Source organism: Vigna unguiculata, chromosome 3, assembly GCF_037176805.1.
Source record: "Vigna unguiculata cultivar grain cowpea cultivar isolate G323 ecotype 2 chromosome 3, ASM3717680v1, whole genome shotgun sequence".
Taxonomy (NCBI): domain Eukaryota; kingdom Viridiplantae; phylum Streptophyta; class Magnoliopsida; order Fabales; family Fabaceae; genus Vigna; species Vigna unguiculata.
Window position 1 is genome coordinate 26,195,826 of NC_140794.1, and position 72,089 is coordinate 26,267,914.

At 32.2% G+C, this 72,089-nt stretch overlaps 5 protein-coding genes, 2 long non-coding RNA genes and 1 pseudogene across 8 annotated transcripts; 5 read left to right on the forward strand and 3 right to left on the reverse strand.

The window, feature by feature from the left end:
* Positions 1 to 4,728: 4,728 nt before the first annotated feature.
* LOC114179722 (caffeoyl-CoA O-methyltransferase) lies at positions 4,729 to 6,525 on the forward strand. The gene is made up of 5 exons (XM_028066146.2): positions 4,729 to 4,929; positions 5,055 to 5,134; positions 5,216 to 5,360; positions 5,674 to 5,805; positions 5,923 to 6,525. Exons 1-5 carry the CDS (start codon positions 4,837 to 4,839, stop codon positions 6,214 to 6,216), a joined length of 744 nt encoding a protein of 247 aa, XP_027921947.1. The 5' UTR covers positions 4,729 to 4,836; the 3' UTR covers positions 6,217 to 6,525.
* Positions 6,526 to 10,914: 4,389 nt separating this feature from the next.
* On the forward strand, positions 10,915 to 11,533 carry LOC114176783 (small ribosomal subunit protein uS9-like). The gene has a single exon (XM_028061944.2). It carries the CDS (start codon positions 10,974 to 10,976, stop codon positions 11,412 to 11,414), a length of 441 nt encoding a protein of 146 aa, XP_027917745.1. The 5' UTR covers positions 10,915 to 10,973; the 3' UTR covers positions 11,415 to 11,533.
* Positions 11,534 to 14,152: 2,619 nt separating this feature from the next.
* Positions 14,153 to 16,081, forward strand: LOC114175840 (uncharacterized). Of its 2 annotated transcripts, XR_014993407.1 has the most exons (3): positions 14,291 to 15,108; positions 15,279 to 15,383; positions 15,870 to 16,081. It is a non-coding gene; the product is annotated as an uncharacterized LOC114175840 (long non-coding RNA). The 2 variants fall into 2 exon arrangements; XR_003602928.2 differs by having other exon boundaries at positions 14,153 to 15,108; positions 15,279 to 16,081.
* An 898-nt stretch (positions 16,082 to 16,979) lies between these two features.
* On the reverse strand, positions 16,980 to 18,153 carry LOC146887642 (uncharacterized; annotated as a pseudogene).
* A 5,769-nt stretch (positions 18,154 to 23,922) lies between these two features.
* On the reverse strand, positions 23,923 to 28,840 carry LOC114179282 (filament-like plant protein 7). The gene is made up of 5 exons (XM_028065552.2): positions 27,875 to 28,840; positions 27,524 to 27,671; positions 25,139 to 27,368; positions 24,962 to 25,022; positions 23,923 to 24,674 (listed from the first exon to the last, which is right to left on the reverse strand). The coding sequence occupies exons 1-5, from the start codon at positions 27,971 to 27,973 to the stop codon at positions 24,168 to 24,170; spliced, it is 3,045 nt and encodes a 1,014-aa protein (XP_027921353.1). The 5' UTR covers positions 27,974 to 28,840; the 3' UTR covers positions 23,923 to 24,167.
* A 10,389-nt stretch (positions 28,841 to 39,229) lies between these two features.
* LOC114176989 (uncharacterized) lies at positions 39,230 to 40,670 on the reverse strand. The gene is made up of 2 exons (XM_028062194.2): positions 40,017 to 40,670; positions 39,230 to 39,891 (listed from the first exon to the last, which is right to left on the reverse strand). The coding sequence occupies exons 1-2, from the start codon at positions 40,403 to 40,405 to the stop codon at positions 39,879 to 39,881; spliced, it is 402 nt and encodes a 133-aa protein (XP_027917995.1). The 5' UTR covers positions 40,406 to 40,670; the 3' UTR covers positions 39,230 to 39,878.
* A 15,591-nt stretch (positions 40,671 to 56,261) lies between these two features.
* On the forward strand, positions 56,262 to 63,474 carry CER9 (RING/U-box superfamily protein). The gene is made up of 9 exons (XM_028065190.2): positions 56,262 to 56,775; positions 57,623 to 58,315; positions 59,338 to 60,102; positions 60,191 to 60,402; positions 60,487 to 60,843; positions 60,957 to 61,114; positions 61,196 to 61,359; positions 61,465 to 61,611; positions 62,670 to 63,474. The coding sequence occupies exons 1-9, from the start codon at positions 56,413 to 56,415 to the stop codon at positions 63,174 to 63,176; spliced, it is 3,366 nt and encodes a 1,121-aa protein (XP_027920991.1). The 5' UTR covers positions 56,262 to 56,412; the 3' UTR covers positions 63,177 to 63,474.
* Positions 63,475 to 63,479: 5 nt separating this feature from the next.
* Positions 63,480 to 63,943, forward strand: LOC146887643 (uncharacterized). Its single transcript, XR_014993702.1, has 2 exons — positions 63,480 to 63,619; positions 63,730 to 63,943. It is a non-coding gene; the product is annotated as an uncharacterized LOC146887643 (long non-coding RNA).
* The last annotated feature ends 8,146 nt before the right edge of the window (positions 63,944 to 72,089 follow it).

The following is a 72,089-nucleotide window of genomic DNA, read 5'->3' on the forward strand; positions in this document are numbered from 1 at the left end:
AATAAGTTAGAAAATATAAATTTGAGAAAGAATTAAAAATATTTAAAATCACTTAATTTTTTTATCTACAGAAGTCGACTTCCGGTAATGTTTTTTTATTTCTAGAAGTCAACTTCCGGTAATGATTTTTACTTCCGGAAGTCGACTTCCGGTGATATATTTTGACTTCCGGAAGTCGACTTCCGGTGATATATTTTGACTTCCGGAAGTCATATATTTTGACTTCCGGAAGTCGACTTCCGAAAGTATTTTTGGGGGTGTGATGTCTGTGAGTTTCCTTAAATAGTCAAAGGGTATTTTGGAAATTTAAAGAAATTTTGGAGGTGCAGAAAAAATGCTTGGAGGTGTAGAAAGAAAGACTCGAGAATGATTGAGTAACACTAGTCTGCAGCGAAAGACTTTTACTTCGGTTATTCTCGATGGGATATCAGAGTTGGAGAACTAAATTATATTCATTTGTAGTATATCCCAACCAAATTCTAAAAGGTTATAGTTGTTAATAAAACTAGAGTCGTCGGGGTAAGGTAAGTTGAAAATGTTTTATAAGTTTTAAGTTAAATTATTTTTTTGTCTTATTTTCGTAGTAAAATATCAATTTGATCTCTCAATTTTTTTTATTTCAATTTGGTCTCTATTTTGAGAAATTTGATGCAATCAAGTCCTTTCTGTTAGTGGTGTAGTAAGGGTGTTAAATGGGGTACCACGTGTCAGCTTCTGGATTTTTTGAATTTTTTGAATTTTTTGAATTTTTTGAATTTTTTAAAATTTTTTTAAAAAATTAAAATTTTGCCACGTGTTAAACTGACATCGTGTCACGTGGCAGTGATAGTGCCACGTGTCACTATTATGCCATATGTCATTTCCTTATTCTTAATTTGATTTCTGTATTTTAAATTTTGTTTCAATTTAGTCCTAATTTTTGTAAAAATTGTGCAATTTTGTCCCTCTCCAAATTTAAACCAAATTTAATTTCTATATAAATGTGCACAAATATTTCTATTAAAATTGATATTTCAAGTAAATATTTTTAACAAGATTAAGTTTATTTTAATTTATATTTTACATTAAACTTTATTTAAAATTGTTTTAAAGTTGTTAACAGAAAATAATGCTAATAACAAAAAATAATCATAAATTATATTGATATTTTATTACATCATACTTTAATATTGTTTTTTATTTGAATTTATATTTTAAATAATTGCATAATTTTAAAATGTGTAAAATTCAATAATTTCTATACAAATGTTTTAGTTGGTGTAAAAAAAATAATTATATAAATTTAAGAAAAATTAACTAGTTTATGTAACAATAAAAAACAAATAAATTTAAAATTTGAAAACAATTTTAAGTAAAATTGAATGTGAAACAAATTTAAATAAACTTAGTTTTGTTGAAAATATAATAAAAATATCAATTTGAATAAAAAAAATCAAATTTAATAAAAATATTTATATTAAATTTATATAAAAGTTAATTTTTGTTTCAATTTGGAGGAGAACGAAATTGCACAATTTTTACAAAAATTGAGACTAAATTGAGATAAAAATTAAAATATAAGGACCAAATTGAGAATGAGAAAATGACACCTGACATAATTGTGACATGTGGCACTATCACGGCCACGTGGCACGATATCAGCTTGACATGTGGCAAATTTTTTAATTTTTTTAAAATATTTTAAAAAAATAAATAAATAATTCAAAAAAATAAAATAAAATAAATTCAAAAAATCCAGAAACTGACACGTGGCATCCTATTTAACACTGTTACTACACCACTAACGGAAAGGACTTGATTGCATCAAATCTCCCAAAATAGAGACCAAATTGAGATAAAAAAAATTGAGAGACCAAATTGATATTTTACTACGAAAATAGGGACCAAAGGAATAATTTAACCTAAATTTTAATACGGGTTAATTTTTTACCCAGTCCACCTAGAATCCGATTCATCCGGGTTGAACCCGTGGTGAGTCGGGTTGGTTCACCAACCTACAAATAAAGGATAACACAAGTTTTTTTTTTTTGTTAAATTGGGCTTTGCATTTAGGTCAGGTTAGGTTGTTTATTTTAGTCAACACATAGATAATTTGTTTTTTTTTTTTGTGATTTTGGTTTGTATTTGGATTATATTAAAGTTTATTTAGATTTTAATTAGAATTAGAATTTAGTTTTGAATGAAAAAAATATAAAAAAATTGTTTTTTTTTTTTAATAAAGTGAGTCCATGAGCCAACCTGTTTAATCCACTAACCTATGGTGGGCTTGGTCGGGTTCTGGCTTGTTAATAAGTGAGTCGGGTTGGGTTGGCTCACTAAGTGATCAACCTGTGGTAGGTCGAGCCGGGCCGGACCGAGCTACACGTTTTAACAGTTCTAAACAAAATTGAAGACAATTATTCAAAAAATTATAAACCCAAAATTGTTGCGAGAGAGGAACCTAGGAGTGGGAGCGAGAACAAGAGAGACCAAGAGCGAGAGTTTTATAGCCAAAATTGTCGCAAGAGAGAGAAACCTTGGAGTGAGAGTGAGAGTGAGACTGCAATAATGGGTCACCATGGTGACAATGGGAGCACCCTAATCATGTCACAATGATAATAGGAAACCTAGCATGCAACAACACCAAAATGAAGAAGAACATCATTAAAGTTTTACATCGATAAACAAACCTCAATGAAAGAGAACAAAAATAAGAAGGTTGAGATAAACAAACCTCAATGAAGGACCTTATTGAGGAAAAATGGAGGAAAGCGCAAGTTTTTCCAGAGCAAAGACTTTCTTCCTTTGCTTGACGATAATGACATCTCTTTCATCAACATCATCTTCATAACACCATTTGAAAAAATTACACCCCACACATCTTCACCTCTTTTATGTTATTGAACAAAACCACAACATAAATGATATTCAAATACCATGAATTGTTGAATTTGAACATGATATTTAAAGAGCATTACCCAAAAAATTGCAAAGACCGAAACAAACCTTGTAGTTCACACAACCCCAAAATTTTTTGCCCAAGTTCTTTGCAGTTCTTGTTGTTCACACAACTACAAGCTCTCCACAATCGTAAATGGGTGTTACACCTAAAATCCTAAAACCACCGCCATAGCATGAATCGCAACTTTGTTGTCCCCAACTATTACAAGAAGAAGACGATAGCCCATGAGATGATTCTTTTTAGGTGAAGGTGGTAAAACAAGCAGATTTTTGAAGTGGACAAAGCCCCTAATTGCTCTCTCGTATACATATGAAAATCCTAACCTATGCATTTCAACTATGTAAGTTTAATTCAAACTAAAACTACAAGTCATATACATCAAAATGGACACGTCATACTATAGTGCACCACGTCACAAGAACAATCTACCTTGTACACTCTTCTATTAGCAATTTAAATGACATTAGATAAAGTGGCTTAATTAAATGAAATTGACGAAATTTGAGACCAAATTGAATACAAATCCAAAACTATGACCAAATTGAAAAAATTGAACCAAAACTATGACCAAATTAAAAAAACTAAACCAAAATTATTACCAAATGAGTATTTAAGCTTAAAAAAAATTATCCATCGAAGGATAGATGGCCAAGAATTTATTTTTCAACAAAAAAGTTGTAGAAAAATGATTTATTGATGTTTAATTAAAAAGGAAGGAAGAAAATATAATCGTTGAAATTGGGATAAAAATTATCTTATAAATGATAATATATAAAATTATAAAATATCATACGAGAATTAAACAATTAAAAAAATTAAACAATAAAGACTCAATTAAAAAAATATAAAACTCTTTAGGTTGACAACTAAATTTTAATAAGAGAAGGTAATCAAATTTAGCATATACTTAAAACTTAATTAAATATTAATCATAATATAAACATATAAACATATGTTTATAATTTATGATAATAAAAAAATAATATAATTAAACTATTTTATATAATAATTATTGTAATGAAAAAAAATTATTAAAATATAAAAAAGTAAAATATATAAAAATAATTAATTATAATATTTTTATTTGTATAAATACAATAAAAACACTTTTAATCTTTTGTCATAATTATTTTATAAGTAATTTATCGTAAATAATAAAAAAAATTAACGCAAAAAGATAATATTCAGTGTTCATCATTAGATGTGGACAATGAACATGGCTAATGATGAAGCTTTACCAAAACAACAGCCAACTCTTGCATGCATTTGCATCAATAGGATGAAACCACCGAAACAAACCTCAATCACACTCCAATATTTTACTCTAAATTCCGCTTCAAGAATTCGGTAAACTGAAAATAGAAAAACTTTAGAAGACAACCAACTCCTACACTACACACAGTGCTTCACCAACCCCGCACCAACTTCGATGGCCATGTGTGTGGGACCCTCCACTCCAACACCACCCCACTCTTTCTCAATTCTGAATTATGACGTATTATCAAAGCAAAATAAATTCAATCCAAAAGCATAGTAACTGAAAAATACTTTTGCTAAAACCACACTTCGATGCCCAAACTATGAACATCATTAAAATATCCTAATTCATTAAAATGACGTTATAACCTATTTTTCATAAATGCAGAAAATCTCTCTACCAACAAAATAAGCAAGACCTTAACCATGCTTTTACTATTAGACAAACCTCACCTACCCTGGACCGGACTCCAAACGGTTCAACCAAACACCATCCTTTTTTCATTCATCCAACCGGTTCGAACCGGTCTTTTCATTCCTTATATTAACCACCCTTCAGCACCCACACACCTTCAAGCTCCGATAAACTCATCAAGCCACTCAAAAAGCAGGTAGAAAAGGAACCAAAAAATATTGCAATGGCAAACAACGGTGAACAAAATCAAACTGAAGCTGGAAGGCACCAAGAGGTTGGTCACAAGAGTCTTCTCCAGAGTGATGCTCTTTACCAGGTACACCCAATTGCATTCCTTTCTTTTATGTTTTTTTTTCTTTTTCTAATTTTGCCCCCCAAATGTTTGTAACATGTCAACTATGGGATCTTGACAAAATGGTTGTTTTGTTATGCTGTGTGCAGTATATTCTGGAGACCAGTGTCTACCCAAGAGAACCTGAATCCATGAAAGAATTGAGAGAGTTGACAGCGAAGCACCCTTGGTATGTATATAATTCTCTGTTCAATTGACACCTATTGCTTGGTTTCTCTGCACTGGGTTTCTGAGTTTTTGAAAACAACAGGAACATCATGACTACCTCTGCTGACGAAGGACAATTCTTGAACATGCTCCTTAAGCTTATCAATGCCAAGAATACCATGGAAATTGGTGTCTACACTGGGTATTCACTGCTTGCCACCGCCCTCGCTCTTCCTGATGATGGAAAGGTATAAAAACCAGAGTTTAGCACCACGAATAGTAAATCTATTTTTTCTCTATAAAAGCAAAATTTTCTGACAACCATTTTCTATGCATTTATAGCATAGTCAAGTGGGTACAATTTTGGGAAAGAGTAACTGAATATAGTAGTATAAGGTTCGGATATAAGTGACATGACATATAAGTTTTGTTTATCTTTTTCATAAGCTTCAAACTTCAAGCTAATCACACACTACTTATTCATCAAATGAGTCCAGTTTTGGCATCAGGTGATAAGAAAAAAATGTTTAAACCCTGGATTACTGCTTGTGTTTGGCGCAGATCTTGGCCATGGACATTAACAGGGAGAATTACGAGCTGGGTTTGCCTGTGATTAAAAAAGCTGGTGTTGACCACAAAATTGAATTCAGAGAAGGTCCTGCTCTTCCAGTTCTCGATGAGATGGTTAAGGATGTAAGCTTTTTAATTTCTTATCTTCCCTGTCCCAATTGCAAGATGAAAAAGAAACATCGGTTGGAGGAGTGAAAAGAGGGTAACTGAGTAGTAGTTATTGTGTGTTGTGAAATGCAGGAGAAGAACCATGGGAGCTATGATTTCATCTTTGTGGATGCAGACAAGGACAACTACATCAACTACCACAAAAGGTTGATTGAGCTTGTCAAAGTTGGAGGCTTGATCGGGTACGACAACACCCTATGGAACGGTTCTGTGGTGGCACCCCCTGATGCTCCTCTCAGAAAGTATGTTAGGTACTACAGGGACTTCGTGTTGGAGCTCAACAAGGCTTTGGCTGCGGACCCCAGAATCGAAATTTGCATGCTTCCGGTTGGTGATGGAATCACTCTCTGCCGCCGGATCAAGTGATTGCTTCTGATGTTGCTTTGCTTCTTCTTCACAACTGATGATGATGATTGCTTGGTGATCATTGAGTTGGAGCTAATGGATTTGAAAGAAATCTATACTTTTCTTTTACTTTCTGCAAAATATTTGTGTCTGTATTTGTCTCTATTATTCATATGCAATTGCCAAGTGACTTTTCTCTTATTTGATGTATTTCCACCAATTTGGTTTATTGTGAACCCAATTATCAGGAAATGATGCATATGTTGAGGGGAGGGGGATCAAGAACTTCTGTTTCAAATAAAAAACTGTCAAAAGATTCATTTTCTCTAATTTTGGAATCCATTAATATGGTACTGTGTATCTTGAGTTCAAGTTTTTCATAAGAACTTTGAGGGAAAAAATAAATTAAAAAGGATTACTAGTTAATTTCATTTTTTTAAAGACTTTATGAAAAAATTGGTTGAAAGATCATATACATGATATTTTAAGTAATGATGACTGTAGTTATTGTGATGAAGGTTGATCACCAAATTATAACTCAAGACTTGAATAAATCTGGAATGAGAATTTTAAGGACTGAAAGTCTTGCAAAATCAGTTCTACCAACTCAGCTGATAGAGATGAAATTGCTGATGTATTAGCAGATTTAGCTTTTGTGAAGCAAGAAAAATGTTACATAAATAGAAGAATGACTTTTCCAAGTGGACTCTTGTGGCAGAATAGAGCCTCTTTATTGCATTCTCTAATATTATAGAATAAAATTGTCCACAATTGCGGTTAACAAAAGAAAAGGAAATAAACGAGTATTGAATGAATTTAATTGTTCAATCATTTACCGTTTGGGTTTCTAGAAGAGTTTTAACAAATGCTTAATTAACAAATGCAAGAGAGAAAAAAAAAATGCTTCAATGTTAGAAATTATTTCCGGAATTTTTATTTTTTGTTCACCTTTTGATTTCGCATTCTATATCTCTCCTACTTTCTATCAAATATATTCCTACTACCTGTTGGCCTCTTAGTTTTCAGTTTCTTGTATTTCACTTAATTTTCTTTTCTTTTTTCACAACTTCAGTTCCACCAAATACCACCCACTGCACACCTATATTAATTTATTTTGGTTAACTACCATAATCACAAAGACAAATCAGAAAGACTTCACAAAATTACTATCTGATACCTTTCTCCCAAGGTAAACATTCAATATGCATTTATATTTCATATACCACGTGTCAATTGGAAAAATCCCTTGGGCGTGTCTATGTATACAGAGCTTAAAATTGTGTTAAGGTTGTTTAATTTAAGAGTTTTGATAACATGTGAGTTGTTATGATATAGACATACATACATATATATATATATATATATATATATATATATATATATATATATATATATATATATATATTATGAATAAAAAAATTAAATATACAATAAAAACATGTTTTCAACGTGTATTTTAACTTAATACTCAATAAACTCTATATAATTCAACTTTTATTCTTAATCTTTAAACTTTAAAGTACAAAACAATTTCAGGGAAAACCCAATTTTATCTTGTATCTGAACAAATATTTCATTATTTAATATATTGGATTCTTTCATGTTATACTGAACTTATTTTCAAGTTATTTAAAACAATTATATTATTCACTTATTCAAAACAATTATTCAATCATGTTCTCTGGTCTCCATTTATTCTGACTTATTTTAAACAAATAAAATTTAAATATAAAATTTAAATAATTTAATCAAAGAGATATTGATACATTGGACACATTAATAAAATATCTCTGATTTTGAAATGGAATTCGGTTGATTGGTCAAATAATTAATTTAAATAAATTTAATTAAGTTTTAAGTTTCTTTTGATATTTTTTAACTGAGTCTCTATTCCATCTTTTATTGAGTACTACAAATATTATATTTTTTAATTAAGTCTTTATTTAATAAATCAGTTGTTAATTGAATAAAGCGATCTTTGTCTTATTTTTTCATCTTTCTTATTTTGTTTATATTTAATTTAATGTAAAACGATAAAAATGATTTTAAAAACAATAAAAAATGTTTATTGTTTTATATTAATTATAATGTTTTATATTAAACAAAATTTAACATTTCTTAACATTAAAAAAAATAAAGAATATAACGAAGTTGTAACACCCCATTTAATTTAATATACGAAATTAAAGGAAGCGTCACACTAAGATAACATAATAGTGTAGTCCTAGAGTTTAAAACTCAACTCCTTACAATCCAAGGCACACCACGATGCCCAAAAGAAAACTGGATAAAAAGTTTACAAAAAGTATATAGATCCAAGGACAAACAAGTACATGGGCCATAGCCCTAAAGAAAAGCCCATAAAGAAACTAAAGTCCAGTCCACATGGATTATGCGGCGGAACCATCACCTCCCTGTTGTCCATGGGTGTTCCTCGCATCTGCTCACACCAACAAGTTGATGATCATCGCAAAAGAGAGTACCACACAGTAGAACACACAACAATAAAAGTAGGGTAAGCTAGAGCACAAAAGATTTCATCCATACAATCAAATATATATTCACCATCCCACATACACGAATCAACCAAGCATGTTATGACTTCGCAGACAATACACTAAGACACGACTCGACTCATCCGGATACATATAACCCGGTCGGATTCAGCAAATGCTTGCACTTGTGGTGGATACCTCTGCTCACCCCCGAGCTATGTGTTACAAGTGTTACAATGAATCAATTTCCCTCACCACAAGGTTAGCCCTAAATGAATTTCAGGCCTCCTGTTACTCTCACCACAAGAGTCAGTCCGCTCTAAGTGAGACTAACTGACTCCTTAGAGCGTCAGGATACAATCCTTACCTTGAATCCTTACCAAGTTATACAGATGGGGCACCACCATGGACACCCACTATCAGGGGCCATGAAATTACGTCCCGACCACTGAAGCACGACCCCGAAATCTCACCTAGAGATTTCAAGGAATTAGGCACTGACTACAACTAAACATAATCAAATAACCAATTAATAATTATCACACATACATACATACATATATGTCAACTCTCGCATCCAACCTCTTTCATATTCCAGATCAAACCAATACCAGCACATCATGCTCCATCCATGAATTAGAATCTAAATCCATCTCATAACCATGTCAGTTTCGCAACCAACCACTTCATGCTCATTTCATGCCAAGGATTTATTCAAGTTTGTCATTCATAATTCATACATCCTCTCACACATGCATATTATACCCTTCATGCCATTATACAATAACCTCATCAATTACATGCCAAACATAAAAGAGCAGGGAAGGAAACACCAAACCAGCGTGTACCCTCGCCCAGCTCGTCGCTCAGGTCGAAGGGGTCTTGCTCAAGCGAGAAGGACTCTCGCTCAAGCGAGCTCCCCTTCGCCTAGGTGAGAGCTCGATAAAACTGGGTAGAAACAAACGTGCCAGCTCGCTTAGGCGAGCTCACCTCGCCTGAGCGAGGCAGTCTCTCGCTCAAAATCAGGACCACTCGCCTGGACGACAACTCGCCTGGGCGACAACTCGCGCAGAAGGTCTGGGCGAGCCTCCGCCAGACTCGCATAGGCGAGTCTGACTCGCCTGAGCGAGATTACCAGTTCTCGCCCTGGTCTCACCTACAGCTGATGTTTTTTCAAATCCAAGCAATCAAACAAAGTATTCCACGCATCAAAAATAACGATTAACCCATACAAACATCAAGCAAGCTCAAGAACAGGCCAAGAACAACTGAAACTCGAAACCCTAGCTTCCCGTACCTGGAAAAGGGTTAACAGAGGCCTTGACGGCACGACAGCGAGCACCGCAACTCTAGGAATGAACTAACGAGTTGAAAACAGAAGGTAAACGAAACCAAGGGGCGGATTATTACGAAACCCTAACTGGGAAATATGAAGAAAGATCAATGGAAAACCATACAAGCTAGAAAGAGGCACTTACGTGGAATGGGAGCTGGTTTCAAGTTAGCTCGAAGAAGGCTTAGGGCAAACCCTAGCAAAGCGTCCTGTGAGAGTAAAGGAGAAGGTGACGGCGAATTCTGTGAAAAAGTGAGAGTGAAAACGTTAGGACAACTTGGGGTCAGCTTTATCCTCTGGGCCAAGAGGGCCAGCTCCTTGGCCCATCAGATTTGGGGCTGCCCTTTTTTGTTAAAGGTTACAAAAAGAATAGGACCTTACATAAAATGAGAATATCATTTAATCAACGTAAAAATTAAACTACAAAAAATTTAATTAAAAAAAAAATAAATTTTGAATACTCAATATACTAAAAATATGTAAAAAAATATACGAAGGACTTAATTTATTTTAAATATATCTTAAAACTGATTTCAGAAAAATAAAATATTCCATTTTAGTATTTAAATAAGATAAAAAAGATAACCTAAAACCAATTTATATCGAACCAAAAGCTTTTGTTATAATATTCAAAAAAAATTTAAATAAACCTAAAGCTTTTGTTATTTTATTCTCAATAAATAATTTTGTAAATATTAAAATTTTAATTTAGATAAGATAACATTCAATGCTGAAAAGGGGAGTGTAAGTGACAAAGTTAAGCCCAAAACTTTCTAGGTTTTGGGCTTTCTCAAGTTTTGGGCTAGTCCAAGTGTGACTACAGAAGGCCATTTTAGCTGATCCAGAAACCCTGATACCATAACGGTATATAATCTCCCTCTAGCCTTTTACCTGTTCCCATTTCACTCACTGTGCGAAGTTAGGGTTTTTGGGAGACTGAAACAAGAACAATGTCACAGGGACAAGAGCTGGAGCAGGTGCAATGCTTCGGCCGCAAGAAGACGGCGGTGGCGGTTACCTACTGCAAACGAGGTCGCGGCCTTATCAAGATCAATGGTTGCCCCATCGAGCTCGTCGAACCGGAAATCCTCCGGTTCAAGGCTTTTGAGCCGATCCTCCTTCTCGGGAAGAGCCGGTTCGCGGGAGTGGATATGCGAATCCGCGTCAACGGTGGTGGTCACACCTCCCAGATTTACGCCATTCGTCAGAGCATTGCCAAAGCCCTGGTCGCCTTCTACCAGAAGTACGTGGACGAACAGAGCAAGAAGGAGATCAAGGACATCCTCGTTCGCTATGACCGCACGTTGCTCGTTGCGGACCCCAGGCGCTGCGAGCCTAAGAAGTTCGGTGGTCGCGGTGCTCGAGCCAGGTTCCAGAAGTCTTACCGTTGAGAGAGGAGGAAGGTGTTTTCGTGTTTTGTTTCGGTTCATGTTTTATGCTGTGGAAAACAATTTTTGTTGGTGAATTTTGTACGTCTATAATTTTGATGGCTTTTGATGGCTTTTTCTTATTGGTTGGATGCTCTGCTATTTTTATTCAATAGGGACGAATTGAATTATGGAATATATTAAGATGAAATCTTTTGCCTTATTGGATTTTGGAATTAAATGCCATTTTAATTAATAAACTCTTGAATTGTGATACGAAGTGGTAAATTGAAAGGCCTTTGTATTGATTTGCTAATCAAAAGAATTGGGATCGAATCCCTAATTGGAACGTGTACATGTGAAATTGAATTTGGATTTTTTTGTCTCAAGTTTTGATTGAGACATATAATAAAGGTCCAATTTGATGAAACTAACTGTCCAAAACGTCAATAAGTAGTTTTTGAACCGGAATTGGGCACGTGAAGGAGACCTGCATTGCATTACGTTCGTTATTCAACAATAAATTATGCGATTCTTACAATTTTGTGCTGATTTATGTGATTCATTATGCAATAGAGAGACATGAACAACTTAATCAACGTAAGTCATTGTACTAATGGTTTCTTGAATCGTATAATACTGACCTGACTACAATGAACGTAAAAAGGATTCAAAGGTATCTAGACGTATGAAATTTGTTAGAAATGGTGATTTTTTATCACCAACAAATCTCAGGTATCTAGACGTATGAGTTAACAGTGATGCAATTTTGCAATTGTTTAAATCTCCTAATTTAGATTTATAATATGGTTTAGAAGTTAAAAATATCGAGAGCCACTCATGACTGAGAATGTAAAATAGTCAATTTTGTACAGAGTTCCTGGTTGCTACAACTATTTCGAGAAAATCAAAGCATTTCAATGCGAAGCGTGGGTTTGAGATATATTTTAGGGATAAGAATCAATATGCAACTTTTATCTCTTGAAAATCATATAATTGATTTAAATAAATAGTATAAATCAAGGTAGTAGTTATACCAATTTCTCAAGGGTATTAAATTGTAGTCACATCATAATCCCATTTAAGTATTAGTATCTAGGAATGTTCCAAGGAAACAAAGGAACGCGGGAACCAAAGGAAACAAAAAGAGGTGGTTGTCTATAAGTTGATTTTTCAAAATAAGTAATATTTATCCGTTTTACAGTAGAAATGATTTTGAATTATACTGAAATTGGATTTTAGAAATTTAGTTCAATGCGAACAAGTCTGTCGGCTATGAGCTATGCAGTCTTGTATTGCTACAAAAAAGTATGTGTAAAATCATCACAAAATTACAAAGAAACTTTTCTTTTAGAAATGGGATATGAAGAAAGAAAAATAGAAAGAAAAATAGCTTTGATCAAATGTAAAATTTTGTGCAAACCAAGGAGGAAAAGGGACTAAAAATTAAAGATATTGAAAAGCTTAACATAGTTTTATTAGAAAAATGGAAATGAAGTCTAGGTGTGAAAAATAACGATTAAATAAAAATATGGAAATAGAATAATAATACGGATCTTGGTGGAACTTAAACGGGGAAATAGATTCAATGATGAATCGTGGTGGTGAATATACAAAAAAAAAAAAAATTGCGGAGAAAAAAACAAGATACTTGGTTTGATAATAATATAATATGAAAAAGTAGGCCTAAAAAATATAATAAAATTTTGGGAGAAAAATGGGTTGGTGAAATCAATTTCTTTTTTCTTTGTTTTCGTGCATTAAGAAGATGTTTATTCCTGTAAACATCAAAAGCAAACCTCAAGCTCTTTTGATCAGAACCCAAACAATTTGTTTACAATAAAAAATAGAAAAAGAAAAAGATGATGTTTATTCTTGTAAACATCAAAAGCAAACCTCAAACTCTTCTAATCACAACCTAAACAATTTGTTTATCATAACCAAGTGTAAGTTGTTATTAAAAAATACTCATGTAAACTAAGAATGGTTTGTTGTTAAACAAGACTCGTACAGTAGCAAATATATAGTATGCTTTGTTTGATAGACAATATATGTGAAGCACTTCATGATACACGTCAAATATTTAGAAATACTGGTTATGTGTAGAGAATGTTCAACTCTTTATTTATTCTGAGATCTCTCGCATTGAAATTGAAGTTTTTAAATTTCTTGAAATACATACTAAATGTTTTTAGGAGACCAAGTTGTACTTCATAAGTCTGCTAAATTGCTCTAGTACTCAGTTGATGACGGAATGTCTTCTTACTCCGATGAGACTCTGATGACGGCCCAGGAATGCCTACAAAAGACACTTTGATGCTTAAGTTAGTACGAGTGATGTCAGGGATTCAGGAAATTTTTTAATGCATAATCAATGCATAGAACAGTGTGCTATTTATACCTTTTTTACCTGTGGATCCTACCTGGAATGGACTTTTGGGCCCAAATACCTCCTTTAACTATGCCTGGATCCACTGACAAAAGGGTGAAATTACCAAAAGAATCATCGACAGTTGTTGGTAAGCGGTTATGAGACAATAGGGACGGACACCACATGCTTTGTGAGGGTCCTAGGTATGCGGTGTCCGGTATACGGGTATGCGGATATGAAGGGCTGGACAATTCTTGGGCCGCCAAGTTGTTTGAGTCGTCAGTAGAGATGTCAATGTAAGCCGGAACCCGTGAGCCAACCCGACTCACCACGGGTTCGAGCCGGGTTGGATTGGGAATTTTTTTTTTTTATGATAATGGGTCAAAACGGGTTGAGCTCACTTAACTCACGGGCTATGCGGGTTCGAGCCGGGTTATGGTGAGCTGACCCACCAACCCACCTATATTTAAAAAAACCTAATTTAATAAAATTAATTATTTAAAATTGATATTTCAGAATCTGAAAAAAAGTTAGACAATCCCTAACTTCTCATTTTTCACTCAACGTAGCGCAGTTCCCTTTCCCTTTCCCCTTCCCTCTCCCTGTCGCGATGGTGCCATAGGTGGTGGTCGTCGGTGGTTCTTTGGCGGTGGTGGTCGACGTTGGGTCGGCCGTTCGGTGGTGGTCGACGTTGGGTCGGCCGTTCGGTGGTGGTCGAGCTGAGGAAAAACACAATCCCCAACCAACCTAGTCCTCTTCTCATTTTCAATTTCGACCCACGCAGCGCAGTTCCATTCCCTCTCAATCGTGTCCGTCGCGGTGGTGCCCACAGGTGGTGGTCGTTGGTCGTTCTTTGGCGGCGGTGGTCGACGTTGGTGGCGGCCGTTCGGTGGTGGTCGAGTCAAGAGAAAACGCAATCCCTAACCTAATTCTCTTCTCATTTTCATTTTCGACCCACTCGCACTTCCCTTCCCTCTCACTCGTGTTGGTTGCGGTGGTGCCCAGAGGTGGTGGTCGTCGGTCGTTCTTTGGCAACGGTGGTCGTCGTTGGTACCGGCCGTTCGGTGGTGGTCGAGCCGACGCTTCTTTTGCTCGTGCTGCTCCTGTGCCTAGCCACTCTCACTCGGTATTGCGTCGTCTGCGGTGGACGTTCGGTGGTGCGTTCAATAATCTGCGGTGGACGTTGGTGCCCACTCCATGGTGGTCGTTCAGTAATCTCGACAATGATGGTGGTTCAGTGGCAACGGTGGTGGACATTGGTGCCCATTCCGTGGTGTTTGATGTTGGTCTGAGGCGTGCGTGCTCTCCTTGGTTAATTGCAACAATAGCTTTTCTCCTGGATTACAAGTGGGTTTCTAATGTTTTCTTCCTCCATTATTTTTTCATAAATTGCATTATGGTCTTCATTACTGCGCGTCCTGGTTTGAATTCGATGCCTTTGGCCATGACATTGTACTATATTTTTTTTACTAGTCTATACTATATTTTTTTGACTAATAATGTAGTCAATCTTGCAGGACAAAGGTGGAGAGGATCCTAACTTGACATAGAGAAAGGCACTGTTAATACCCGGCGAGGCTATAATACTGAGAGAAACCTCTTTCAATTGGTAGAGAAGATAGGCATGTCTCACTTTTTCTATTTCTTTTTTCAAGTTTTGGTGGTTGTGAACTTTTTATGTAGTTTTTTTATTGATGAGAATGTTTAATTTAAGCTTGAATTACTGGTAAGTTTGAGATTTTCTTACTGTAGAATCATTCGTGATTGGCTATACACATGAAATTGTTAGGTTTTGCCATTCAGACATCGTAAGTGGGAACTATATACTGACAGTTTTATGTAAGTTCCACCAAATTATTGGGTTATTTGGATGAAGCTATAATAGTTTAAGACAATGTATGATGAAGATAGATTCATAAAGTGTTATTTGATTGCAGCGATAAAGTAAGGATGTGAACTTTAGGGATGTGAACTTTGAGTGCAGTAAATCTTGAGTGTAGTAAATCACATTATATTTTTCAGATTTTTTGTTTTTATTATCATCATTATGCATGTGTTTTTTATTACTTGGGCCAAAATCTCTATTATTTGGTTTCTTTTATAAGCAGGGGCATAATCATTTTGGAAAGCTTCATGTTATGGAATATGGAACTTGAAGAAATAGAGTGAAGGAGTTAGTTTTTTTGTAACAGGATGATCATGGCTTCTCCAATCAGATTGTATAAGATTGTAGATGATTAGGTCCACATGAAGCACATAAAATTTCAAACATTGTGTTTGTTATTAACTCATTTTGCCATGGGACTTACTATTTTGTATATTTTTGTTTGTTTGTGGTGCATAACATCCATCTCATAAATCACCAATTTTTTTATAGGCAGTATTCAACAATAGATAAAAAAAGAGAAGAAAAAAAATTACAAATATGATTTTTTTTTTAAAAAAATATTTTTTTTAAAATTTTTATACGGGTTAGTGAGTCAACCCACTTAACCCACCAAGCCGTGGTGGGTTGAGCCGGGTTGGAAAATTTCTGGCTTACCAGAAAGTGAGCCGGGTTAAGCTCAGCAATTTCCAACCCGACCCGTGGTGAGCCAACCCGTGTGAGCCGGGTTGGCTCACTTTGACATGTCTAGTCGTTAGGGTAGGGTGCTTGGGGCTTCTTATTGTGCATTAAGGGGTAAGCGACTTTAGAGGTTGTTGGTGTCCGCTTACTATGTACTGAGGGGTCTCTCAGCACCTATGATGCCCAGACACGGATACAGATACAGACACAACACAGACATGGATACGGAGATACGGCAAAATTGAAAAAGTATAAGACGCATACACGATAATATACATATTAAAATCTAATAATTATATTTCATAATAAAAAAAAGGCTTAAATAGCAGTTTGGTCCTAGTTTTCGTTCGGTTTTTTCAATGTGGTCCTACTTTTGATTTTTTTTTTCAATTTGGTCCTAGTATTGGTAAATTTTTTTCAACTTGGTCCTTTTCGCTAAAACTGTTAAAATAGTTAACGGATGTGAACAATAACCACCACATGTCATTTTGTGATTTTTTTTAATTTTTTTGTAATTTTTGTAATTTTTTGTAACTTTTTTTTTAATTTTGATAATGGTTGAAGCATATCTTGTTGAAGCAACAAAAAGCAACTTGAATGAGTTTAAGGTATTGAACATTGATAATCTCATAGAGTGCCCCACAATAAAGTTTTATAAATGTAGCATCATCAGCAATTTATGTGATCCAAAAACATTCTTTATAAGTATCATTATTTCTTTCACAATTTTTTGCTGCACAAATATTTTTTAATGCAAGATTCAATGTATGCACTACACAAGGAGTCCAGTAGATTGAAGGAAATTCTGCTTCTATAAGCATACATGTTGCCTTAGATACAGATGCATTATCAGTTATAATTTGTACCACATTTTTTGGTCCAACCTCCATAATTACATCTCTCATGTGTTTAGCAATAAAATCTTTGTCCTTTATCTCACTAGATCCATCTATTGACCTAAAAAACAATGGACCACTCTTATTGACAACCATAAAATTTATAAGTGGTCTTCTTTGAGGATCAGTCCACCCATCACTAACAATTGTCACACCTTTATCATTCCATGAATCTCTTATAGGTTGCAGAAGATTTTCTACGTGACTTCTTTCTTTTGCAAGTAAAGGACCTCTCCATTTATTATATGTTGGTCGTACATATCCACTAAGATTAGAAGTATTGGCAGCATAAGAAAATGCACTCCTGTAGTGAGAATTTTTTGTTAGATGAAATGGTAGTCCTGAAGAATAAAACATCCTTACAATTTCATAATCAAGAGTATCTCTAGCTTGGATATTGAAAGAAGCTTCTAAAGGACCTTTGTGTTTTGGATTAACACCGCTATCTCTAGCTTTGGATTTTCTATTTTCAATGCTGCTTCATTGTCCAATCTTCTAAAGTCCACAAGGTTTGATGTAGTCACATTTGGAAAAATTCTAACTCTTGCTCCCGTAATTTTTAGCAAATGAGATCTTACTCGAGTGTAAATCACACAAACTGCATTTAATCATATTATTTCCATCACCAAGAGCTTTTCTTAACTTTGTAACATATCTCCATAAAGGGTTTGTTTCATCTTCTTTCTTGATGGCATGACTAGGTATTGTGAGGACCCACTATCTCTCCCCTCTCTATACACTCTCTTCTTCCCCAACAAATATCACAGAACCACACTCCACTCTTCACTGTCTTCCTTCCCTCTGAACCAACTGCACAACTTTCTCTCTAAAACAGAGCTCAATTTTCCCCCTTTTTCTAATCACTCCTCCCCTCTGTTACAGCTGCTGAACCCGGAACCAGGAGAAGAACTCCTCCTCTAGCTGAGTCATCTTCCCATTCCGGTAAGTCAAATTCGATTTTCCTCAATTCTCTCCAATTTTGGAATTTCTGGAGTTCAATGCTTACCAAAACCAAATTAGGGTCTTGTACTCACTCTGAGTTTATGATTTTGAGCCCCTTATGTTGAGGAATTGAGGTGCCCTTGTGATAGAGTCTTGCTTGTGGTGATTTTAAAAAGGGAAGGGAAGCTAACCGAAATTATTTTCATTTAAGCCGTGAATTATGTTTTGTATGATGTTGGTGTCCTGAATTGATTGCTAAAAATGCATGTGTGATTGTATGATCATTGTTGTCCTGAAATAAGTGTTCTTGCATGTGAAAACAGTGGGATGATCTGGTATTTTTGCCTAGGCGGGTGGTTCTCGCCTAAGCGAGACTATCAAAAAGACTCACCCCTGATACTGAGCGAAGTCTCGCCTAGGCGAGTTGGAGTCGCTTAAGCGAGAGACACTCTCGTCTAAGCAAGCAAGTTTAGCTTGAGCGAGAGTTCGCCCAGTTTTTAATCTTTGCCACTGTTCGAGCCTCGCCTAGGCGAGATAGACTCGCCTAAGCGAGATTGGCTTCTCGCCTGGGCTAGATTGTCTAGCTTAAGTGAGAGTCACTACAGTGAAGCACCTCAGCTTCTGTTTTAGAGCAAAAAATGATATGTTTTAATGTGATTCTGTGCAAGGAAGTTCTTACTTGATAGATCATTATTAATGTATCGTGTGATGAAACTAGAAGAGTATGAGTATATAGAGTGGTGGTTGGAATGGAATTTCAAGGGAAATTCATGTGAATTGTTAGTGTGTAAGGACGTGTGGAATCCATATTGGTTGGTATCCTGAAACTCCAATAATCATTCACGCTCAGATAGAGTAGAATGGATTATGTCATGAGGAGTAGCAGGAGGTCCTAGTCTTTTGACTTGATCCAGTCCTAGACGCGAAGGGGACTTACCCTGGGAACGGTCGGGTGATAACTCCTTGTGTCCAGACTCTGCAGAGTCTGGGAACCGTTACAGGTGCAAGCCACCAAGAGCTCCAATGTCGCTTACACAATCCGGATATCGAGTCTAGAATTTTAATTATTGAATTGTGTGTTATGAATGATGTATGTTATGTTTTGCATTATTTTTTTCCTTTTCAGTTAGCTTACCTTTTTTGTTTATGTTGTTTGTCCTTGTGTGCTCTCCTTTGCTATGATCGCCTATTGTTGGTGTGACCAGAGCCTAATCCAGATGATGATGCCCCCCTTCAGAGCAGGAATTGACCCTTACTCACTATTGTAGTAGTTTTGGGCCAGATTTTGTGGAGTCCTAACTTGATGAGTAGTTTAGGCCTTTTATGCATCTACTCTTGCCTTCCAGGATTTTCTTATGGCAAAATTTTGGATGACTGTACCAGATTTATATACTATGTATATATAACTGTTATCCCTACTATCTATTGTGTTTGATCATGTTATAATGTTCTGTTTGATAGTGTGAAAAACTATTAAATGGGATGTTACAGGTATACCCATCTTAATTTTCTATAATAAAATAAATTTTCTATTAAATTAATTTATTTGGGTATAAAAAAAATAATATCACAAATTAAAAAGAAATTATATAATTCAAATGGGACAAATATTAATTATAAAAATAAAAAACTAATATTTTTATTTTAAATGGGACAAATATTAAAAAAAATAAAAAGATATAATTCAAATAAAAAATAAAAATTTAAATATAAAATAAATTATTCACTCTATGTAGATTTGTTTCGGTTTTACTTTAAACTTGTTTTTTTCATTTGAATTTATATCTTAACATTATATAAAGGTGTTTTAAATAATAAAAATATAGCAATAAAAAACTTGAAAACATAAAAAATGTTATTTTTCTCTAGTTAATTTGATCTAATAAAATTTCAACAATAGATATATTGTTCCATTTAAAGTGAAATTATACAATTAAATTACATAATTTTAAATTTAATATAATAAATAAATTATAAAATACAATAAAACATTATTTAATAAATACTAACAACATTAACAAAAAAAATTGTTCACATATACAAATATACACTGTATAAAAAAACTATGATAAATTATTTTTACATATAAAAAAAACTATGAAGGATATTTATTTAAATTATAAAAAAGAAAGTTTATAAAGTTACCTTTTCAGAATCTTTTCTAGACTTTCTTTCTCCTTCCCTTGGTTCTACAACTGCAAAGTAACAACTTCTCTTTGTTTTGCAATTGCTAACAAGTTTCTCAATTGTATTTCCTCTTAACCCAAGAGCTCCCAATCTCGATTCTTTCTTCTATTTTTGTTACTTGTGATTATAGCATCTCATATTACTCTAATTTATAGAATAATTTTGTTCTTATTGATTTTATTTTTCTTGTCGTGCCTCCAAACAAATGGAGGTGTCCTCTCGCACATGTCGCAGAGCTGGTCGTGTCTGATCCATGGAGAAGCTCCCGACACAGCGTCGTGCAAGTGTCCATCGCGCCTCCGCCTCCATGTCCGCTTCAGGAGCGAGAAGCGTCATCCAAGCACCGTGTTGGAGCATCACAGTTCAGCACAAGATAAGCGACCTTGGTGACATTCCACTTAATGTGTACTGAATGGTGTCTCAACACAAAGTAAGCAGCTTTGTGACGTTGGTGTCGCTTACTGTGTACTGAATGGTGTCTCAACACAAAGTAAGCAGCTTTGTGACGTTGGTGTCGCTTACTGTGTACTGAGTAGTGTCTCAGTACAGAGTAAGCGATTTTGTGACGTTGGTGCCACTTACTGTGTACTGAGTAGTGTCTCAGCACAGAATAAGCGACTTTGTGACATTGGTGCCGCTTATTATGTACTGAGTAGTGTCTCAGCACAAGATAAGCGACCTTGCTACGTGTATACATACTAGTTTCGTGGTATGGTTGGGACACTAAAAACCACTCCATCAAAACAACATTTTTTTAAACATGGAATGTCAATTTTGTAAAGACAAATAATTGTGATAGATCTTTTACTTTACTCAAATTTTAAAAAAGCCAGATGACGTAAGTTTGATAAGCAATGCCTGTATAAGAAAATTGCATAAACAAGTTGTACTTGACATGTTCAACTTTTTTCATTTTTTTAGGTTTTTTTAAAATTTTATATAAATATCCTCCTTTTTTTATTTTGAATGCTTTTAAATTTTTATATAAACAATTTTTTTATTTCTTTGAGATTTTTGAAATAATTTTGTAATGAATTAAAATTGAAATTATAATTTTTAATTATTTCTTTTTTAATTTTTTTTTTGCATTTTTATTTTATTTTTGCATAAGTAATATTTTTTTCTTAATTTGAGTTTGTTTTTCTCGGATAATTTGATTATTAAATTATATATATGAAATTTATTCATTAAAAAGTATATATATATATATATATATATATGAATATTTTGATAAATATATGATAATATTTTAATATCAAAATTTGGATTCATTAATAAAATTATAAAAATACATTTCAAAAAAATGTTTGTCTTAAATAAAAAACAAAATTTTGAAAATAAAGAAAAAACATTAGAAAAAGTAATTAATATATAATTCGTAGTAGATAAAAGTAAAATGTGTATCTAAATACTACGATTCAAATAATAACACTAAGATTGATATTAATATAATAATAATAACACTAATATTATTTAAAAAAAATTCAAATAATAATAATAATTATTATTATTATATTAATATTAATACTAATACTACTTATTATTTTTCAAATTTAAATGATTATTTATAATAAAAAAACTACATTTTAGGTTTATTATTTTACTAATTTTAGTAACTACTTTTTTGGATTCAACTAATTATTGAGATGTAAAGTCAAACAAACAACAAAGCAAATAAAAATGCAAGTAATTAAAATATAATCTTGTAATATATAAAAGTAAAATGTGTATCTAAATACTACAATCCAAATAATAAAAATTTAAGTAATTAAAGTATAATCTTGTGTCAAAATTGAAATAATAGTAATAATACTAATATTATTTATGATAAGTACAGTACTAATAACCGTAAATAATAATAATAATAATAGTAATAATAATAATTTTATTAATAATAATATCATTAAAACTAATAATAATAATATTATTAGTAATAATAAATTTTTCTAGTTTTTTTTTTTCATAATATATAAAAAGATTAATATAATATATATTGATATTATAAGTAATACTATACTAATATTTTTACTACTACTAACATTATCAATAAATTTAATAATAACAACACTCATATATAATCATAATATTAATATATTATATGTTAATATTGTTAATAATACTAATAATAATAATAATAACAATAATAATAACAACAATAATTTTACTATTACTAATAATGTTAATAATTTTTATAATAACAAAATATAATAATAGTAATAATACTAATAATTTCACTACTGATTTAAGTATTAATTTTCGTATATTATAGTTAATATTTTTTTAATTACTTTTTTACTAATAATAATAATATATAATAATAATTTTAATAATACTAATAATAATATATAATATAACATATAATAATAATTATTATTATTATTATATTAATATTGGTTATAATTTTATTACTATCATTACAAATAATATTTATAATAATATTATTATTAATAATTACAAATAATAATAATACTTTTAAAAACATTACAAATAATAATATTGTTAATAATTACAAATAATAATACTTATAAAAATATTACAAATAATAAGATTACTTAAAATTAATATTATAGTTGAAATCATAAATAAATGAAAAAATAAAAACAAATTGGTTTTTGTAGGATTTGAACCCGGGTCCTTTTGTTACATAGTTTTAAAATGACGAAAAAACTATATTTTATGACACTTGTCAATAAAAGATAATGGATAATGTAGTAATTTTGGTGATATCTTATTTTCTTAATATGTAATAGATTATTTTAAAATTTTAAAATTTATAATTTTATAATATATGATTTTATAAAATTTATATTTTTTAATTTTTTAATTTTATAACTTTATAACTTTATAATTTATAATTGTATAACTATATAATTTTATTATTTTAATTCAAAATTATATAATTATAAAATTATGATTTTATTATTTGAATTAAAAATTAAAAATATATCATAATTTTATATTTTATTTTAAAAAATATAACACCATAACAACTCAATAAGAACTTATTAATATATTTGACAATGTGGAACAAATATGTAGTTAGAGTTACGTATGAATGTCATGCAAAACATTTGATAATGAGGCTCAGAGATTTGGAATCACAAAAATACCATCATTATTTTGTAATTACACAATTTTTAATTAAAATATTAAAATTATAAAAATATAAAATCATATAATTATAAATGTATAAGCTATATATTTATAAATTATAAAATTTAAAAACTATAAAATCATAAAATATAAATTTTAAAATAATAAAATAATAAAATCACATATAACATAACTTAGTAATGTAACCTGATAAAATAATAACCACCTCACTACTTGTTATAATTCAATTGAAAATTAAATTATTCTTGAGTATTAAGTGGATTATGAAACTTTCTTAGAAACTTATTAAACATTTCTAAATTTATTATAGACTTAAAACATAATTAAATCTAAATTTAAATTTTAAATCAATATTTCATCCACGACCATTTCATCCACGATCAGAAAAAACATAAATTTATAGCAATTATCTAAACAAAATTTCAGCGGTTTTTTTAAAAGAAAAACAATATCGTCTTTAAAAGGAAACAAAACATTCCAACATTAACCTCAAATACCAATGAATATTTACATCAGTTATATTTACAAAACCAAACTTTTGCGCTCACTGTTTGGGTCTCAACTCCCAACCTCAATCATCTCCAATCAAAGAAGCCCATTGCCAACCGATAAAACATGTTGCATTAGAATCTATCAACAGACAAAAACATATTACACCATAACCATGTCTTAATAAATATTCTATACAAGATCCTTCTCAGTCATGCTTTGGCTAATAACTTGGTTCCCTTAGTCCTCCCTTTCTTTCGTCTTGACAGCAACTTTCTCAGGAAACCAAAGCCTACTTGTTTTTTACCTGCCACAATTGCCATTGATCCTGTGCCTTTGTTTCTATCATTTTTCTCTGAAGTGGAACTTGTTTCTGGAGAATTAACTAAGTCATTAGGACTTTGCAGAGATTTTCCGGTTTCAGATTGAAGAAGGGGTGGCATGTGCACATCTTTTTCTCTGCTAGTTTCTTCAGTTTGGAAAGACTTATGGATAATTCCTTTAGCTTCATCCTCAGCTTGCATTTGATTGCGTAGAGAGGATCGTTTGATCAAGTTCTTCTTCTGGGTTGGATTGGCCACAGTACTAGTTGTAGAGACAACCTTGTCAAAAAGGGCTACTTCACTAGATGAAGCAAGTGCCTTGAGTTGTTTCCCGAGGTTCAAGATGGTTTCTTGACACTCTGCCAACTTTGATGAAGCTGTTGTGATCTCCCAGCCCTGAATTACATATTTATTTGAATGTTTAATTCAAAAGAAAATGCACGTAAAGTTGATAGCTTTGACTCTTCATAAATGAACATGAGTACAAGAATTGATCTCTGTTATTAATGAATGAATCATCAGTTGATTTTCCAACCCATTCATTATTTCTTACAAATATGCATGAGTTATTCATTTCTGATTCAAATTGATAAATGATAATGCAGAATCCACCAGAGCCAATGATAACAGTGTCATAGTCATTCATGATACATATAGAATTAGCTGAGCTTTGAACTACTTACAGTTTGGTATATCTTTTCTACATCGTATCTGCCATATGTCGGAGATTCCTTCTTTGCAATGCTGTAATGTTTTTTCATGTTCTCAAAGTCAGGTTCATTGTGCATGGCTAAAGAAAATTGTGGTAGGACTGGAAATTGTAAAACTTATATAAGAGAGGAAAAGAATAGAATCTTTACCTCTCCAATTGGAGTTGAAGTTCTAGACAAGTCGCTTCTAATTCCTCACAGGAGTTATTTTTATCCTCTAATTCAACTTCCAAGGACGAAAATTTTTGAAAAATGTCATTTAACTTAGCCTGAGCCATTGTAAGCTGTGTATCAAGATCTTCATTTATGATCTTTTGTTTCTCAATCTGATCTTTCAGTGTCTCTATTTCTGATTCTAAACCTTTGATGTTATTCTGTGCTCCTTGATATTGTTTTGTCAAGTTCTGACTCTCATCTGTTGCTGACATCAGCTTCTCTTCCAAGTCTTTCTTCGCAGATTTTGCATTCCTCAAATCATCTTTTAACTTCCTAATATCTTCAAGGAGATCACACTGACTATTCTTAGTGTTGAAGAGCTCACACTGATCTTCTTGATATGCATATGAGGCTGATTGAGAAGACTGTTTATCTTCATCATCTACTTTATTTTCATTTTGTGATAAATGATTGCTAAAATGCTTCTTGATCCTATCCCTTGCAATTGCAGCATTTGTGGAGGTGGCACAGTTATTAACACTCCAGTTCAAAGCAAATGCTACTTCCTCAATGAAACTTTCAAAATCACCTCTTCCTGATAACAAATCTTTGCAGGTATGAACAAGTTGGTGTAGGAGAGGATTTAAGTCTGTTACCTTCCATTGGAAAACATGAACAAAATAGTCTTTGGGTGTTGGTGACTGGGATATGTCTGAATGCTTATTCTCCCCCAAGCAATCTAAACAATTGTTGCACATAAATGGCTTTGGAGCAATACCTTCAATGAGGTTGATAATCCTGTGGATTGACTTTCTCAAATTAGAACTTAAGTGTTGCTTGCTTTCTGCTTCTGTATCAGGTTTACAAGTAGTTGGGTGATTCATACAATCCAAAGCAATTTTTATGTCATCAAACAGTTCATGAAGACCTCGTTTTGATAAGTTTTTCTCCTCTAAGATTGCATTCAAAACAATCTGAAGCCAGTCAAATGATTTTTCAGTTGTATGTTTGAATTGTATCTCCTTTTTCCTCTCACTGAAGCCAAGAAGATCTTGTTCAACTGGCACTAGCTCCCTACCACTTGTATCAGAGAAGCACCCTCCTTTAGGTGTATCAATAGAAACTATAGCTCGTTTTTCCATCTCAACAAAATCATCCATGAAACTCATGTCTGAAACTTCAGTGGCTTTAGTGCTCTTACGAACTTTAGCCTCTGAAGTTCTTAAATGTTCAAGTTCTGAAATAAGAGCATTCGCCCAGGATCCAGAAGAGGTAGCCTCATCATCACTATAAATGTCACAATTCGACATCAAAGGAAGTTCATTTGATGTGGGATAACACCTAGCTAGCTCCATACACTTCTGATTTTCAGAAACCTTTCTAAGTAGAATCTCAGCCTGTGATAATCTGGAAGCTGTTTCAGCATACATAAGCCTAGAAGATTCCAGTTCAGAGTTTTTCTTGGTTAAAATTCTTTTGAGAGCCTTGTTCTCCTCATCCAGATCTTGCAAGCGTCTGATCATTAAGGCCAAACTTTTCTCAGATACATCAGTAGAGTTTCCAACATCATTGTTTTTGTAGATCAATTCCCTGTTGGAATTTGACTTTTTTCTTCTCACCATTCCAACTTCATTCTTCATATTCACCATACCAGCAGAACCAGGTGGTCTTTTTTGTAGCATAAGACGGAGTTTTTGACACTCGGCTTCTAACTTTGACACTTTCTGAGAACACTCAAGGTACTGTTTATGAGAGGCATCTGCATACTGACGGCTATAGTCAGTCTCCTCTTTCCGGATCTCAAGCTCCTTCTCCAGCACGTGAAACTCATATCTTAGAAAAGAATTTTCCTTTTCTGTGGTGTCTAATCTTGTCATCAATGTACTAAATTCAGCATCTGCTTCTTGCTTACATTTTACTAGGTCCCCAATTGATTTTTCCTTGGTTAGCAAGGCATTAGCAAGATGAGTATTCTCGGAAGTTAGGTCATCTATCATTTTACTTGTTTTCCTCAACTTCTCTTCCAATTCTTTCTGAAGCTTCTCATCCTCTATTGCTATCTTTGGAATGGCACCACTCAACTTTTTCTCTTCTTCTTCTTCAACACAGCTTGGTGGCTGCAAAGGTTCCTTGAATGTTGCATCCGCAGGAGAAACAGTCACAGAAGACGCTTTTTCATCTAAGTGTTCAGCAGATTTTACTTTCTGTTTTGTCTTGTCCTTGCCTATTTTTTTTTTTTTTTTATCAAAAGATTTGAAAGATCAGAATCAAAAATCGTATGCCCAAAAATAGGAAGATGAGATCATAAGCAGAAAACACTCAAAAAAAAATCACTAAAGAAGCACCATAATGGTGGAGGAAAATGTGACAATAAGATACCTCTAATTTCCTGCTGAGACTTTTGGTCATGTTTTGCTAAAGGGTCATCTCCAGAATGAGAATCAAGAAGGACTGTTGCCAACTTCTCATTTAGACTTATTGATGATCTTTCGGATCCAGATTCTTTAGTTATTGGAAGTTTGTGTACCTGAAAAAATATATTACTGTCTGTGAGATGAAGCATTTTTTTGTATGAACTCAGATCCAGTATCAACACTTCGGCAAGACTATGCAGGTAGAAATATAACTGGTTTCTGATGATTTGCAGAAAAGTGGAAAACAAGAAAATAGATAGATAATCGAACGGGGAAAACAAACAGCAACATACAAAAGTGAGTAAACTTTGAGTACCTCTTCTTCAATGGGTCTAGAAGGACTGACATCTTTGTCCCCTGTAAAGATTGTTTTCTCCATAGATTTTTTCCTCCAAAGCCATGGCTTGTGGTTCATGATTTCAGGTACTATTCACGAACCAAGAGAGATTTTTCATGCCATTGAATGGTAACAATCAATAAAAGTAATTTCTTTTCCTACACCAGTTTCTCTATCTGTTCCTAAAGGTTTCAATACAACAGAAATAAAAAGAGGACTAAACCAAAGAAATATGGGTTCAGGTTACATATTCACAAAGTTCAAGATTCATTCCACCCATTAAAATAACTTGAAGTAAGCGAGAAAAACTCCACTGTTGATGAACAGTTTTACTGACATCTTATCAATAATTTGAAGCATTGTGAAAGCTCATCCTTTATGGCTAACCTTTTGACCGGAAGAAGCGGAAATTAGCTTTGAATTGCCAAAAAGTAAAAACTCACTCAACATACCTAAATCTATTGGAAGTACTTTATCAACTAACATACTTCATTGATCTTCGTTCTGTAGATATTCAGGAAGTTAGAAGACCCACCAATGAAATCTGGTACTCAATACCCATTCATTTTTTTTTTCTTGGTTAAATTCAAAACTCGGTTGATAATGCTGAACTATCTAACATGAACTAAGAATCGAGAAAATAAACAAACACGGAAACCGAAAAATCTGAAATAAAATCTGCGTAAGAGGGAGCATGAATACTTGAACTAACACATTTTCACACATCCATGCTTCTGCATTAACATGGCAACATTAGTTAGTGTGTCCTAAGAATGCTCTTAAAAAGGTAATCATACCCAGTGTTCATGGCAGATGCAAACAGTGTATAACTCTAAAAAGCACCAGACAACATATTAAGACAATGACAACAATTGAAATGGAAGAAAAAAAAGGTTGAAAGACAAGTACACTAGTTGCAAACTGCTAAACTTAGCACCAACAAGACTTTAATTAAACTCAATCAAACACCACACACACACACACACCAATATCTTATAATAGTAGTAAGTGGTTTTTGTTTGGTAGACATCTCTTCCCGACAACATATCCTATGGCCTAAAAGTTGGTTGAGTGACTATACAAGGAAAAGTTGTCAAACAGTTCTATTTAGATTGAACAAAGGGACCAAACAGACAGACTGATTTGAATTTCTCATGAATCATGTTTTTTTCTTTCCAACTTGACTCATTGGTCCACCGGATCAAATGGGTGTACTTGTTTTTCTTTATTTATTTTTTTTCTGAAATTTATGTTAATTCGAACTATGAATTTATCAATTTGGTTTGGTTTGTTTGTCCTAGGTTAAACTGAACCGGTCATTTTTAAGCCACCATTTTAATGGTTTGGTGTGATTTAAATGACCGTTGTGTGAAGTTGTTAAAAACGGGACAAAACCACTCGTTCTGTGAGCTTATTTGATAATGTTGTAGGAGGACATCCACTAATAGCCCGTCATTAGAATTTGGAAATAGTTCTAGATTATCATCATCTTATCATTCAGAAACATATTAACCCCTTTTTAGGAGCATAATTTGAAGTTGCATGAAGAGTTGACGTTAAGTATCTTGTATGATGTTTGCATGTTCTTCAAATGATTTGTTTATCACAATAAGATAAAACTAATTTACCAAAACTTATTATTATTATTATTTGTTATGATAAATATGATATGATCATTTTTTCAAGATTGTGTTAGTCGACAAAGACTAAAATATTGAGATTAGACAGTGTTGGTCAAATTCTCTTAAAATGATTAGAGCTTCCAGGTCTAACACTCGAGTTTATGGTAACTTACCACAACACTAATTATATTTCATTTTTTTTTATCAGCACTAATTATATTTCATGATGTTGAAGTGTTTGAAAACGAAGTTTTTTGTTAGACTTAATATAGTGATCTCTTAATATGTTATCATTTACTAGTAATTGTTTGTAATTGAATGCTCTCAATGACGAATTTTCATGGATATCTCAAAAATTACAAAACAGTAAGCTGTAAATATTTTTGTCTGATGTGGGTCGTCTAAAAACGTCATGTACTTTTTAGGAGTTTATGAAAAGATAAGATATTTGGAGGTTTTAGAATAAAGGCTTAATTACTTCATTTCATTAGTTATTGTTTTTGGTAAAAAGTGTCAAGTTAATTTTTCAATTTTTTTTTCTTAATTTGGTCCTAATTTTTTTAATAGTAATTCAATTTGGTATTTGTTGTTAGTTTTCCAAAAACAGTATTAAAGTCAATGTAACATGTCAATTTATGATTTTTTAAAAAATTTTATTATATTTTTTTAATTTTTTATTTTTTTTACACGTGTTACTTCATAGTTATGCCACGTGGCAAATTAGTATGACTTGGCGGTAGCAGTGTGATGTGACAGTATCATGTGGTTGTAGGTAGAGTCTCAATTTTGTCTCTACATTTGTTTTTCAGATTCAATTTAGTTTCAATTTTTGTAAAAATTGAGCAATAATTGAGCAACAGTGTCCCTCTTTGAGTTGAGACAAAATTTATTTTTTGTATAAATCTTATGCTAATATTTTTATCAAATATTTTTGGAAATATTTTTAAATTAACTTTAAAATCTATATTAAATATTATGGAGTTAATATTTGAATTTTAAGAAATTCTACTATTCAACTTATTAATTTTAGTTTGTTTATGTATTTTTTTGTTGCATGATTTGTGTTCCACATTAGATTTAATAATCATGTTCAAACACTAACTAACATGATTTTAAATAAATTTTTATATATTTTAAAGTTAGTTTAAAAATATTTCTAGAAATATTTAATAAAAATGTCAATTTTAAGAAGATTAACATAAAATTTATAAAAAAAGTAAATTGATTCTCAACTTAAAAAGGACAATATTACTCTATTTTTACAAAAATTGAGATTAAATTAAATTTAGAAAACAAATGTAGGACCAAATTGAGATTCTACCTACGTAGCACTGTCAAATCACACCGCTACTGCCACGTCACACTAACTGTTACATAGCACAACTGTGAAGTGACACATGTAAAAAAACATTCAAAACAATCACAAATTAACACGTGACATTAAATTTATTACTGTTTGTGAAAAACTACTGGCAAAGACCAAATTGAATTACTTTTAAAAAAATTAGAACTAAATTGAATCAAATTGAAAAAAGAATCAAATCAAATTGAGACAAAAAAAACTAAAAAACAAACTTAACACTTCATGACAAAGAAACAAACAATGGAATAATTAAGCCTAAAATAAAATAAAATAAAAACTTTGAAATAGAACTTAAAAACACTTGGAAACATTTTTCACATAACAACCTATCAAGCATTGGAACGAAGCTAAGAGACACATTCACAATATTATAGTAAAGCATTAAAGAGACAACCAAGACATAATACAACACTTAATATATAATAACAATTATTACTCAATTTTATCCGGTTTACCCTAAAATTAGGTTGTGTCCAGTTGTCTATTACAAATTGCAAGAGTTCCAATAATACATAAAGATTAAGTATCAAATATACAATGTCTCTCCAAGCTTTATAAAAGATCTTGTTTAGATCACAAAGTTCACTCTCAACATAAAGGGCTTGCAATGCATGCTCCTTAGCTTAACAACAAAGAAGGATCTACAAATATGAACTAAATTCTAAGAAATTTAAGTTTTTCTAACTTTCTTTACATACATGTATAATCTTTTATAAGACTTTGATCCTTATCCTTTTTTTTATGTGGGAAAACTTCCTTTCATAGATGTTTTATACAATAACTGTTGTAGCTTACATATCCGAAAATCTTGTATCAGAGCTTTATGATAAGATTATAACTTTCTATTGACATAATTTATTATACATCAAAGAGGTTTGTGAAACATATTTTTATCTTCGTTAAGTAATTGTTTCTACTAATAATTTTATCGATGATTAATACCTTTCACAAATATTAAAATAACATTTCAAAATTTGTTTTAGAATTACTGCACAATTTCCTTAAATAGTCTAATCATAATATTATAAGAAAATTTTAAAATAATAATTAATTTTAGAAATAAGAAATAATTGATTACTATGATAAATCATTTAAATATTAATCTATAAAATAAAAATTATTGATTTATAAAATAATCATTATTATAAATAAAAAATTATAATCAATTATTATTTTTTAGTTTATAAATTTTTAAAAATTAATAATTTTTAGTTTATAAATCAGTATTTAAATGAGTTATTATAATAACTAATTATTTTTTGTGTTTAAGATAGGTTATTATTTAAAGATTTTATTGTAGTGTAATTTTTTTAAAACAAATCTAAAATGTTTTAAAGCTTTATTTAATATAATTCCAAAACTTACTTCTTCTTCTTTTTTTCTCACCACCTACCATATATTTAAAATAAAAATTAAATATTAGAATATGATATATCTTTTTATATTAACAATTATATATATATATATATATATATATATATATATATATATATATACCACAATATAAATGATAATGTATCCAATAATTGTTTATTTTTTGTTAAATAAAATTTATAACACAAAACTAATATTAAGCGCCAAACTTAAGCTTCTACATTCCATACAATATGTCTATAAATTTAAATTTATTATGCAAGATAACTTGTAATTAAATGATAATGTTAATTTTTAAAATAGTAATGAATATATTCTTTTTTTTTAAAATACTGAGAAACACCATCCACTATTACTTACATTATTTATTGTTGATTGAAATTTATTAGAAACTGTAATTGTTTTTCTTTTGTTCTGGTTTAACAAATTTTAATCTTATAATCACTAATAAATGTTAACTAATTATAAGCAGGGTTAATAAAAGTTGAACCAATCCAATTTAGAAATTGAAAAGCCATAAACCATGAAATATTAAGTTAATGAAACTTTATTGTTTTTTATTCCATTAATCGTGTCATTTGATATAGTTTGGAGTTGAAGATTAACCCAATTAAAACTAAACTTCAGGAGCAATATGTACTTATTAATTTATGGATGGCTCGGTCGAATAATGGATAATATGAGATGTTTTCTGAATGTTTTTGATATCCTCAAATATTATTAGATTTTAAACCTAATTTAATCTTAGAGATCATTTTAATATACTATAAAATAACCATTTTAATATATAAAAATATATAAAAAAATTCCTCTATTTATGTTTATTTTTTATTTTTCAATTTTATCCTTAATTATTATTTTAAAAATTAATTATTTTATAATTAGTTTATTTTTAAATTTTTTTTTTAAATTTTTATTTTGACCGTTATTCTAAAAAAGAATTTTAACGGTTATTTTATTTAACAAATATTTTAAAATTTATTATATATATTTTAAAAATAAATATCATTGATCTTATAAATATTAAAAAATTAAATACAAATATACGACGCTAATATGCTATAAATTGTATTATATATATATATATATATATATATATATATATATATATATATATATATATATATATATATATATATATATATATATTGATGTCTGATCCTACCATCTTCAAAATAAAACAAGTAAAAATACGCACACTTGACATGCTTCAGAATACCATGCCTTCTAGGACTTCTATGAGAAGATTTGGGAACACTGTCATGAAAACAACCTTTAATCATGAAAGATCTACGAGAATATTGATGATTTTTATGTAAGCTTTTTCTTTTCCTTTTTCTTATGAATGTGGCCCATGTCCAACTGTGGCTTCAACAACAGTAAGAAAAAGAGGAGGAACAACCGACCATTGTCTCCAAATGACGTTATTTTTGAGTTGACAATGGAACCAACCATTTCTTGTTTCTTAGTTGTTAGTCCTTAAACTTATGGTACAAATGTTAACTACTTTTAATTATTGTTTCATTGGTCATTATGTTACACTTACATGTTTTTTTTACGGTTGATTTTGCCCTCAACGGTAAGCTACACTCTGGCAGATTGCCCCACATAACCTACCAACAAATTAGCTTTAAGAAAAGTGAAGACCATAAACAATCATACTTTTGACTTTGAAAATCATGAAATGCATACTTTATCACAAAGGGTTTTTGTTTATCATTTTCTTTTTGGAAAAGGAAAATTAGAAGAAGAACACTGATAAATTTAGCTGAGAATGAGATTAAAAGGTAGTTCGCCAACGTACCTAGTCTGTGCATTAGACTGTTAGGTATAAACTCGGCTAACATGATACCACTCCAATAAAATTAATGTTTAAATTATTCTTTGAGTTTCTGAATTATTTCAGAATTTTTAATTAGATTTAAATAATTTGGTATTTTATTTGTTGCGGAATAACTCAAAACAAATTCACTAATATGAAGTGTCTATCACAAGCAAAAAAAAAACAATGATATAAAATTCTAAAAAAACAAGTAGAAGAGGTAAATAAATGAAGAAGAAAAAGAATCACATACAAAAATGACGTAGCTCAATTGAAGTATTAATGAATTCAATGTATGTTTATGGTAAAGTTCATTATCAAACAAATATTACAATTGAAAGTTGTTAATAAAATAACAAACGATAAATAATATCAGATCAAATTGTAAACGAAGAGAGATTAAGAAAAATTTAGGTTAAAACATGCATAGTGTTGTCTTATAAAGAAAACGCCCCTCTACATAGAGCAAATAGTATATAATGTGCTCGTCTTCCAAATTGCAATAAATAGATGGAGTGCAACGAAATATTTCTGAACTTTACGAACACAATTGTTTTAAAATATAGTATAGAGAAGAAGACAAAATACACACTTTTGTATGAGGTACAGTATTGGTTATGTGTTTTTCCCAAACAAATAAATGATATTTATAGGTAGAAGAAAGAGACATAGAAGTCAATTGTCTCAATCTGATTTAAAAAAATATAATAATTTGTAATAAATGGAATAAATATAAAAAATCGATTATGTGCAAATAGTATTTACCTCTAAGATTAATATTGCATTAAAACATTAGAAACTGAAGGATTGTATTTTAATTAAATTTTTTAAATTATACTAATATTTCTATCAATCCACATATATATATATATATATATATATAATATTATTTTTGAATAAAAGATATTATGTTTTTATATATAGTTTTCAAAGAAAAATATTATGATCTTATTTTTAATATATGACACAACGAAATATAGCACTGGTTTATATAAGAAAAAAAATTGTAATAAAAAATAAAATTATTATGACCTTTATTAATATTTATAAAAGAAAGAATAAATTTGTAATTTTAGTGGAGTTGACAAAGTTTCAACTTAGATAGAGTTAACAAAGTATTGATTTTAATCCCCGGTCGTATTAAGATATTTCAATTGAAATTCAATTCATAAATTATAAAAGACTTCAATTTTAGAAAAAGAAGTGAAAAATATAAATGAAATACATAAATTTAGAAAAGGAAAAAATTGAAAAATATATTTAAAGTTTTTTTATGAAATGTAGTACGTAAAAAGTTGTTTCAATTTTGTTTATAACAACTAATATGGATAAGATCAAAAGTAAACATTTCATTATCTATTGACATATATATGAACAAAATTCAAGGGTTATTGTGTGAAGTAAAGAATATAATAAACTCTGGAAAGTGATTGAGAAGAACATAAATAAATATCATGATAAGAGAATAATTTTATTTCATTTGAATTAGAGTTTAAAGGTACAATTAATGACTCAATTCCCCAAACAATCAGAGAGAAGGTCATAAAAGAAGGTGACAAGCACCTTAGCATGGATAATCGCATAAGCACTCCCCAGTGAGGCTACAATGAGCACTTGCTCCTGCTCCATATTTCTTTGGGCAATCAACCAAGCAATTATCGCTTTCGCAATAGTCATATAGTTTCACTTCACATACTTTTCCCTGTATCATTTTCAATGGTCCATCGCTTTCTGTTTCACAAAAGATACATAATATATTCAATGTTAAGCCATTAGTCTCAATGTTACAAACTTATATAAAACCAAAAATCAACTTAAAAACCTTATATCACATACCAATCTCAATAGAAACAACGATTAGAAGGAGCAAAACCAAAGACACCTTCATCTTCTTTCTCTTGATTTTAATTTCATTATTCTACTCCTTGCCTCATATATAGATGTGTGTGTATGTATGCTTTTATGGAATTAATAGTCATATAATTTTTTTATACAATTTTTTAATTTTATCATTAATGTATGTCTGTATATATATATATATTATATTGATCGATATTTCCTATTTAAGTCTTTCAAAAATTATGTATTAGTCAGAGTAAAATTAATGTATGTATATCTTTTTTAATTATAATTATATTAATGTATCTATTTTCAATTTGTATTCTTAATCCAATGACTAAATATGGTATTAAATAAATATAATTTTAAAAATAGTTGAATATATAAATAAATAAATATATATATATATAGATTTTTTGTTGAAAATAATAAAATATAATAATTAATATTTATTTATAAGTAAAATTGATAGATTTCTCATAATTAATTTACTATTGTTTATCACATCAAATATTCATAAAAAATAAAAACGAAAGTCCAATTTAAGTTGTAAAGCATTTTGATGATATGTTAATTTATATCGAAAAAAAAAACTATAAATAAGAAATTTAGGAAATAAATTATTAATGAAATTTTAATTGTGGGTAAGTATAATTACGTAATAGAATGTTCTATTTCCTTTTATAATGTATGATTTGGTTGAATGGTAAATGAAGCATTATATTATCCACACTTAGAGATGGCAAATAAACCTGTCCCCGTAGGTATTGTCCAAATCCGTCCCCGTTTTGACGGGGAATCCCCGCATTGACTGGATATGGGTATGGGGAATCCCCGACTTTTTCAGTTGGGTATGGGGATGTACATATCCCCGCCATATCTCCATTCTCATTTAAATTATTAAAATATTCACAATTAATTAAGTAACCCTATATATATATATATATATATATATATATATATATATATTCATTCTATTTTTTCTTTCTTTCAATTATTTGGTTTGTCATGAAACTCATTCGCATCTCCAATATATTTTTTATCTTAACATAACCTTTATGTAATTATATTAAAATGATGTATGTTAATTAAATTTTTTTATGCCTCATATTTGAATATTCCTCTTATTTTTTAATATTTTTATTTATTATATATTTTCCTTTCACATGAGAATGTTTATACTCTCAATTTAAGGTAATATAAAAAAATCTTTACTTATTATTATTATTATTATTATTATTATTATTAATTTTTGTTTAATTTGAAGAACTTTTTTGTTTCATTAAAATAATTTTCGTTATTAACCATTGAGTATATATGTTGATATTTGAAAAGTTTTCTTAGTTCTCTAAGGTATTTTTCTCTAAGGTATTTTTCATCTTATCATACATTTCCTTTGTGCGATTTCTTTCGATAGTCTCTTAAATTATTTCTAAAACACACATTTGTTAGTTTTTTAATATTTTTATTTATTGTTTATTTTCATCATGTAGAATAATATTTCGATATATTCTATCTAATTTCTTTTTTATTTTATAACTCATTATTAATCATATTGTAATTTTTTCACTTTAAATTATGTTTGAAGTGGTTAAAATTATATATATATATATATATATATATATATATATATATATATATATATATATATATATATATATATAATGATATTTAGGAATAGTAGATGATAATTCACTACAAGAAAAACATGAAATAATGACTGATTTAGTCATTAACCCATATCAGTCACTATTTTTCGTCATTGGTGGTAGTAGTTGATTTATTGTCTAAATCAATGATTAAATTAGTGACCTATTCAATGATCGAATCAGTACTTGATTTGGTGACCAATTTAATTACTAATTTATTTGTAATTTAATGACAAATTTTTTGGTCACTAATGATATTTCTATTTAATTTTAACCACTTCAAACATAATTTAATAATTAGTTCTTTAAGGTATTTTTCATCTTATCATACCTTAATTATACATTTGATTTCCTTTGTGCGATTTCTTTCAATAGTCTCTCAAATTATTTCTAAAACACACATTTGTTAGTTTTTTAATATTTTTATTTATTGTTTATTTTCATCATGTAGAATAATATTTCGATATATTCTATCTAATTATTTTTTATTTTATAACTCATTATTAATCATACTGTAATTTTTTCACTTTAATTGTATAAATAACTTTTATTTACTACAATATAAAAATTTAATGTAATTGCTATGAATATTTTTTTTTCACTATCCAACATATATTGAAGTTCAAAAGATACAAAATCTATGTCAAAATTTTATTATTATGTTTATTATTTGTTCTTTGTGTCATTTTGATCAAGTGATGTATTATAACTTTTATTAGTGTATAAAAAAGAGATTCATTAGAATTTAAAAAATTGAAGTAAACAAACATTTAAAATATATTTTAATTTGAATATTTGTTTTCCTTTTATATTTTTTTTGAAATAATTTTTAATTTTATCAACTAAGTTTCATCAATGTTGTAGTTTGCAAATTTAATAAATGTTTTGGTTCTCATGAAATTTTATTTGGTATTCTAATCTAAAATGTAGACAATTATAATTTATTTCAAAGTATTTGATATGAAAGAAACAATCATCCTCCTAATATTGAATATTTGATAATATTATGTTTTCTTTGCCGTAATTTTTTTCTTTTATAAAAATTAATATTGAAGTAGTTAGAACACGGGTACGGGTATGGGTACGAGATTATACCTGTTACCCGGTGGAGATGGGGATGGGACAAAAGTTTGATACCCGTTGGGTTTGGGTATGGGGATGAGGATGAATTTTTTCTGCGGGGATAGGTATGGGATAGCGAAACTCGTCCCCGCCCCGTTGCCATCCCTATCCACACTATTACATGAAATGAAAAATAATAATGTTATCTATTGAAACTAATGATGTCCCAAAAATGAAATGGGAAAAAAATTGAAAAGGAGATACATAAATATATAAAGAAAAAGAAATATGAAAAGTCATAATTTTTTTTTCTTTTTATGTAAAATTTAATAGCAGATTATAACTATCTTAAAATTTGGCATAAGTCCTTGTGGAATTGACACTGGTTGAGTTTATTACATAAACTAAATACACTTTCTAAAGGAAAATAATCACCTAACACTATAAAACATTTTGCTTCTTATTTTATTTTTATTTTATTTTTTAATTTTTTTTAATTTTGATTTTAATCATATTTTGTTTACTTTTTATTTTTTTTATTTTGTTTTATGCCTTTTTCAAAAAATATGTATATAAAAAATGTAAAAAAAAATGAAACAAAAAAACAACAAAAAGAAAAATATGTATATAAAAAATGTAACATGGTCATGATGGCTGAAGGAGCAGAAAGCAACATCTGCTCTCAACCTTATCCCAAATTTCGAGATTGGAAGATGCAGAGAAAAGTGAACAGAACAAAGGAGATAGTTACATAATAAAAAGGGGAGATTCATGTCCTGATGGGGTGGAATAGATGGCATTTCAGAGCGTAAAAACAACATAAGAGAGCCATTTGATCAGGGAACTTTTGTTTGACAATAGGGACTGCAAGAGGTAAGTTTTCCATCTGAATACTTGAACGTTTGAGATGAAACTGATGCTCCTGTTGTGATTGAGAATGAATAAAATGTAGTCATGTATATTGAATTTTGCGTGTGTCATTTATTCGGCTCATTGAATCTATATGCATTAATACATTATCATTCTTTGAATCCTCCATTATCACCCTCGCCTAAACCCTACCCTTCACCACCATTCATCACCACATAGCCACCCATAATCAACCACCAATCCTCACCCTTCTTTGCTCGTTCATTCTAACGCGATTGGCATCTTCAACACACCGAAAAACCCGTTCTCCATCCCAATCCCGCGGCTTCCCAATCCAACCCCGCAACATACCCATTCGTAGAGCCACCGTCTCAACATCACATCACCATTTCGACCTGCAAACAAAACACATAAGCAATAAACCAGAATCACATTCATTCATCATCATCACTGTCACACACTCGAAATCACCATAGCAACCCAATACAAATCAGAAGCAGAAAACCAAGAGGAGAGAAACCTCGCCGCCGGCGAGGCCGCCGGCGATTTGAAGCTCTGAATGGGAGTGTGGTCGCGTGTGGTCACGTGAACGGAGGAGTGATGGTCGCGTGATGACGAACCGCGGAGTCCTCGCGCACCAGCAGCGTCGACGTTTCCCTCGACGGTGACGGCAGGACCGACAACGACCTTGAGGCGGCTAAAACCGCTAACGACGGTATCCGGCGAGCGAGACCTCACGGTCGCGAAGTGGATCGGTGCAGCCCCTATCTTGAACGCGCTGGAGAAGCGAAGGAGGAGACGCATGTGCAGCAGCGTTTTGCGCGGAGTGAAGCGAAGGGTGATGGCGTCGCCGGTAAGAGCAAGCGGTGACGGTAGTGCGGCTGCCGTGTCTCGATCCAGGTTTTGCATGAAGAGAAGACGTTGTGAACGTTGGTGCAGGGATGACTCACGCGAGGTGAATGGAACGACAATGTCCTAGCCAGCGGGCCTTGTGACGGTGGTCGGCGTCGTCACCAGTGATTCAGGTTGAGCAAACTCGCGTCGCTGCCACTGGTGTCGTGATGGCTTGCGTCAACGAAGAAGATAAGGCTGAATAAACTTTAGTTAATTAGGGTTTTCAAAAATAAAGAAAAGAGCTTCAGGCCTTCAACCCTCCATTACCACATGCACCCCTATTTTTACCTCATCCACCTCCATATGGGTTTTCTTCTTTCTTTTCTTCGTGCACCCCCTCTCTTAATCCCATACCCCTGCTTGGTATTTCAGTTGGGCATGTTTCACTCTTCTTCATACACTCCCCATTTTACTAACCTTGCACCCCTGCCACACTTGTTTCATACTTTACTCTGCGCACCCCCTCTCTTAATCCCATACCCCTGCTTGGTATTTCAGTTGGGTCTGTTTCACTCTTCTTCATACACTCCCCATTTTACTAACCTCGCACCTCTGCCACCCTTGTTTCATGTTTTACTTCGTGCACCACCATAATTGATAACCTTGCACCCCTGTTCATGTTTATCTTGTTTTGGGCCTATGTTTTATGTTTACTTCATGCACCTCACACATTACTCATGCACCCTATTATTATTATTATTATTATTATTATTTTCTTTCACTTTTGTCCTTTTTGTTATTAAATTTTCTTTTATCCTTTTTTTATTTATCTATTTTTTTCTTCTAAAAAAAAGAGAAATAAAACATGTTTTAAATTATAAAAATTACAAAAAAAATAGAAAAATATTTAAAAAATGAAAATGTTCTCTTTTGCTTTATTGTGTCTGTTCGGTCGCCCGCACCATGTGACACTCATTTTCAAAAAAATCAAAAATAGTTTTCTTTCTCTTTTAGTGTTTGTCCGGTCGCCCGCACCGTGTGACACTTATTTTCTAAAAATATCAAAAATAATTTTCTTTCCCTTTTAATGTCTGTCTGACTGCTCGCGTCGTGTGACACATATTTTCAAGTAATTCAAAAAATACCAAAAAAAAATATACAAAATTTTTAAAATACAAAAATATCAACATTTTCAAGCAAAAAGTCTCTTTAAGAACTACGTGATCCTTGATTCTCCACTGTGAGATACGTAGAAGCAAGGCCAGTCCTTGTCAGGTTCATCTCCCAAAAAATCAAATCATTTTCTCAATTGTTTTTTCCAAATATCTTTTCAAGAACTATGTAACTCTGATTTCTCATCTTTAATGAGAATACGTAGGACCAAGGTCAATCCTTGTCGGGTCCAAAAAATTTAAAAATATTTTTTTGTTTCTTTTTAGCATTTTTGTCTTATTATTTTTGGAGAAAATTAATATTTTGAAAATTACATCAACTTTACATTTTTAATTAAAGGTACCACCTTCGGGCGGGCGGGCGCGGTAGGGTGTTAACACCTTCCCTACGCGTAACCGACTCCCGGATCCAAAATCTGGTTTTTCGCAGACTTGTTTTATTTTTATAGTTTTCCATAGTTTTCTAGAATAACTATGGTGGCGACTCCAAATTTCTTTTTAAACTCGTTTTCTTTTTCGGTTTGTCTTCCCGTCGCGATTCCGGTTGCGACACATGGATACGAGATGTGTTAAGTTTATTATGTCGACTCAATATACTTGCTGAAGAAAAATCACCGCCTAACATGTGCCCTTGGACTACTACATTGATTACAATGATGATTCCAAGGATTACTTTGAAGATGTTGACAGGATCCAGTCTCATCATCCTACGCTACACCCCCTCTTCCTTTTTTGTTTTTATTCAATGCGAGAATGTTGTGTACACTTTCAATCTTCGATTTTTTGATATCATTATATAGTTTTTACTTCCAAGCAATAAGCAAACATAAATTAATAACTTTCCAATTAATCTCTTCTTGTTATTGTAAAATGTTAAAGTTTTTCAAATTGTGAATTCGGAAATTAAAATGTTGAGTTTCATGGTTTTGTATATTATGATTTTTAATATTCATGTTTGTCATAGTTTTTGGATTAATTAGGGAAAGTGGAGTATGTTTAGGATGTGTAAGCTTTTAATGCATGAACAGTTGATTTGATTTTACAATATGATGCTTTCAAATTCTAAACAAATCACGTGCATCAATATTTTAGACAAATGAGAACTTGCAAGATTTGTTTTGATTTTGAATGTATGATGTTATACATATATACCAAAAAATCAATGCATGCATTGGTTCTGGTGCGTTGTTTATGATGATTCATAATTTCACACATTAATACAATTATATATGTATCAATAAATAAATAAATGAATATATATATATATATATATATATATATATATATATATATATATATATATATATATGTGTGTGTGTGTGTGTGTGTGTGTGTGTGTGTGATGCTTATACACTTTCACCCGAGAAAGTGTAGAGACTTAATTGTCTTGAGCTACATTTCCTGTAACCAGGTTTTAGTAAATAACACATACAATATTGGTGTTGATTTTAGGTTCTAATAAAGGGTTACACATTGTTACCTTGTGCATGTATTTTGTTTCATGAATGTCACTTAGAGACTTGCCCATGTCTCACAATGGGGGCCCCACCATCACATTCACTAAGTAAACTCTCAAAGGGTTGTTTGTAACTCACACCTCTACAATAATTAACATTGAGTTTATTAAGAGGCATTAAAAAAACCCATAGTATATACATCAATCTTATTATTGCAACAATTTATAATAACCTCGCCATAGGAATCATACATAACATTTAATCAAATCAATTGGTGTACGTTAGTCAACAACAAATTCGTTATTACTCATTGAACTCCATTCCATGGGATCGCCATTCATGTGGAGATGGGTGTTCATTGTTGCAACATAATTTATGGGTTTTAGTCTTATTCCCCTCGACGACTCAATTACTTGTTGATGCGTCAACCCTTTAGTAAGTGGATCCACAACATTTCTTTATGTCTTGACCAAGTCAAGAGAAATAATACCATGAGTAATTAAGTTTCTAATAGATTTGTGTCTCACTCTCATATGCCTTATGTTTTCATTAAATTTTTTGCTAGAAACTTTAGATATAGCAATTTGACTATCATAATGCATTGAAATAAAGCAGTATAAGCTTATTTAATAATGGTAAATCATATGAAAAGTTTTTAACAAATTTTGCCTCAACAATAGCAGTATCTAAAGCAATAATCTTTGCTTCCATGGTATATCGTAAAATAATAGATTATTTAGCATATTTCCATGATAATGCACCTCCACCCAAAGTAAAAACATAACCAATAGTTGATTTTGTATCATCAGAGTCAGAAATCTAATTTGCATCAATATAACCTTTAATAACAATAGGAAATTTAGTATAATGAATTTCGTAATTAATGTTTCCTTTCAAATATTTAAACACCCTCCTGATGCAGTTCAATGAGAATGATTAGAATTATGTGTTTATTTTACTAATATACCAACTGCATATGCAATATTAAGTCTAGAGAAATTTGTCAAATATTATGAGGAACCAATAATTTGAAAATATTTATGAGAATAAATGTCTTCATCTAAATTTTTCTTTAATTTAATAGATGGGTCATAAGGTGTTAAAACTGAATTCAAATTAAAATAATTGAATTTCTTCAACAATTTAATGAGATTGCGTTAAAATAATGTCATTGTATTTCTTCATAAGCTTAATACCCAGAATAACATCTACAAGATCAAGATCTTTCGTATCAAAATTACTAGTCAACAAATGTTTCACATCCTTTACAATATTTATATTGCTACCAAATATTAATATGTCATTTACATATAAGCATAAAATAGCATAAACATCATCATCATATTGTTTTACATACACACATTTATCATATTAATATGAAAACCATATAAAAGTATAATTTGATCAAAATTTTCATGCCAATTCTTTGGTGCTTGTTTTAAACTATATAAATACTTAACAAGTTTACATACTTTATTTTATTTCATTGGTCGAACAAAGCCCTTAGGTTGTTTCATACACATTTCATCTTTTAAATCACCATTTATAAAAATAATTTTAACATCCATTTGATGAATTTGTAAATTAAAAATGCAAGCAAGAGCAATCAAAACTCTAATGGTAGTGACTTTTGAAATAGGTGAATATGTATCAAAGAAATCTACAACTTCCTTATCTATCCCTTTATAGAAGTAGATAAGTCACATGGTCTTGTTCAATATAGTTTAATTATAAAATAATTTATTTCCTCGTACCTAGTATAGAAGATAAGTTTGATGAATTGAATGAAGCTACTTATTTTTCTAAAGTACTTGTATCCTCCTAGGATTCAATGTTGTTATTGTGTTTTATCCTTACTTTTATCATTGATTCCTATGTGGCATCACATTTTGTGATCAATCAAATTTTTATCTTCTTCGTTTTAAAGGAAATATTTATTTTGATTGGGAATTTCAATTCAAATTGTTTGTTAGAGGGAAATTTGTGAGGTCATATTGAAGAAAAAACACCTACAAGTTTAGAGAATTCGATAAGATGGAAAATCTAAAACTCCCCAATCATGACCTAAATACTTAGCTAATTTGAACATCACATTGTTGGTAAAACCATTAGCTTTATGTTAAGCAATAGGATATTTCAGAATTGCGAGTCAATATGAGCAAATCAAGTAATTTTTTAAAAACAATATTAAGAAACATTGTATACTCTAGAAGTAGGTCCAAAATAACAACTTAGATCAGAAATAATATATACTACCAATGTTTGGTATACAATAACAAAATGAACCTAGTTTAGAGAAAAAGAATGCTAAAATTCAACCATGCATACCTGCTTGACATATCAATGAAAGATAAGATAAAATAGAGGCAAGTCCTCGTGTATGTGCATCAAGATTCCATGGTGCACACTAATCACACATCATCGAAAGTAAAAACTAAATAAATAACCACTATCTCATAGCTACCACAAGAAAAATTATAATATTATGTCAAACGTTAATTACAATTACAATATTTTTTCATAAATGTCACTTTTCCTTCTTCCACTCAAGATATGTGAACACAAATTAATTCCTAGCCTCAATAGAAGGAACTTTTATTAGTGATTATAATATGTAAAGGTATAATACATGCCTTTTTTTCTACAACAACAATAATGATGTAAAGCGTGTATATGTTATTTTCAACCATGATACAATTAATGAATTATTTTGATGGCTCATTATAGAGAGGATAGGATGGCAATCTGAATAGTTATAAATTTATGCCGGTAAAGGTAGAAAGTCATGGAAGATGATGGTTGAGTTTAGGGTTTCTATTGGCCATTTGGGATTCAAAGTTTCTAGCGCTCAAAGTCAAAAATTTTGGGTTTTTGGACAACTTTTTGTGTTATATTAAATATGTTATATATAATTAATTAAAATTTTTATAAAAAATAATAGTTATGAAAATCAAAAAATATTTAAAAATATATAATATGATGAACTAATAATAATATTTCAATAAAAAAATATAAATCTATTTATAATATAATATAAAATAAATTATTATATTGTTTATAAATATTTTAATATTTTTTTCTAAAGTAAAGTCTTATGAGTTTAGGATCTAAATTTACCAAGCTCCCACGAGTTTATGTAAACCTTTGAGTTTAACAACCTTGTACCACAATCCTTTTTGGTGGAGAAATTGGAACATATACAAAACACCAAAAAATTCTTAAAGGAGAAATATTAGGGTTGTTGACAAAAAATCCAATTGTGATGACTTCTTGACCTGATGTGAATCAGTACTACAACATGCAAAATTGCATATCCCTAAGTAGGGGCGGAAAAACGGGCCAGTCTGACCCATTTTGGCCCGTCAAACAGAAATAAGCCAATAATCATAACTCGTCTCGTATAGGATGGGCTAACGGGTCGGGCTGGCTTGTCCAACTTTTTTTTCTTTTTTTTTTATTTTTTAAAAGTTTTTAATTTGTTTTCAAATTTTTTAAATTTTTAAATTTTTTAAATTTGTTTATATATACATATAAAATATTATTAAAGTCATATTTAATCAAATAAAATATTTTTAAAAATTTTAATTGATTAGTTAATGTTTTTAATTAGATAAGTTAAAATAATTATTAAATTTACATATTAAATTATTCAATTATAACTAATAATTCAAACTTAATTTGTAGGGGTTAATGATTTAAATTACAATACTATTATATTACATTTAAAATATATAATATAAATAATTAATATTTTTAATTACTTTTATTTTATTTTAATTTTTAAAACGGACCAACAGGCCAGGACGGGTTGGCCCGTACTTTGGCCCGTTAAGTTGATGGGCTGAACGGGACGGGCTAGATTAATGGACTTGCTAATTGGCCTAACCCGTTTTGTCACCCCTACCCCTAAGTAGCCATTGAAAGATTAGCTTTCATAAGTAATGATCTTGCTATCAATTTTAGACATTTGATTAATGTTTTTGCAAGTCCATTTTTAGTATGAACATGTGTTATTGGATGTTCAACTTCAATTCCAATTAACATACAACACTCATTAAAATCATGAGATGTAAATTTACCAGCATTATCAAGATGGATTTTCTTAATCAGATAATATGGGAAGTGAGTTCTTAACTTGATTAATTGTGCTAATAACTTTGCACATGCTCGATTGTGAGTTGATAATAAACAAATATTGGACCACAAATGCTATCCTGTATTTGTTCTAAAAAAGGGATTGACTCATTTCCATTTTTTTTCTAGTGATAGTCTTATTATCAACTTTCCTTGTGAACATGCAATACATGAGAAATCATTGGACTAAAGAAGTTTTTGACTCTTAAGTGGATGTCCACATGAGGTGTCAACTACTTTTCGTATCATGATAAATCAAGGATGACCAACCGATCCTGCCAAACAAGAAATTCATTTTGATCCGCAAACTTCTGCTTTATAATGACACGCGTTTCAATTATACTAATATATGTATAGTACAAGCCATAAGAAAAGGCTGAAATTTTCTCCAATACACATCTTTTTTATTCAACCCAAGTCTAGTGATATAAAGATATTTCATATCTCCTTCATTGTTCATCTCAATATGATATCTATTTAGGCAAATATCCTTGGAACTTAACAACTTTCTATTAAACTTCTCAGTAGAAGTATAGTAGCTCTTCCAAAGCCTTCACTTATATTTGTAGTACTAGAAAAATGTGAATATTGACTTCTCGCATAAACAAACAAGAGAAAATTTAATTACTCTTAAGAATTGTATTTGTTGTTGCACTATTAGCAAAACACAATATATTTATTACTCTATACAATATTACTGCATACCAAATAATCATATATGTAATTAAATTTTCATGAACTTAATAACCTCAAGTCGTTGCAAAGTGCCACCCAAAATTAATCAACTCCATAAATCATATATGATCATATAATCTCAAATAAAACTAAGTATAAAACATCATCTCCAAAAATCTTTGAACCTTTATATATGTATAATATAACAAAATCGGAACCATAAATTCATATCAAAACCCTTATTTCACATTCTTACACAAAATATGTATATATCATTAACTTAAAAGATATTCATTTGTAATATATGTATAACGTATAATAGTTAATATTGGTATTCAAATATCTCCATTCACACTTTTACATCAATTACTATATAAGATGTATATAATAATAAATGTTCATCAGACACTCAGTTCACATATACATTGAATAATACAAAAGAAAGTTGATGCTTATACCTATATATAATACAAACATTAGACATGCATATTTTAAACCAATATATATAATAAAAATACCATAGAAAGTTCACCTTAAATTAAATTATAATAAAAATAAATAAAAATTTCATCATGTAGAGACTTCTTTTGTCATTTTTATACATAAAAAAGAAAATTATTTCTTAACACTCTCATCACCAAGGTGATCAACATACTTCCATTTGGGTTAGCAAAGAAAACAACAATATCAAGATGTGTGACATACATATAGCCATAATCAAAATCATCATCTTTATAAGCAAAGTGTGTTTCTATGTTCTTCTCCTTATTTTAAGATATTTTGGTATACGACAAGCATGACTCCAATACGATAGCATATATTTTTCTCTTATTTGCCATTATTTCTACTTTTTTTTTCTTTTTTCACATTATTGTTCCACTCCTCATGATAAAATGTTTCATTAAAATTTCCTTTATGACCATGTCCACGACCATGATCACTAGCACGTGTAACATCCCTAAGAAATATTACTTAATTAAGTAAATAAATATAGAAAATGAAATTCAAACGTCGCAATTTTATTATTCCCAAACGCGGGAAAATTTAAAATGTTAAACAACGCATCAGAATTTATAAAATAGTAGCAATAAAAGCATTACAATTTCCAAAATCCAATACAATAATAAAAGAAAACATGGTAAAATCCCTAGCTCTAGTCCCAAGCTAGCCCTCACTCCGTCGCCTGTGCATCCACAACATCACCTGTATCATCATTTGCTCCCGTGTAAATAATTACATGATCATCGCCAAGCACAAACAGAAAGGGTGAGCTTATAAAAAGAAAAACAACACATAAAGTAGCAGAATAAAAGCAATACCCCTATCTCATTAATACTAGTTAGTTCTTGGCCAAGACCTTATCCCCAAGGCTTTTCAACCTTCACAACTCACAGATAGTTAGCCTCAGATTCAGGGTTTATGATGCTCACAGAAACCTGCCCGCTCGTGGTCCTGCCTCTACGAACCTCCTTGCTTGTAGTCCTGCTCTACGAACCTCCCCGTTCGTAGTCCTGCTCTACAGACCTACCCGCTCGTAGTCTAACACACGTGATCCACCAGTTACGTACCTCCCCGCACGCAGCATCTCTCAAGTGTGAGCACAGAACATATGAACCTACCTCGCTCGTATCCCCATACGAGAGTAATAGGATATGAACCTCTCCGCTCATATCATCACGTGTTCACCACCATCCATGAACCTACCCGCTCATGGCACAACATTCCTTGATCCAAGTCTCACATCACAACATGATAACAAAAATAAGAAAAACACACTACATTACACAAAGTACATACTCAAGCTGGTTTTAGGGATTCCAATGCTTCCACGAATCTGCCCACTCGTGGTCCAACTCTACGAACCTCCCCACTCGCAGCATCTCTCAAGTGACCATGGAACATACGAACCTCCCCGCTCGTATCCCCACACGAGAGTATCAGGATATGAACCTCCCCGCTCATATCATCACGTGTTTATCACCAATCAAGAACCTACCTGCTCATGACAACATCAAGCATATCCCAAACCAAGACCAACACAACAAGTCATACAAAATATATCACAACGCACCCTGCCACTACACCATCGTCTAGCGCAGCCTAAGCATCGCTAGGCGAAATGGCAATACAGACCGCCTGGCAATTCCACATCATCGTTGGGCGCCACAACTCACAAGACATCCTTGTTTCTTACTATAGCCTGGCGGTTCACTCTACATCGTCAGGCGCTACACCAGTAATGTGACACTACTGGTTTTAGGTACTCTAATTCATTTCCTAGAATTCAACCATTCAATTCTCAAACATCCAGAAATCAACATACACATTCATATATTCCAAATTACAACATCATAACACATATGCATCTTTCAAGTATAAGCATACATTCCTCTCTTTTATAATCCATATATACTAACCTCTTAAATCAATTCCAACACACACTTTATTTTTCTCCTTCTCATTTTCCCAACCCTTTGCATGCTTATAATTCACATACCCCACATAAGACACAATCAAAGCTATATACTTATTTCGCATGCCTTCGCAATTCCATTACATTTAAAGTATGATTATCATGTTCCCATACTTTCCTGAAACCCGTAATGATCATGCAACACTCGGTCATAGTGATATCATCAATAGTGGCCTTATTCACAAACTTATAACATCATACATTCGAGCTAACATATATAGGTTCATATATTCAACATGTCTCAGCAAGCACTATCAAAAACATACTCATCAATCACACACACACACACACACACACACACACATATATATATATATATATATATATACACATTCACCAATCAAGGTCATACCAGCACTCTAGCACACTTAATCATCCATTAGTAATCATACTATTAGGGAATTCAAACAACCAATCATGAGTGACGTATATCTCCCTCTGTAGGCATCCAATTCAAATCTCCGTCGTTCAAAGTGAAGAACAACATGTTGTCTAAAATTTCACCTAAATCGGACGGTTAACGAATCGAGAAACGCAGTTTTATGAAAACTACGCAAACCAGAAAAATATGTGGCGCCTAGCGCCTAGAAATCAAGAGCTTGGCGCCTAGCGGTATAAAACTTGCGCCCAGCAGTTCCTGCTGCGTGAAAAGTATGAAAAATAGCATTTTTGCACAATATTCGCGTCGCCTGGCAGGGTCACCTTTGCTGCTAGGCGGTTCATCACAAAAAACCCAGAATTGGGTTAACTCTCATGCGTCGCCTAGCGGTATATTCGAAGCCGCCAGGCGATTTCCAGAAACGCGAAAATAACATGCTTTTGATCATGCAGAGCATGTTATTCAAACATTACAACAAGATAATAATAACAGATAATTCATACACATAAAGGAACTCCCCTAACCTGTTAATCCTTGCTCAATATGGAGGAATTAAGACTTCTCTTGTGCCACCACTAGTCCAACCTTGGCCTTCTCCCAATACACTTGATGCTCTTATCAATTTCCACAAAAAACTCACCTTTAGACTCTCTTTTCCACTGTCAAATTCGTTTTTCTCTACCCCTTCACGTTTTCCTCTATTTTTTCACCAAAAACTCTCTAATTAGACCCTTAATGCTTGTTAATGATAGGGGAAACGAAAATGGCTTTGAATTAGGTGTTAATGACCATTCAAAGACCATTATTGATTATCTCCCAGCCCACTAAGTTGTCTCCCAGGCTAGGGTTTTATGCCTTTTCATCTCCATGCCAAAGGAAATTTTGGTAAAAAGAAAGTTAAATTCATTCTTAGTAATACAAAGTCAATGCCCAACTAATTCAACCAATTCATGTTTCATGATAACTTTTATAATTTTAAGGTTACATTATCAAATATAACATTAAAATAATACACTTATTAAAATAGCATACATAGGACTCGAACCCAATTCCTTTTAATATAAGGAAGTACTCTTAACCACTTAAGCTAGTACTTTTCCACATCATAACAAACCACATTAAATTCCATAAAGGCTCCCACGACCCGCATTTATTATATAATGATTTATTTAATTATTTAAATTTCTCGGGTCTTACAGCACGACCATGACCATGACCACAACCAGGAAACTAAGATCAAATATTGCTGCATTCACTTGTTGGAATGGAGCAGAACCAATGGGGCAAACCTCATAATTTGTTATCAAACTCTCATTATTTTGTTTAGCCACGAGAAGACATAAAATTAATTCAGAATATTTGTGAAATCTTTTTCACGATATTGTTGTTGTAGGAGAAAATTAGTTGCTCATATGCTTTATTTCTTTCTTTAATGGCATCACTAAGACTCATTGCATCTAAATGTATTTCAGCATCTAATATCCAATATAAGTAATTCTTCCCTATAATATCATCGACTATAAATTCAAATTTTGTAAGGTTTGACACTCATAAAAAAATATTAATAATAATCATTTTTCATAGAAAAAACTATAAAAATAATAAAACAATATAAATTTACAGTAAACAATGTAATCATAAAAAGTGAACAAAAAATTCTATAATTCTATGAATATATAAAGATTTTAACATAACACGTAACGTTCGTTGGCTTATGAAGAATAGAAAAGATAGAAAATTATAATTTGTTGATAAAGTAAGAATATGGTTTATAGTGTATATAATATATTTATATTAACAAACTTATAATAAATGAATAATGAAAACTGAGTGTAGCAAATACGAAAGAAAAAATAATTAATAGTTTATAGATAAGCACGTACTACTCTAAAATAAATTATCACCTAACTCAGTTGGTTAGAATCCTCGTGTTGATAACATGTTATCTATAACAATATATAAAGAAGATACTTTTTTTTGCGTCCACATTTCGTTATTCTAGTTTTACCCTTAATTATTATTTTAAAACTTAATTATTTTATAAATAGTTTACTTTTAACCGTTATTCTAAAAACATATTTTAACAGTTATTTTAAAAACTTCTTTTGTGTATATATTTTATTTTTATAATTTTACATTTAAAAACTATTTTAAAAATTAATTATATATTTCTTATTGATCTTAACTTAAATTTCTATGAAAATTAAAAAAATGTGAAGACACAAGCGCGACAATGCTCGTGTTTTCGTTAGTAAAATATAAAGTTGATCAAAGAAAGTAGAAGAGGAAAGAGAAAGAACAAAAGAGAATAAAGACTAATTTTTGGTATCTTATTACTAAGAGGAAAATTCATATCTATACATACAAAAAGGCAACCCAAAGTATATAAATCAAGAGTTACAAGTAGTTAAATCATTAATTCATTAATTGCATATTAAAGGACCTATGCTACCTCAAGAAATATATAAACAAAAATAATTTATGTAAAAGATTATTATTTTTATTTATTATTTATGTTTAAGACTACATTAATTACTTTCAGTTATTCATATATTATCTTGGACACACACATATATGAATATGACACAAATGCGAACACATAGACATTTGTGTGTGTGTGTGTGGGCGGGTGTGGGTGTGTGGGGGTGGATGTGGGTGTGGGTGGGTGTGTGTGTGTGTGTGTGTGTGTGTTTGTGTGTGGGGTATGTATGGGGGTGTGTGTGTGTGTGGGTGTGGGTGTGTGTGTGTGGGTGTGTGTGTGTGTGTGTGGTGGGTGGGTGTGTCTTTTTTTTTTCAGCATTTAATATCCAAGATAAGTAATTATTGTCCATAATATCATTGGCGACAAATTCAAATTTTGGAAGTTTGACATGTTTAGAATTAGCTCATAGAAAATATTGTGTGTGTGTGTGTTTTTTTTTTCTTTAATGACATCACCATAATTCATTGCATATAAGTGTATTTCAACATCTAATATGCAAGATAAGTAATTATTCCCCATAATATCATTGGTCACAAATTCAAATTTTGCAAGTTTGACATGTTTAGAATTAGCTCATAAAAAAATATTAATAATAATAATTATTATAATCATTTTTCATGTATGAAACTATAAAAATTGTTCTTATAGGACCAAAGTGTACTCCTCAAGTTTACCTAGTTGTCCTGGTACTCGGCTTCTGATGGATCCTTCCTTGCTCTAGTGGTCATCTCGAACCAGCGCAGGGGTGCTTCCAAAAGATACTCCGATGCCTAAGTCAGCACTAGTTCTGTCAAGGATTCAGAGAATATTTAATGCGTAATCAATGCATAGAATAATGTGTTATTTATACCCTTTTTTACTTGTGGGTCCTACCTGACATGGTCTTCTAGGCCTAAATTCCCTTTTCAGTTACCTCTGGGTCCAGTGCTAAGGAGTAAATTACCAAGAGGTCCTTTGGAAGTTACTGGTAATCGCCAATAGGTCGTGGTGTGTGTTCGGTATTCGGTATGCGGCCATGTGGATCTAAGTGGTCGGGTCCTTCTTGTCTGCCTAACTATCGAGTGATCGTCACTGGGTGCGGCCTACTTCACTAGGGCTCTAAGGAGTAAGCGACTTAAGAGAGGCGCTAGAGGCCACACTCTTCAAGGGGGTATAGTGCCAGCACGTGGTTCGGAGGGTTGTTACTAGTCACAAGTCGTATCGATGGCTCCCATCTTGGAGTGGGCGGCTCTGGGGAATGCTGATGACTGTCTGCTGTTTATGGTAATCTCGTTCTGGAGTAGGCAGCTCTGAGGGGTGTTGAGGGTCGTGTGCCATAAAGGGTAACCCTTAGTCTGGAGTGGTCGGCCTTGAAGGTTGTTGAGGATCGTATATTCGTGGTGTGGTTGGGACAAAAACGATAAAAAAAATAAATTTGTCATAAACAATGTAACCATAAAAAGTGAACAAAAAAAAATCTATAATTCTATAAATATATAAAGATTTTAACATAATGCATAACATTTGTTGACTTATGAAGAATACAAAAGATAGAAATGTTAGAATTAATTGACGAATTAATTTTATTAGTGACTCATTTGAAATATTATGATGGCCCAATTGTGATTTAATAAAATTTAAAGACTTATTGGTTATTATGATGAATGTTGGTTTATAAAAGGGATTGGAGTTCTGTCTCTGACCATAAGGTTCTTTTCACAGTAACCAATCAAGAACGTGTAAGAAGAGAAAAGAGAGGCAAAGAGATAGACTGAAAAACGGTGTAAAGAATACAAATTGAAGAACGCATATTCACAGGATCTCTTATGGATCAAGGTTAGTGCTCTATTATGTTTTATCGTGTGAGAATCTTGAATTCTAAAGACCCTTAATTATTTTACAAGAAAATTATAACTTGTTGATATAGTTAGAATATAGTTTATAATGTATAAAATAAATTTATATTAACAAACTTATATTAAATGAATAATGAGAAATGAGTGCAACAAATATGAAAGGAAAAATAATTAATATTATATATATAAACATGTATTACTCTATAAAAAAAATTGTTATCTAACTCAATTGGTTAGAATCCTCGTGTTGATAACATGTCAGAAAATATAAAACTTATAATAAAGAGAGGTAGAAGAGAGAACGGAGAACAAAAGAGAATGAAAACTAATCAATCATAATTATACATACACAAATGCAACCTAAAGTATATAAATTAAGAATTACACATAATTAATACAAATATTTAATTTTAGAATAGTCAATCATATGAATCAGAATAACTCCATATCAACGATCATTAATTCATTGCCATTTATATTTATATTGTATTTAAACTTGTAATTAATTGTTTATAATATAATTGATAGTAAAGTTTACATATATTATGTATTTATTAATATTTATAACATTTATATTGTATTTAAACTCGTAATTAATTGTTCTATTAGCTTTTATTAATATTTATATACCCTAATATAATAAAAAAATAAAAAATAAAATATGAATAATAAATAAATATTTTATCTTTATGTTTTATATTTATATATTTCAATTCGTACAATTTCATTTTTTATTTAATTTGTTCTGTTTTCATTCTCTCACTTTCAATTTTCTATGTACGTAACTTAGAGATTTTTTATATTTTAAATCAAATTTAGTTTGATACCTCAGTAATTTTTAATTGTGAAATCAATTCTTTAACCTTTCGAAAATATGACATTCTTTTAATATGTAATTTTATCATTATCAAAATTAGTTAAGAAAAATTCAATATAACAACAAAAATTCAATGAAGGTGGTCCTAATCAATAAAGTTATAGATAAAATTAGTTGTCAAAATTAATATTTCGAACCAATACTTGAACAGAAAATACAATAATTAAAAGCATATTTTAAAACAATATAAGATTCATTCAATATTAATCGTTATCCGAAGAAAATCAACCTAAAGTCAAAACATAATTTTAATGATATTGAAGAATTAGTAATTAATATTTTGATACATAGATTTTGGCGTCGAGCATTACCATAAAATAGGTAGAACAAATCAGACGGTGCCACGTGATCCAAAACCCACATGACCATATACGTCACCCAACACCTACACATTGGCGTAATATACTATAACCACCGAACGAGGGCAATCTCGGGAAAACCCTAAATCTCCACGGCAAAATCTTCGATCACTCTCCATTTTCTCTCATCTCTTTCCCCCTTTTTTCTCTCCTTCATTTTCTCGCCCTCACCGACTTTCTCCCTGACCCGCCCTGACTCACCGCCGACTCGGTCCCCGGCCGTTTCGGTCCAAACCGTCATGGAGATCGCTCACGAACCACCTCCTTCCCTCGACGGAGGCCCCATCCCCGTCGAGACACTCGCCAATTCCCCGTCGTCGTCTTCCCCTTCATCCTCCTCTTCCTCCTCCTCCGCTTCGTCGCCGCGCGGTTCCAAGGGAAAGGAGATCGAGTCTACCTCTTCGGTGACGGGAACGGCAGCTGTGCCAGCCAAGTACGATGATGAGGAGGAGGAGGAAGAGGACGTGTGCCGGATTTGCCGGAACCCTGGCGACGCCGAGAATCCACTTCGGTATCCGTGCGCTTGCAGCGGGAGCATCAAATTTGTGCATCAGGATTGTCTCCTTCAGTGGCTTAATCACAGCAACGCGCGTCAATGCGAGGTTTTACCCTATCCGATCTTCAACGTGAATTAACATGTTTTTGTTGGATTTCTGATCCGAATATTTTTGTGTTTGGGACTTGTTCTTGTGTAAACGACGTGGTAATAGTTATTTTTATCGTAGAGTAGCGTGTATTTTGTACTGCTTCTGTTTTATGAATGAAGCTAGGTCTTATGGGAACTTGTGCTGGAATAAGTTGTCCAGTAATGAAGTTAAAGATTCAGAAATTTCTTAATTTGTCATTTTGTTGCTAAGGATGATTGAAAGTGGAAACCAAAAGGGCTGTCATATGTTAGATTACTCTTCATGTTAAAATATTGAACGGCTAATGCTGGAAATGTATTATACCCGTTTATGCCTAATGTTTATAGTTGAAAGCTAAAGTCGGTTTCTGAGGCACAACAATTTTAAATTTTGAACTTGATAGCATAAACAAAAAGCGATTAAAAAGTAATCATCTTCTTATAAGAGTTAATTAAGCATGCTATAGATTTGTTTTTGTAAATTATGCAAATGCTATGCTAAATAGTAGGTTTTCTACCCGTTTATGCCTAATGTTTATAGTTGAAAGCTAAAGTCGGTTTCTGAGGCACCTCAGTTTGCAATTTTGAACTTAATAGCATAAACAAAAAGAGAATAAAAAAAAATCACTCTTGGTCTTACAGGAGTTAATTAAGCACGCTATAGATTTGTTTTTGTAAATTATGCAAATGCTATGTTAAATGGTAGGTTTTCTATTCCAAAATCTGTCAAAAGTAAATTAATCCCTCCTTGCACCATTTTTATGTACCTGTTTCTTCCTTATTGGAAATTTTTTTCTTCTAAATGTGCTTCATATGTGCTGCAGGTCTGCAAGCATGCATTTTCATTCTCTCCTGTTTATGCTGAGAATGCCCCAGCTAGGTTACCTTTTCAAGAGTTTGTGGTTGGAATGGCAATGAAAGCATGCCATGTTCTTCAGTTCTTTTTGCGCCTGAGTTTTGTGCTATCTGTGTGGCTCTTAATTATACCTTTCATAACATTCTGGATATGGCGGTTAGCTTTTGTGAGGAGTTTAGGTGAAGCCCAGAGGTTATTCTTAAGCCATTTATCGACAGCGGTTATCTTGACCGATTGCCTCCATGGTTTTCTACTTTCTGCAAGCATTGTCTTCATTTTTCTTGGGGCCACTTCTTTGAGAGATTACTTTAGGCATTTGCGAGAAATTGGGGGTCAGGATGCTGATAGAGAAGATGAAGTGGACAGAAATGGTGCTCGAATGGCTAGAAGACCTCCTGTACAAGCTAATCGAAATGCAAATGGTGACGGGAATGGTGAAGAAGCTGGTGGAGCGCAAGGAATTGCAGGTGCAGGCCAAGTCATTAGAAGAAATGCTGAAAATGTTGCTGCACGGTGGGAGATGCAAGCTGCACGACTTGAGGCACATGTTGAACAGATGTTTGATGGTCTGGATGATGCTGATGGAGCAGAAGATGTTCCCTTTGATGAACTTGTTGGCATGCAGGGTCCAGTTTTTCATTTGGTTGAAAATGCATTTACTGTAAGTCTATCAACATGATTTTATTGAAACTGACCTTGATGAGGGAAGCCTTTTGAAAAGATAAAACTGCATAGGTTCAACTCATTTTTAAATAACTTCTGATTTAATGAATTTTAATAAATTACTAAATTCTATTACTTAGTCTTTATCAAAATGTATAAGATTATTGAGGTAGACAAGCTCTACTGTCTACCCAGCCATTATTTATATTATGTATGCAGACATGATCTTCTTGGTCTGCTTCTCTGGGGTAATGGATGAGATGCACCCTTGATAATTAACTTTTGTAATTCCATGTGGATGAAAGGATTTCATATGATATAAGCTCGTTAAAATTTGTTGTCTCTTTAATATTAATTATAAGTATTAAGTACTTTGGAACTTGTAATTGCATGATTTTCAATGGTTTTGTTGGAGATCTTACATTAACTCGAGATATGACAAAACCTCAATATATAAGTGGGTGCAAACCTCATCTTATAAGCTAGTTTTGTGGGGTGGAGTTAGGTTTAGATTTTACATTCTTAAGATGACAAGTTGGAAATCTTATGTTGGAGAGGTGTGTTGGAAATCTTACATTAACTAGAAATATAACCAAGTTATAGCATATATACGGGTCAAATCTAACCTTATAAGTTGGTTCGGCTTTATAAGATTGAGTTGGATTTGAATTCTACTTTTTGATAAGTTTGTTCACTCAAAATCAATTGTGGCATGAAGTTTTTATCATTAAAGAAAGCATTTGTAGTTCACTTTATTTTCCTTATGTTGATTGATCATTCTGTTGATGCTATTATGTGTAGTCTAAATTGTACTATATTTAACTGAAAATAAATATTTCTCTAATCATTTACCTATGCTTAGGGTTCATTGTTTATTACTGACCAAAGAAATTCTTATGCTTTTTAAATTGTTGCATTTTCTGATTAATTTTGTATGAAATCGTCTTGTTTTGTTCTCTGGAAAAATGAATTTGCAACTCACATTTCTTACTTCAAACTGAATTTATTTCCTCTAAGCAGGTGCTGGCGAGCAATATGATTTTCCTTGGTGTTGTAATCTTTGTGCCATTCTCTTTGGGTCGTATCATACTCCATTACCTATCCTGGTTCTTCTCAACTGCTAGTGGTCCTGTGTTGTCAGCTGTGGCCCCACTTGCAGACACGTCTCTTTCTCTGGCAAATATTACATTAAAGAATGCATTAACAGCTGTTAAGAACTTGTCATCTGAAACTCAAGAAAGTGGGCCAATTGGTCAGGTTGCAGAAATGGTGAAAGCGAATGCTAGTGAATTGAGTGAAATGTCAAACAACATAACATCTGCCTCAGCTGTTATCTTGAAAGGAGGGTCGATTGGAGCTTCGAGGCTTTCTGATGTTACTACTCTAGCTATTGGATATGTTTTTATACTTACTCTAATTTTCTGCTACTTTGGGATTGTTGCTTTAATTCGTTACACAAAGGGTGAACCTTTGACCATGGGAAGGTTTTATGGCATTGCTTCTATTGCAGAGACCATACCATCCCTCTTCAGGCAGTTTTTGGCAGCAATGAAGCATTTGATGACCATGGTTAAGGTTGCTTTCCTCTTAATCATTGAGCTCGGAGTATTTCCCTTGATGTGTGGTTGGTGGCTTGATGTTTGTACCATTCAGATGTTTGGGAAGACAATGGTTCACAGAGTTCAGTTCTTCTCTGCATCCCCTTTAGCAAGCTCACTGGTCCATTGGGTTGTTGGGATTGTGTACATGCTACAGATTAGCATATTTGTCAGTCTTCTTAGAGGGGTAACTTCTTGTCACATGATATGGTTTTTAAAGCCCTGCTTATATTGTTATTCACCGTTTCACATGATTTGTTTGTTTACAATGGCAGGTTTTACGTAATGGAGTTTTGTACTTCCTCCGGGACCCTGCGGATCCAAACTATAATCCATTTCGTGATCTTATAGATGATCCTGTGCACAAACATGCTCGCAGGGTTCTATTATCTGTTGCAGTTTATGGGAGTCTGATTGTGATGCTGGTATTCTTGCCTGTCAAACTTGCCATGCGGATGGCACCTTCGATTTTCCCACTTGACATATCGTAAGCTAGCCCCTTAATCAATTTTGGTAGTTTCCATGGATTTTGTATCACATTTTTAAATTGTGAATATGAATGTTTTTGCAGGGTATCTGATCCATTCACTGAAATTCCAGCTGACATGCTTCTCTTTCAGATTTGTATCCCATTTGCTATTGAGCATTTTAAGTTGAGGACAACTATAAAATCCCTACTGCGCTATTGGTTTACTGCTGTTGGTTGGGCTCTTGGTTTGACTGATTTCTTACTGCCTAGGCCTGATGACAGTGTAAATCAAGATAATGGAAATGGAGAGCCAGGTAGGCAAGAAAGGCTACAAGTAGTACATGCTGGAGTGCATGATATGGGCTTGATGCCATTTGCAGGCGAAAACAGGGCCATTAGTACAGTGGGAGAACTGAATTCTGGAGAGGACTATGAGAATGATGAGCAATCGGACTCTGAGTGAGTTCCCTTCTAATTGAAATCTAGCAGAGTCATCAGTTTCTTTGCATATGCTTGTTTTAGCTGTTGTTAGTTACCCTGTCACCATCTAATTAAATATTTTGCTATTGCAGTTATGCCTTTGTGCTTCGCATTGTTCTTTTGCTGGTGATTGCGTGGATGACACTCCTGGTCTTCAACTCTGCTCTGATAGTTGTACCAATTTCACTTGGCCGGGCACTTTTCAATTTTATTCCTCGCCTTCCCATAACTCATGGGATTAAATGCAATGGTATGTAAATGATTGAACTAGCTTTTCAGTCACTGGGCTTTATAACTTTTCATGTGTTTATGACCTTATTTGTTTTCACAGATCTGTATGCATTTATCATTGGAAGCTATGTAATCTGGACTGCTGTTGCTGGAGTTAGATACTCAATTGAACAGATAAGAAAAAGGAGAGCTTCTGTTTTGTTTGGCCAAGTATGGAAATGGTGTGGTATTCTGGTGAAGAGTTCTGCACTTCTGTCTATATGGGTAAGGATGATCCTGTTGCTAATCACTGTGTTACTGAAGCTGGTCATTTGATTTTGCATATATCTGTATTTGCTTGTAAGTATACTAATTCCTATTTTTTGTCAGATATTCATTATCCCAGTGCTAATTGGTCTTCTCTTTGAGCTTTTGGTGATTGTGCCAATGAGAGTTCCTGTGGATGAAAGTCCAGTATTCCTCCTTTATCAAGACTGGGCATTAGGCCTTATATTCCTGAAGATATGGACTAGATTGGTGAGTTTGTTTCCTTTTATTATCATCTTTTTTCCTGGCTTTAATTTTTCTGGTACAAAACTTTTATAAGTTTATTAAATACTGAATGGTATGTACAAAATATATTGAGTGATATGATCTATATAACCTCCTTTTTGCGTATAAAAAAAGAGAAAAATCTTTCTGCTGCTGTACACTATTTTGGGTAAATTTATCCTGCTGCATCAGTATTTATGCTATCAATTCTCTGGAATATTTTTCTCGTATATGTTTATTTTCACCCCAATGGCATTATGTGATTCATGTAGCCCCAACCACTCTTAGTGCAAGACTTCTTGTTACGTTTTTTCTTGTTTGTTTCCTCATCCATTATTGCCATGAAAGACTAACCAAGTTTTATGCTAGTTGCTGACAACCTAACTTAAATCTCATTGTAATCTGGGCTGGGGAATTTGGGACTGGTTTGTAAGTGTTGGCTTCAAATCACAAAGAAGGTAGTATATAATGCCAATGACATGTTTTATTGATGTTGCTAACACCATTGTGGGGGTAAAGGTTGGTCATTTCTTCATATTTCTGGTATAATTTTTTTTGGGTGCATGGTATGTTTCTTCATTTTCTGGTAGACAAAAAAAAAATTAAAGCATAATAGGGTATTGTGAACTTAAGGGGGTGGGGTCAAATTCGCAAGGGTTGATAAATACTGAATTTTGAATGATTTATAGTAGGTTGGTAAGAATGAATTTAGAGGGAAAGTCTGAGTGAGTTTTCTTGGTTTCTTGGAATTGTAATCAGAGGAAAGCGTTTTACTTGGATATTTAGTTGATGAACTACAACTTAGTTTGTTTACCATGAGCGAATTTCAGATGATCAATTTCCATTCAGCTGACGAATATGGGAAATCTTTTCTTAACAAACTAACAATTTGAGTTGTCACCTTTTGCTGTTCCCTTATGTGTTAAATTTATTTGTGACGTCCCGTTTGTAAATGATTGTGTATCTCCCAAACGTTTGTGACATGATTGAGTTGAATGTGTCTATTTGCTATTTTTACGTTGTTGACTTGGTTCTTTCATTAGGTTATGTTGGACCACATGATGCCTTTGGTGGATGAAAGTTGGCGAGTCAAATTTGAGAGGGTGAGAGAGGATGGGTTCTCCAGGTTGCAAGGTCTTTGGGTTCTTCGGGAGATTGTACTTCCGATCATAATGAAGTTGCTGACGGCATTATGTGTACCTTATGTTTTGGCCAAAGGTGTATTTCCAGTGCTTGGGTATCCGTTGGTTATCAATTCTGCTGTGTATCGGTTTGCATGGTTGGGATGCCTCTGTTTCAGTTTCTTGTGCTTCTGTGCTAAGAGATTCCATGTCTGGTTCACAAATCTCCATAACTCAATACGTGATGACCGGTATCTCATTGGCCGAAGGTTGCATAACTACGGAGAACATGTTGAGAAAGCAAATGAAGCAGGAACTTCTACAGAATTGCAGGACACTATTTTACTTGGTACGGGCTTAAATCAACAAGATCATGATGCAGATGTTGGACTACGGTTGAGGCGTGTAAATCATCAACAGGTAGGCTGAAATGTATTTTCAGGTAGGAAGGCCACTGTAGGTTGGTGAAGCCTCTCGGGCAGACGAGGTTCGTGAATCTCATGTATACTCCACCTGTTTTGGGTACTTATAACACCTCGTCATGACACACCTGTGCTGTAGTTAACACTTAATTTCTGTGCGTGCTTTCTTGTTTAAATTTAGCTAAAAGGGGGAAAATAAAATTGTTGATAGCGCATTTTTTTTTTCTAAATAATTCTTTGTGAAATAGGGAAGCTGAAGGCATGCTATGAGATATATACTTAATAACATAGTTATTGTAGTTAAATGTTATGGTAGTTTGATTGATACTTCTAACTGGTTAAACGTTGCTGAAATCTATGTACCCTTGCATGAAAGATTTCCCTGTATATCGCAACGCAAATTGATACATCCTTTCAGCAGAAAGGCGAAAGCTCAGTCGAAATTAAAATGTAATAACCACTTCAAAATTTAAATCCTACTCTGAATTCTAGACATATTAAATATATAGATGATATTTCAAATTGTGGAGTCTACCCATGTTGAATTCTATTTGATGTAGGGGTGCTTATCGGGTGACTGAGTATCAATTATATCAGTACAGCACTATCCAAAACCGTATTATTTACTTAAGCTGGTGACGCCAGATGGTAACAACGTTAGAAGTAATTTCTTGAAATATAGGTGATGTTCCAAGATTCAATACAGAGGCTTTGGCTTTGGCTTGTTAAATTATATTGTAATAGTTAAAGAAAAGAAATAAGTTTTTTGACCCACCTTATGTGGTAGTTGAGGTGTACTTTTTTTTTTTCATTTGCAATTATTTGGAATGGCTTATGGTGGAAAGTAGAATGCACACCGGACGAGGGAAATGAAAGGACGCGGGGTGATGAGCATTTGAAAGAGAAAACTAAGTTTCACTTTCACTCTCTCTCGTTTGTCGACAGGAAATCGCTTTTCCCTTGAGATCAGAAATAGAAATTCTAATAATCATTGTCATATCCTATTTCATGTTTATCTAAATCAAAGAAAAATTAACCCTTGAGATGATGATTACTTAACCTAGAATTCATATTCAATCATTCCACACCAAATTGTATTCAATCTCAAAACAATATGAACTCTAAGAAAATAGATTAAAATGAGAAACTTTATTAATTAAATGTTATAATATTACATTTAAAAATCATAATTCAAATTCATCTACGCAAGATCAATAACAATTAATCCATTCCCCATTTCTCCACCTCACACAACCCAAATCTATGTATGTATAATCAATTCGGAAAACATTGAATTCATGCACAATAGAGGTTTCAATTTCATTCTCATTATTGTGAATCATAAGATTTTATTAAATCATAAACTGATTCCAAACACAATAAAGAATCAATTAATCTAATCATACTTATGTTGAATCTCTTCCTTTCTCCCCATTTGCACATTTAGTTGACTCAACTTTTATGTTGTCTAGGCGAAAAACCTAAAGAACCTAGTTTGATCCTTAGCAAAATCCTTTACTTAAACAAAATTGATATCACACAAAATATAATAAAGTAGCCTTGGAGTTACGATATAACAAGTAACAAAATGGTTCATTTCATAGTAATTATGAATAACTTACATACAAGTATTTCATATTACCACTAATTGGAATACAAGAGTGTATCGCCAAATCTTTCCACATTTAGCATATGTGAAGACCATAACAAAATAAACAGGCAAATACGAGGATTTCGTAAACTTACTAGTTTATTTCACATATGAACACCAGAATACAAGGACCAACTCTTTCGCCCTTGTAGTGTCCGCTAGAACCATCAACTCTAACATTGAAGCCACGAACCCACTACATCTTCAAGGCTGAACACTCCAACCACTTTAGCTTCGAAATAGGGTATTTGGAGCTCAACCAGTTGGGAAAAGTTTCAAAACTTTTTCAATTGAAGAAGAAGAAAATGTAAATTAATATAGCACTTCACACCTTTTATGCAATAATTTAATTTATATTGATACACATGCATTCACCAATAAACCAATTCTCAACATATGATTAACCCAAAGGAACATTCAAATTCATATAGATTTACAACATAACCCAATCATGCTTCCAACTCATGCCACATTAGTAGTTACTTGAAATTATCAAGAATTTATTCATGCATTTTAAAGACTTTCAAACCAGCAATCATGAGTAACATATATCTCTAGCTATTAATCTTCAAATAAAATCTCCACCGTTCAAAGTGAAGAACTACATGTTATGGACCACCTGTCAAAATTTTACTTAAATCGACAGTTAACGAATCGAGAAATGCAATTTTACAAAAACTGTGCAGACCAGAAAAACGATGGCGCCTAGCGCCTAAAAGTCAGGAACCTGACGCCTAGCAGTATAAAACCAGCGTCCGACAGTTCTTGTTGCGCAAAAAGTACGAAAAACAACACTTTTTCATCAAAAGAACACCAACACGCATTGCCTGGCAGCAACTCTTCACCGCCAGGCGATTCTTACCAGAAACCCAGAAGTTGGAATGTTTTAATATGAGTCGCTTGGCGACTTTGGAGGCCCGCTAGACGATTTCTGGAAATTTTCCAGAAATGCGAACACAAGGAGAATTTGATCATAAAGGCATTATGTTCACGCATTATACAATGAAAAACATCACTAAATTAATATATCTTCAAAGTAAGAGCATGATAATTCAATTTCTATTAACCCGCATACCAAATCAAGAGATTATCAAGCACCCAAAGTATCCCACACATCACAGGACTCAAAAAGGGCAACAATAGTTCCGCCAGGTGGTTCATACCCCTAACCCAAAAATTGGGTTCACATTTCATGCGTTGCTTGACAAGTCTTCAATGCCGTTAGGTGGTTTCTGAAAAAATTTAGAAACGTGAAGAAATCCAGAATGAATGAATAGAAGAGCAATCATACATCATACTATTCATGAAATTACGATAAATACAATCAAGTATTGGTTCAGCTCCCCTAACCTGGTTTCCTCGCTTCCAATTTGCAAAACTTATGATCCTTGATGATAGCAAAATCTCACTCCTTGACACCTTCTAATTTTTCCACATTCAGTGGCTTCCAAATACCCTCTTAGCTCTCTCTTTTTAGTGTAGATTGATTAGAAGTATCAAAAGGACTCTACCTCACTCTTAACTTCCTATTATTCTCACCTCCCACTCTAATTTTTAGCAAAAAGGAACCTTATTTCACATAAGCCAAGCTTTAAACACATAACCACACCATTATCAAGTCAATGCATAACCATTCAACCAATTCATGATAATTCCTATACATCTAAGAATTTATAATCACTCATCATGATTAAGTATATCATTAAAATTAATAAACTATTAAAATAACATACAAAGGCATATACTAGACTCAAACCCAAGTTCGTTCATTCATAATAACTAAGTACTTTTAACCATTTGAGCTAGTACTTTTCCACGTCATAAACCCCAACATTAAATGACATAAAGGTTCCCACTATCCGTATTTATTAAATAATTATTTACTTAATCACTTAAATTTCTCGGGTCTTACACTAGACATATTCAAAAATATTATTTTAAGTGGAAAACAGACAACAAAGGCAAGAAGGACAAGAAGAAATAGAATGGTCATGATAATGATCATGTCACTACTACAACTACAAGTGGTGATCTTGCTCTTCTTCGTGACTATGAGGTAATTAATCTTGTATGTTATGAAAGCATGTGGAGTATTGATAGTTGTGCTACACTGCATGCTACACCGAGGAGAGAGTTCTTCACTTCTTACACTTCTGGTGATTGGTGTTGTCTAAGGTGATTGGTGTTGGTGATGTTTTCCTGCAAACCAACATGAGAATGCAGTTATTGATTAGAGGAGTCAAACATGCTCTTAATGCCCGTTTTAACTTAATCTTTGTGCATATGCTTAATGGTGGTGGTATGATAATAACTTTGGTTCTGGAAAGTGAAAATTCACCACAGGTAACTTGGTTGTGGCTAGAGGAGAAAAATAAGATAAATTGTGTAACACCCCAATTTTTGGATGTCATGGAAAGTTATAAAAGGAACACTTTTAGCAGAAATGATTATCGATAAAATGAACTTAAGTAAAAATTCATAATTGAATCTATTAAAAAAAATGTAGTTCAAATATCCATTGTCTAAAATTTTTAAATAACAACGACCTTGAAAATAAATTATATCGTCTTTAATACGTAATTTAACAACTTAATAAAAAAAATGAACATAAATCCCGAGTCCATCCCTTTCTCTCGTCAATCTACTCCATGTCAGAATCATCTGCAATTTTATCTGCTCCCATATAACACACGCGTCATATGATTATCCCACACACAACAAACACACAACACAAACAAATAGGGGTAAGCTAATCATAAACATTGATATATAACCGATATTTAGCGAAATAAGACATTTCACATAATACTCAACATCACATCCACTAAAATACTTAAACATAGTAAACATGCTTAAACATTGGGTCTTTAGGTATGATGGAAACCTTACTAAAACTTAACTCCACAAAGAGTCTTCAAATAAGGAAAACACTTCCAACATGCAACACATGTGAGCTAAAGATTGTTGACAAAACTACTGCCACATCTAAACACCCTTCGAGCCAACCTGCTCGTCAAAGACAAAAAAACCAAATAAAATGGTAAGTATGCACTATACAAAATCACTCATCACAAGAACAAGTTTTATGTTACACTCAAAAGTGACAACAACATTCAAAATTGTGAATACCCCACTACAGTCCCTACAAGATGGATTGGATTTCATGACCTTTTATAATTTATATATATAAAATAAATATACTTTAATGATTTATAATACCAAAACCAATATATATATATAATAAAACCAAGTTATCCCTACCACCCAATTAACGTGTATATATATATATATATAATTTCATAACTATAAACATTATTATAACCAATCATGTCAACAATGCTAATATTTCTTCACCACTTGCGAACCAATGGAAGAAAGCATAACACCCAAATCATAAAGAAGAAAATTAATGTTATAAGTGGCCCTCACTCTAAAAGAAAAGTCAATCTAGAACATAAATGCTTCCCAACATTGGATTAAAAATAATATACTAAGAAAAGAAAGGTATTGCACCTACAATTCACGCAAGTTAAGAAATATAGCTATAGAAAAACCCATGTATGTGACTATACTAGTGATTATAGTGAAGTTTAAAGCATCCACTCTTCCAACAACTCCTTTAAGGTGAAACCCAACCCAAGACCCTACTACTTGTAACAACCCCACTAACTGAGAGTGATTCAGTTTTGCTTAAAACAAAACCAACGCTTGCACCACTCAACATTGCAAGTCACTTAAATGACACCCAACCACGACCCCATATGCAACTTACCCTAAACGTGACATCTTTCTTTATGCATGCTAGGGTCTCTAAAGAGACCAACCAACATCTGCGGAAATGCACCACACCAAAGAACCAAAACCGCACCACATCTACCCCTTACTCACGGTTCCAATAGATACCCCTTGGTAGCACCCTCCACATACCACTATCACACGTTGATAATAATAGCAAAAGCACCAATTAAAGTGAGGTCGAACGTGAACCCAAAGAAACCCAATAAAGTATGACTACAAGAGAAACACATGACGACACACAAAACAATGGAACCCAACATTAACCTAAATGCTTTGGCAACAACTAACGAGAACCATGCATGTACACACAAAATGAACCACATAGTAGGCAAGCTTAAAGGTGAGAATGTGAATCAGAAACAAAAACGACATAACCCCACGTGTAGCATGCTAGTATAAACATACACATATCTCCAAACCAACAAAAATCAAAAGCAATAAGAAAAATAAGGTTTAACGTCCCCCAGGATATTCTACACTTATTCAGAAATAAAACACAACATGAATCACACTCATTACCACTCCATAAGCTCATGCCCACCTTCAAGCACATACGTAAAACAACCATCACAAGCAAAGAGAGATCAAAGTTCAACTTCCCCTACCTGATTTCGCAAGTTCTCTAAAGCGTCTCCCAACCTATACCTCCATTCTCTGCATTTTCTCTCGGTTCCTTGTTGCCTCGTCATTTTCTCTCCTTTCTCACACTTAGAACACTAGAGTATTTTCTCTCCTCTCCTAAAACCCTAACTTTTGACCTATAATCCTTTCATTCCTAATCTTTTTCTGTTAATATTCTAAAATTAAATCTAAGATATTGGCCGCTTTTATTATTCAAAAAGGAAAATAATATATGATAGCAAAAGACGTTTCCATTCTTTAAAGGAAAAAGTGGCAACAACGATTTCAAAATAAACAAGATAAAAATGGCTCTTGTTTTGTGTGTGGGTGGTACCAAGTGTTTCTGAACAAAAGCTAAAACTAAATGTTGTGTTAAAACAATATATGTATATTGCATATTGCAACCACGAAAAAGAAATTGAAAAATAAAGGAAGAATCTAACAAAAGGAGGAGATAGATAAATATAGCAAAGATATTTAAAAAAATCCCATTCCTAAGTCAAGAGGAATCAAAACCTACACCCTTTTAATGCCAAGCAAAAATCCACCACTACACCAAATGCATTTTGAGAATGAAAAGCGCACCACAAATATATAAACATATGTATTTCCCATTCAATAATTTAAATAAGTAATCTAAATAAATAAAAAACTCTATTAAATCACTCTAATAATTATTCCACATTCTATAATTCACTAAAATAATTAATTTAAATAAATCAATAATCTTTACCAAGCCATCACTTTTCCTCGTGGGTTTCTCTTTATTCTAATACTTTCCCAGGTCTTACAAATTGTATTAGACAAAAGCTTTGGTTGAAAAAGACACTATGAATGCCATGAATATGGAAGCATATTTGTGGCACCGAAGGCTCATACATATTAGTGAAAAAAGGTTGAAATTTTTAGTTAAAAACTATGTTCTTAAGTGTTAAAAAGTGCAGAATTTGAGAGATATTCTCATTGCATGGTTGGCAAGCAAACTATAGTATCTTTCAAGAAGCATCTAACCTTAAGGAAGTCAGAGTTGTTACAATTTGTGCATTTTGATAGTTGTGGCCCGTTGAAGGTAAAGTCATTCAATGGTGCACTTTACTTTGTTACTTTTGTTGATGACTATTCCAAGAAGCTATGGGTATATGCACTTCAACGAAAGGATGAAGTACTTGAAAAGTTCAAGCAATTTCATGCCTTGGTTGAGAGGCAATCAGGCAAGAAGCTGAAATGTATCCGTACTGACATTGGTGGTCAATATTGTAGACCTTTCGATGCTTATTGCAAACAACATGATATTGCACGTTAGAAGACTTCTCCTAAAACTCCTAAGTTGAATGGTTTATTTGAAAGGATGAACAAGACATTACTTGAGAAGGTGAGATGTATGCTATCAAATGTTACATTACCCAAGCAATTTTAGGGTGAGACACTATACACGACGGTGCACGTTATCAATATCACTCCTACTACTATTTTGGACAATGAAGTGTTAGATAAAATTTGGCTTGGTAAGAATGTAAGCTATGATCATTTACATGTCTTCAATTGCAATGCATTTGTTCATATTACAAAGGATGAAAGATCCAAGTTGGATGTGAAGACAAGGTAGTAGTGCATCCTTATCAGTGAGGATGAATTTTGCTACAATTTTATGATCTTATTGAGAATAAGCTTGTCAGAAGCCTTGATGTACAATTCATGGAAGAACAAACCATTGAGAACATTGATAAGGTGGAGAAGGTCACACTAAAAAAACATTGAAATCTGATTGATGTTGATCCTATGTTGTTGCTTATTCACAATTTGGATAATTATGAAAGTAATGTTCAACCTGGTGAACAACATGATGATGTTGATGATCAACAACTTGGAGGTGGATTATATGTTCCTATTGATGATGACCAGTAGGAGCATTCTATGTCACATGATGAAAATATTGATGATGTACCTAAACTACCTCAAGTCCAACTTAGGAGGTCTAACAGAGATAACCTTCTATAAGGTATTCTTCTGATGAGTATATAACCTTGAATGATGATGGAGAACCTAGATGTTTTAAAGAGGCTTTAAAGAGTGAAGAAAAACAACAATAAATGAGATGAAATTTCTACATGATAATCACACTTATGACATTGTGAATTTGCCTAAGGGTAAAAACATGATTATCAAACTTGAGAGTTAACTCATTAACTAGGATGAGTTTACGTTTCTACTCATGGTTTCTGAGTCAACTTGAAAGTAAACTCATTTTTCAAATGAACTAAGTAGAATCAGATGTAAACTTGGTTCATTCGGCCAAACTCGCGAGTTTGGAATGATTTAGCGAGTTCAATGAGAAAAACACTTTTAAACGAAAACGGTCAATTGGAGCGCATTTGTGGAGAAAACTATTTGGGATTAGGGTTTGAGTGTTTTCTAATTCACCCCCTTATTCATTCTTTCTTCTGAAGCACTCTTCATTGTGGGTGCTTGCGTTCATGGGTGCTCACATTTGCGATGGTGCTCGTGATCTGCGACCTTCCTATGCTGTCTTCTTGCTACATTCGCAAGGTTGTTGCTCATAAGGTTATCGTGCTCATAAGATTGTTACGCAAGTAACTTAGGGAATCATGGAAGATTAAATTTGTATGGTGGGGTTTCTATTGGCTTTTAGGCTTAAAGTCTTCACATATCAAAGTTCAGGCATTTTTTGTATTATATTAAATATTAAATATTAAATACGATATGTATAATTAATTAAATTTATTATAAAAACTAGTTAACAAAATATAAAAAATATTTAATAATATAATATGATCAACTAATAATAATATTACGATAAAAAATATTTTTTTTATAATATCATATAACAAG

What these genes read in the sequence shown, in the direction of transcription:
- LOC114179722 (XM_028066146.2), top strand. Translation starts at nt 4,837, where the DNA reads ATGGCAAACAACGGTGAACAAAATCAAACTGAAGCTGGAAGGCACCAA. An exon ending in TTGACAGCGAAGCACCCTTG is followed by an intron (nt 5,135 to 5,215) that starts GTATGTATATAA and finishes TGAAAACAACAG; the next exon opens with GAACATCATGACTACCTCTG. An exon ending in CTCTTCCTGATGATGGAAAG is followed by an intron (nt 5,361 to 5,673) that starts GTATAAAAACCA and finishes TGTTTGGCGCAG; the next exon opens with ATCTTGGCCATGGACATTAA.
- CER9 (XM_028065190.2), top strand. Translation starts at nt 56,413, where the DNA reads ATGGAGATCGCTCACGAACCACCTCCTTCCCTCGACGGAGGCCCCATC. An exon ending in TTGTCAGTCTTCTTAGAGGG is followed by an intron (nt 60,103 to 60,190) that starts GTAACTTCTTGT and finishes TTACAATGGCAG; the next exon opens with GTTTTACGTAATGGAGTTTT. An exon ending in CTGCACTTCTGTCTATATGG is followed by an intron (nt 61,360 to 61,464) that starts GTAAGGATGATC and finishes ATTTTTTGTCAG; the next exon opens with ATATTCATTATCCCAGTGCT.
- LOC114179282 (XM_028065552.2), bottom strand. Translation starts at nt 27,973, where the DNA reads ATGAACCACAAGCCATGGCTTTGGAGGAAAAAATCTATGGAGAAAACA. An exon ending in CTAGACCCATTGAAGAAGAG is followed by an intron (nt 27,672 to 27,874) that starts GTACTCAAAGTT and finishes ATATTTTTTCAG; the next exon opens with GTACACAAACTTCCAATAAC. An exon ending in TAGAAAAGATATACCAAACT is followed by an intron (nt 24,675 to 24,961) that starts GTAAGTAGTTCA and finishes TATGTAATTCAG; the next exon opens with GGCTGGGAGATCACAACAGC.
- LOC114176989 (XM_028062194.2), bottom strand. Translation starts at nt 40,405, where the DNA reads ATGCAAAACCTGGATCGAGACACGGCAGCCGCACTACCGTCACCGCTT.
- LOC114176783 (XM_028061944.2), top strand. Translation starts at nt 10,974, where the DNA reads ATGTCACAGGGACAAGAGCTGGAGCAGGTGCAATGCTTCGGCCGCAAG.